Here is a 72,089-nt window from a genome sequence, read left to right as displayed (position 1 = left end):
GATCATGGACATTCCTAACAAGCTTCTATACAGCATGGTTAGAAGTAGAGACACAACCCATGATTGGATTACAACCAACATACTCAATCAAAGACAAAACAACATTCCCGCCGTTGCAAGGTAGGTTCGAGAGCTCGATGGAAGTGGACATGGCCTCCATTCTATAGTTTCTCTCAGAGACCGACTCGTCCCTCATGGCCAACGTCTACCTGTTTTTGGCCCTACAAGGATCCTAAGGGATGACTTGGTTAGTGAGTTGCTAATCAAGGCCATAGTTTTGAAGTTAGTTCATTTGGTCAATTTGACCTTGCAAATTATGGCTAGTATGAGGTTTAAATGTGGGTTAGTAGAAGTTTAAGGGCTTCTAATGTGTTTAGGGTTTAAGGTTTTTGTTTGCTTGTGGAGGTCCTAAATGCTTTTGTCTTTTATCCTAAATTTGTTGTCTTTTGTTAGGTACTCCTCTCTCTATGTCTCTTGTATGACACCACATTTATATTACTCTTGCCAAAATAGGCATGTCCCCACTTTTATTTAATGGCCCATCCCCCCCCCACACACACACACACACACATACACCTTTTCACCTCTTTCCTCTCCTCTCTTTCACTCATCTACATTTCTTGATATTCCTTCACCTTCACTTGCTTTCTCTCTTTTCTTTTCCTTCCAATTTACACCTATCATTTCTTTTCACAAGTTATTCGAAATATTTATCGAGCTACTTACACTTGGACTTATAACGACACTCCAAAAGGCATGGTCATATTGGGATCCCCACCTTGTTTGCATACAGAAGCACACCAGAGCAAATCGACCTTGGGTATGCGCTACTAGCTGAAGGAGCCAAGGGCATAAAAGACATTGAACATGGGCTTCACTATGCCAGTTTGTTCGTCGATGCACAGGTGGATATGCTTGTGGTAGCAATACATATCGAGAAACGGGGTGGCCATCGAGTGGAGATGAGGCTATGACGGTTGCTAGCATGCAGATGTTCAGTTCCAATGTAGTGAGGAAGCAAAAAGAAGGGAAGTATAGCCCAGTGCACCATATGCAAGAATATTGCAGGACTCGATCCTCCCTACAAATGTCAGGGGGTGGTGATTTATTATTGATTTCATGATATCCATATTTTGAAAGAAGAAGTCCAACAAATACATGAATAAAGTGATACAATAATTGATCCTCATTGCAGTGTATACAATATTGTCACATGGACTAAAACCATCTGAATAAAGGTGTCGTCATCATTCAATCTTGCATCCATCTTGGATTTCCTTACTCCCTCGCATCGATAACATGCATTATACGAGAGGAATGTTGTAAGAATTCAAATTGAAAGTAAGAATTTTTGAATGGATGAGAAATTAAAATTATTTATATGATAATATATAATATATAATTATTATAACCACAGTGTGATCAGGGAGGCGGCACGCTTCCTTTCCCAAATAGTTATAATTCGAGGGAACGGGCCCTTCCTTGGGTACCGAGCTAACTCCGAGAATATAAATGCTGAGAATATTAGCACCGAGGATAAGTCTTGCAAATGGATAAGAAACTGGCATATTACCTGAATGTCAATAGTCATAATCATAGTCAAATGTCGGTAAAGTCACTACAAGCAACATGACAAGAAAAATTCAAATTCAGGTCATCTTTTGGCGATTTCTTTGAAGGCTTAGAGACAATATCTCAAAAACTAACTTGCCAATGTGAGCCTTAGAGGATCTATGTGTGTCCTTGAGAGGGATGATTCCCCAAGAGGGCAGTATATGCTGCGGGGGGGAGCAAAGCCCTTGGTAACATTATTTTTTTGATTCGAGGCCCGTTTTGGTGGCAGAAGTTCTCCGCAAGCACTCAAAAAAGTGCCCTATTTTTTATGTGCGACCATTGTTCTGCAGGTCAATGACAAGTTACCGCAGAAACTGCATCGTATGCCTATGCACAGAGATATTGGGAGTGATAGAATCATTCTTATTGCCTATTGATGCAAAATCATCACTAGGAAGTGACTGTGTGGTCAAATACCACTTTCATCAGTTTTGCAGATTTGCCCTTGTGAGGCAGAAGTTGTTTTTTTGCAGTGAGAGAATATTTTTGCAGTGTTCTGTAATGGCGTCTAATGCCCTTTCATAGATTGTCACTGAAAAGCTTGACAAGAACAACTTCCCAGCATGGAAGTTTAGAATGACAAAATTCCTTAAGGAAAAAGGCTATTGGGAGTTCATTACTAGAGTTGAACAAGAACTAATTATTTCTAATGTTCCTAATCAACAGGAGTTGCAGGCATTTAAAGTCTGGCATGAGAGAGCCAAAAAAGTTATGTACTGGCTGTCTATCAGTATTTCAGATTCTATGATTGTGCATATTCAAGATGCAAGCATGCCGAAGGAGGTGTGGGATACTTTGACAAAAATGTATAGCACAAATACGCAAGCCAAGAAAATGCAACTCAAGCAGGAGTTGCATAATGTGCAGAGAGAAAATATGAGCATCAAATGACTACCACATGAAGGTGAAGAAGATTGCAGATGCACTTGCTTCCATTGGGTCACCTGTGGAAGATGATGATTTAGTTTTTGTGACCTTGAATGGTCTAGGAAAGGATTATGCACAGTTCCGAACATCCATTACCGTTCGTGAGAATTTTCCTCATTTTGGGGAGTTGATTGCTCTTCTAATTTCTGAAGAGCAAAGAAATGGTGGTGCATCTTCTTCAGGAGGAACTTCAGAAGAAACTGTCTTCTACTCAAATGCTGGAAGAGGTAGAGGCAGGCCGCGATCTGGAGGCCATGGCAGAAATCAGAATATGCAGCAAATTCAAGAAAACCAATCCTATGGAGGAGGACGTGGTAACTTCAGAGGCAAGGGGAGCCAAAGAGGTCGTGGTGGATGGCAGAGAGGCCAAAATGCAAACAACAATGTTGAATTCTACTACTGTGGTAAAATGGGTCATATGGTTAAAGACTGCTACAAAAAGCAGAATGACATCATGAATGGAAAATTGCAGCAAGGCAATTACGCATCCTCTAGTAGACAAGGTGATGACAGAAATGAGCATGTGTTTATGGTACAGCACATGACTAATTCTGTGACAAGTGCAAAAGAAAGCAATGATATGTGATATGTTGACTCAGGTGCATCAAACCACATGACAAGTCATGCAGAATGGATGCAGGATGCAAGGAAAATGGAAAGACCAGGATTTATGGAGATGGGTGATGATACTGCACATCCTATTGTGCAAATTGGTAAAGTTCCTTTGTCTATGTAGGATGGGAAAATGAAATACCTGTTTGATGTATTTCATGTCCCGAATATCACCAAGAACTTGGTTTTTGTTGGTCAAATGGTTGAGCAGGGCTTGCAAGTCAAATTTAATCCTCATGGATGCATTGTTGAGGATATGAAAAATAAAGGTCACTTGATAGCAAAAGGGAAGAAGAAGGGCAGGATGTTTACGTTGGATGCGGACATGCCTGAATTGAGTGCAATAATGTTTGCACATGGGACCGGTGTAGTTGAAGATATTGATATCTAGCATAAACGCATTGGTCATGTTAATGTACATTGACTTAAATTAATGCATGCCCAAAATATTGTTGCAGGATTTCCTAAGTTCAAGGTTGCAGAAATGCATAAGGTATGTGAAGCCTGTCAATTTGGAAAACAAGCAAGGAAACCATTTCCTAGACATGTTCAAGAGAGTAAGAGGCCATTGGAATTAATCCACTCTAATGTGTGGACTACTATAGCTGCATCTATTGGAGGCTGTCATGATTTTGTCACTTTTATTGATGACTACAGTAGAAAAGTTTGGGTGTATTTTATGAAAAAGGAAAGTGATGCCTTGTGCTATCTAAAGTAGATATTCAATATGATCATCTATTCACCTAAGGAGTCCTTAGGATTGTGTCTCAATTTTGATATTAATCTTGACATGTTGGTGCTCTTCCCTATGCAATGGGGTTTTATTCGTGCAGCTATGGTGTCCAAACGAGAAAAAAATGTACATGTGTTTGCAAACCTATCCTATGTGCCTAGGTGGGCAGACTTAAAAGGTTTCAAGATTCGAGAGAAAATTATCTACAATTTTTATTCATTGATGCATGGTTGTGAAACCATGTTGCTATTTGTGGCTTAGTCCCCAACTAGAGTTTTACCAATTGCCACCTCTTTATTTGTTTTTATTCTTCTTTCTTTCAAAGACCAAGAGCACTGTCGGGAACATGTTTCATGAAGAACCTTTTTTCTTATTAGTATTTGGATTTTGTTGACTCTTTTCTAGTCTTGTACTTGAGTAATAGGAGTGTTGGAATGCTAGACTAGTATAGAGAGTTGACACTTGAGCTCATATGCAGATATGCATTATTGAAAAGTGCAACCCCATCATTTTGTATGATGGATTATTGAATTGTGTTCCATCCGTCGATTCTGCATGCCTCTATTGATTTTTTATCTTGGCTGATACATGTAGCTTTGTATCTTCTATATGTTGGGTCCCTTGGGTTTAATTCTTCTACGTTGAAATTAGTCAAGTTGTGATTGATATGAGATGTAGCTCTTTGTAATTTGGGACTTCATGCTTTGTGCATGTCCCATTTTTGTGGACATAGAGTCACGCTTTGCAGCTTCCACAAATTGTTGCCTAGGTAACCATATTTCCTTTAGATTTGCAAGCTTTTTTGGGGCAAGGGGATTCTTAGCTTTCTTTATGCATCTCTTAGGGATCCATGACCACCGTAATCTTCTATCCAAGTGTTGATGTCTAGTGGATAAATGTAGTGCACATCTTTCTTTTGTATCTAGAGAGATTCCGTCTTTGGTTGATTACATCCGATTATATGGAGTGCCTCTTGGAATGTATTGTTGAACAAATCTTGATTTGAGAGTCTTCTTGTTGGCTTGATATTGTTGATTGTACCTTTTGAATTCCAACAAATGGCATAGAACTTTGATATGGGACAATGCAATTCGCTAGCATTTATTTGAGTTTAACGAGATGCTCTTTTAAGCCTTGTATCTCACTATTTTTTCTGCATAGAAGTTTGTCCTTCGAATTTTGCTCCTCTTGCGGTTACTCCTTGAGTTGTGTCAATTTTGTTTGCTAAGAATTTTGGAATGCATGCATTAATTGTACTTGCTCAAACTATGGAAGAAGTCATGGGTTTGGAAACTTGGAAGGCCTTGAATTGTTAATTGAGTTCTTTATGTGCAGTTTGCTACTGAAGAAGCCTCAACAATAGGGAGATTATGTTGAATGGTGCCAAGAGCTATCGAGTGCAATTACTAAATTGATTATGTGCCTACTGAACATCGTCATACTATGTATACCTCCAAGAGATATTAAGTGCAATCACTAAATGAATTATGTGCCCACTTAGCATTGTCATACTATGTATACCTTAACTTTGAAGTGAAGGAGCTACTTGTTTCTTGTCATGCTAGAGAGCTAATGATGATAGGGCTATGAGGACTATCTCATCACCCATACTTTCTTCAATACTAAGGCCTTTAGCATTAAGTACTACAAAGGTGTTTTGGGTTCTTACAAAGTCACTCAAATTAAAGAACTAAAAAAAGGATTGTCTGCATGTGTTTTAGTATATCAAATACATAGCCAACGATAATGGGGTTACAAGGACTATATCACCACACATACTCCAATACACAAAGCATTTAGCCTTAGATGTTACAAAGTTTGGTTTCTATCAAAGCGTTCAATCTAAAGAACATAGAGATGTTACAAAGGTGTTTTGGGTTCTTATCAAAGCACTCAAACTAAACAACTCAAAAATGGCTTATCGATATGAACTAAACATGATAATTTCTTCAAAGTGATTGAACAAGAGACAAGAACTCAGCATGAGTGAGAGAGAACATTAACACATAGTAACTATACACGAATGGATTAGGGTGATATAAGAGTATTAATGCATAATTATTAGGATTAGGTACCCGTGATCTCAATCTAGTTCTCCAAGGGGGGTCATCCACATATATTGAAATTTATATGTCTCAATAGCCTTAATTTGCTTTAGGCTATCACTTGGATGAAAGACCCACTATGCTATGCATTCCTCTAAGGCCTCTTACCTTTGAAATGGATTCCATGCATTTTAGTCCCAATGTACATTTAGCATATACTCTTCCCCTACATATTTCCTTCAATCTTCCTCGGAGGTCGATAGGCTAATCAATTTATTTGATTTGATTGCTAAAGCTCTAGCATTATTTGCTATTCTAAGGGGGTAGTAATTTCGAAGAATCCCTCCCAAGGACTTTGTATCTCTCATGTCAAAACATACCAATCTATCTTTCAAGACTTACATTTCATTCAAATGGTCCTTCATGACTACCTATTTATCCTACATCTTTAGGGTATTGCAACTTTGATTTTAGAATCTCGGGGGGGTCACTCATCATATGTAACTCTATCACATGAGTTCAACAAAAGGATATTTTTTATTTCTAAAATTTACAGAAATAAATATACATAAGGGACTATTTTAAATAGTTTTGGAAAAAAATTACAGATTTGTATAGAAAAGGGGTACATTTTATTAATGAAAAATTTTACAGATAAGGGATTTTAAATATAGGCCTTGAACGCACGTGATATAGAGGGTTTGTACATAGTGACCCCCCCGAGTTTAGAATTAAGCAAGAAATGAGTGTCTTGTACTCACATATGGAATCGAATGTTGTCCATACCTTTGATGCTTTTGTCAAATTAACCAATTAGGTAGATAAAAATTTCTTTAAAGATGCATTGAATATATAAATTGCTTTGGAATTCATCTAATCACAAGCGTCCTTTTCATCCTACAATTTTGTTTGAGCTAGTGCAAGCATCTCTCTAGTGACTACTATCATCCACAACTTCCTTCCCACAAAGAGATTCCTAACTAGGCATCTATAGATGTGAATATTATTTCCATGATCCATCAAACGCCAAAGCATCAAGTAATTTGAATGTCATCTTGCCATCAACAAATCCTTGTGATTTTGCAATGCTCAATAATATTGCCTTCCACATTGAATTTGGTGTGTAATTAATATTGTCACATCCTTGCACAAATTTTGAACTTTGAGTAGTGCATAATATCTCTTAGGTTGTTTGATTTCATTTGGTTTGATGATCTCACTTTGAGCTTTTGCTCATAAGGTTGTGCCTCTCCAAATGTTGCATTTTTTGATGCTGATATGACCCCCTAAAGAGGCATTCCCCTCTTTCAAAGTTTGAACATTTGAAAAATTAGAGGTTCACAAGATTCAGGCTCTAAGAGACTCTATTTCAACAAAAACTATGTGGCCACCTATGTAGCCAATTTTTTCATTTCAGGGAGACAAAGGAACTTTTTCACTTTGAAAGATGCCCACAAATGATTGGAGAGATGCTTTAAAAATAGGGACTTTGAGTGTATGTATTTAATAGCACGTCATGCGAAGAGGTAAGGCCCTTCAAAAAGAGATACAATAGAGGTTTAAAGTTTACTTGGGCCAATTGAACTTTTGACCACCTTCCTATTAAACCTTTGGCTATTCACTTGGACTTGCATGTTAAAACATGTAAATTGCCTTACATAGTGTAGATGTCCTATGTGGACTGCATTTGCACCACACAACATAGATGTCTTGTGTGGGCCAATTGGATATGGGATCCATCCCTATCCAAAATATGGATAAATATCCCTATCTTGTCTTCTTCTACTCTTATGTACTTTTTGTATAATTATGTTTCTCACTCTCTTCCTTCTTTTCTGACATGGTATCAAAGCCTAGTTTGTCCTACATCTCTCTAATGTTTGTATTGAGTTCTAAGGGAAGTCTTGGGCACATCCTTTGCCTCGATGATATCTCAACCTTAAGGTCCGAATTTGACAAATTATTTTGCTCCTCTTGATTGGTTAAAGAAATCATGCATGGAAGCCATTGGGTATTTATTCTCTTTTGTGATTTTATGTTATACTTGATACTCTACGCTTGGTGCACATTGCTAGTGAAGCCCATGGAGAATTACCAAGACGAATTTTCTCTTCTCTAATATATTCAATTAGTTGTCCACCAAAGTTCTTTTCTTGATAAGGGTCTTTACAAGTGGGAGTAGATCTAGGAACTATTTTTATGATCAACATCTCACTTTGGACTTAAACCATCATATGGATCGCTTGGAAAACATCTTTAGATTTAAGCAATAATTCATTGAGGAAAACTTTAGCCTTTTTAAAGAGCTTGAAAGAGCCTTTTAGCATTATAAGAAAAGTATCATAAGAAATAAGATCACAAAGAATTACCTTGAAATCATTTTGTTTCTGAGCATTGTTGTAGTTTCATTGAACAAATTAGTGGAGAGTTTGGTATATTATGTTCCCTCTATAATTTGGAAGACCCTGCTCTCCTTTTTGAACATGCATCATTAAGGCATCGTCTATGTAAGTATGCCTTAAAATATAAGGCCATTCTCTTCTTGTCCATATGCATAACTTGAAAATCTAGGGCATCCTTTAACCTTGGATCTCCACCTTGACACCATATATCATGGTGTCCCAAAGAGACCACATACTTGTGTGGGGTTTTGGAAGGTTTCATTTCTTAACTAATGAATTAAGAAATTCTGGGTTGCATTGCAATGGATCATCACATGGATGTTTTTAAAAAGGTGAACACTAGAAAATTAGATTTGCTCATTTGAGTTTGGGACAAAAAGCTAGGCAATGATGGCGTTTGATTTATTTTTCAAAAGACTATGTTGATTCCCCAAAAGAGACAACCTATATCTTTTGATTGACATATCAAAATCTGGTCTGTAGCATATTAAATCGAATGGCAAGACATGATTTATACATTTTTCATGTTTTTGGCACCATTTAGTAAAGTTCCATGCATCAAAATAAGCAATTAATGAAGTTATGCAAAATTTTCTCCACTAAGTTTAAAGCACGGTTGCCCATTTTAGGCTATCATTTCTCAAGGGTGATGATGGTAGGATAGCCCAGCTAGGCTCCTTTTTCAAGGGGGGTCTTTGGAAAAAAAAAACATTGTTACTCATACTTTATGAAAGCTCAAGTTTCCATGCATCCTTGCACAATCATGAGATCCAAAGGTGAACGCAATGGTAGTCAACATGTGGGTATTGTCCTCATGATAAACCTCCACCTACTCACATCTTTCAATGCCCAATAATAGGAACATTTATACCATATGCACTTGCTTCTCTTGAGTTTCATTAGGAACATTAGTACTCACCTCTAGCTGTTTAGGATAATTACAAGTGGATTAAAAATCTTCCCATTTTAGGAAGATGGCATGTGCACATGCAGCAATGGAGCATGATTGACGGCACTCTAGATAGGACCATATGGTAAAAGATGAGGGTGCCTTGATTCGCCCTCATGTGCTCAAAATGGCACACTGGATTTTTAGGGTGCCAAATGTCACAGTCACCTTTGATTGGCAACAACCAATTGTTGACTGCCACCTGGTGGTCTTAACGAGAGAGCAACTTCGATCTATACTATATATAATTGATGCTTCAAAAAAGCCAAGAAGTCGTGCAATGGAAGCGAGGGTTCTAGGGAGTCCGCCCTCATCGGCATCCATGACTTGCATCCCCATTGCACCCTTGCATCTTCTCTTAGCCTCCCTGAGTCCTATGTTTGGATTTCATATTTTTCCTCCTCAGAAGGTCAAGCTACAACAACTTCTCCTCCTCAGAAGGTCAAGCTACAGCAACAATAGTTGTTGCTGGTGAATGCCTTCTCTCTCTCTTTGTTACTTCCTCCCATTTGAGCCTCAAATTTGCTAGAATTTCGCCTATGGATTCCATTTTTTCCCTCCTCAGAAGGTCAAGCAACAACATCAACAATTGTTGCCGATGAATGCCTTCCGTTACTTCCTTGCACTTGAGCCCCAAATTTGCTGAAATTTCGCCTCTTTGTTGAATGCTTGAATCTTGATTTGCAATTGCATGTATATATATATATATAAAACAGCCGGCTTTCACTAAAATAATGGGAAAGAAAAAGGGGGGTTCAGTCCCCTAGAAGACCCACTCAAAATTTGGCCCACCAAGGGGTAGAACCCTAGGCCTACACTTTGAGAGCAGGCTACACCACTACAACTGCGTTGATTTCAGCAAGACATCTACTCACCACCACGTCAGACTCACATAAGATCACTGATACATTGATTAAAAAGGCTTTAACTAGACCCAGGATATGGGATTCCCTCAAACCCACAGTTGACTTGTCTTCGAACGCTGCCCGATTGTGAACTAGCGAGATGGCATAGCACACAGCGCCACGAGCATAAGGCCAAGCTGCATCAAACGTAACTTTCAGCCAAGCTCTTTTAGCACCTGGGCATCTCCACATCAAATGCTGTAAAACCTCCAGTGAGCTCCCACATAACGCAGAGAATGGGTTGATATTGATCCTTTTGGCCAGCTTGGCTCTCACTAGCAGCCAGTGATGCAGAATTTTCCAAAGGATGAAGGAAAATTTGCCAATCAAACAGGCCTTCCAAATATCCTTCAAGCGCTAGGCCCATGAACGGCGCAACCCCCATTTTTTATTGAGTCTACTAGAGGGCCCACGTCAACAAGGCATCTGTAAACGACTTTAGTAGAAAATTTCCTAAGTTGCACCCTCCCCATGTGCCAGTGTAGTAGTCTCCTCTCCATCGCCAGAATGCAATTGGTGGGCCAGTGATCCTCACACAACCTTAAAACTCAGTGGAGAAAGGTTGTTTCATTAACTGTGAGCAGGAATGAATAGCTAATGTCTCCCAACGGGGACCAGGAACCTTTACGAGGATCCCAGATCTGATGCCATTTGCGTAAGCCTTTCTTAAACTTGCATCGTGCATATTCAACTAGGCTAGGGATTTGCCATTGCAGCACACAGCTTTACTCCACACATTTTCTCCTAGCCCAGCATCCCCCCTTAGACCTGCTATGCTTTTCCACGTGCATTTATCTATTACGACCTTCCAAGCCTTTACCAGTGCTCGAATCATCTCAGACCCACAAATTACTACTGGAAAAATTAGAGAACAGCCTCTCATACCAAGGTAGTCCCCTCCAAACCCCCACTTTAAAGGTCTCGCCATTCTCGATAAACCACTGGACTATCTCCACCCAACACAGCCCACTGCGAAAAAGCTTAGGCAGCCACTTACTAACTTGAGAGATGTCTTCGAGCTTTTCTCTAGGCGGATGTCACGCCCAAAAACTACAAGCTCAGCCAAGACCACGAATTTGACGAATACAAAATAACAGGGGATGGCATGATGAATAACCACCCAGCCATTTTTTTGGTTTAGCAAGCTCATCCAAATCTAACACGTGAGAAGTACCTGCATGTTGAATACCAAAGCCCACAATTCCCTAGATGGATCTAGTATGCCACATGTCTACATTTGTCCTCAATGCATCATTTACCCCTCTCTTGGGATATCATTGAAATCATTTGCTCCTTGGCACATTTAATGCATTTTAGACCCCTTAGCCTTAGATCCACCTAGTCTTGTGCCATGTCACCCTCACCAAGGACCTTGACCTTGATTCCTTTTTTATCATTTAAGTGAAGCCCAAACAAATATAATACAAACATTGATCCTTTAAAGGAAAATGTCGACTGACCCTTCCGAGGTCATGTTGCCTCAACTTGAGCGTAACAGCAGAGGATAGTGGAAGAAAAAGGATGCACTATGTGCCATGGGAGGCACTAAAGCTCCAGAAGTTGAAGGGAGGGATAGGCATCCCCGATCCCACGTTGAAAAGCAATGGCATGTTGTGTGTTGGTGCTCTACTAAGGTTTGAGGAATGCTTGAATCGTAAAATTAAAGAATAAACCCTTGTGCCACCCTAGTCTATTCTTCACTTACTTGCTGAGGTGGTCCATATGTTTGGGCATGTTGCTTAAGACCAAGGGCAATAGAGGCAGGTGCACCTTGCAATGCACTTGGTAAGTTGTGCTCAGATGCTCCCATCTGGTGGTGGTCGAACCCACATGTGTGTCCAATCCGACCACCACACACACATCTTCAAACACCGAGCCCTCCTAAACACCGAGCCAGGAGGGCGGCAGTGCAACGACGGCATGTGGTGTTTGGCAACAACAAAGTGGGGTGCCGTACTAGCTAAATAGATTTTGGAAGAGTATGTGAGGCAAAAGGCAGAGGTCCTTTCGAGAACCTTCGTTAAGGAAAAGAACGTTAAGGGAGAAAAAAAAAAAAAAAAGGGCCATCACCTTCTGCTTCACCTTCATCTTCGCCATAGTCGTCGTCTTCTTCAAGCTCAGCTATGGCTTCTTCAAGCTTACCTTCAAGCTCAGCTATGGCTTCTTCTTCCATTTGCCTCCTCCTCCCCCCCCCTCTTACCCTCTCCTCCATCCCTCCCCCTTCCCCTAGTTCCATCGCTGCACGTCTTCCCCCCATTCGCATGCTGCGTCTCCCTGTTTATCGAACAGAAAGACATATTGCGATCCACGCTTTCGCAGTGGTGCGCAGAGTTCGAACGATTTCGAGGAAGGCGTTTTTGGATGGACGCGATGGGATGGACGCAACGGAAGGAGGGGATATTGCATCCAACTCGACTCCCCTCGCAGCTCCCAATCCGTTCTTCATTGCGATCGGTAGAGATCGCCTGTGGAACGCAGGGCTTCGTCCTCTGCAATGCCTGCCTTGGACGATGCCGTTCCGTAAGAATCCTGGCTCCGCGTTGGCTCCTGCTCACGAGCTTAACGTCATGGCCACGCTCCAAGAGGCCCTTGCCAAGACAGCAGAGCTCATTTTTGGGGAAAACAAGGCCCCATCTAAATTCTTCGCGTGGCTCACGTCGGTGGCGATAATCTTTGCGGTTACGGCGACGAGTTTGGATGCCCATGCTTTCGTCATTGCTCCAAGTAAGAAGCTGCAAGGAGACGAGCTTGCTACCGTACAGCTCTTCCAGGACAATACGCCGTCCGTTGTGTACATCACTAACCTCGCGTCGCGGTAAGCTCTTTTCCTCCTCTTCGTTAACTTCGCATTCTAGTCCTTTCAATCAGAGTCCTATTTGTGATGATTGCTCATCAGTTGTCAATGAAGAATTGAGCTTTCTAGCGACTCTCAAATCGAATTTCAGCGGAATTCTTAAGAACCGAAGCTAATCTTTGCGGGTAACACAAAAAACAACAGAGAAAGCAAAATCACTCCGTGCATGTATTTTCTCACGATCAATCGAGATCAATTTGTAGTATTGGCGGCAGCGAGCCAATGACGAGCTGCCAAACTGGACGTTGCGACGAGTCCACTCATCACGATGCCTTTGCGTGTGCGGATGGCCTATACTCACGGCCGTTTCCTGGCTACAACTTACAATCTGACGGTCTGGCGGAAAAATGGCAAGAATATGCTTCTCCAAAAATCATAATAGCCAACTCCAAGAGACTGCGTCGATTGAATACACCAATGCACACTCAATTGTTTTGGTTTCTAGATTCTAACTTATTCTTTCAAGTTTCTTATATGTCACTCCTGGACGTCTTTCAAGACTAGGAGAAAAGATGGGTAAATGCTGTTACTTGTCAGGCTCTTGATGTGGAGGATGGCCCTATATAGGCTCTTTCCCAGTGTAGCTGGCCAGATGGGTAGAACCGGTTTTGCCCTTGTGACTTGTCTGCTGTGGTTCGCCAGCAGTGCACAGTAACCAGTACTAGCTAAAGCCTCTTTCAAATGCGCTCACATATTGGGCATCTTACAAGACCAAAGTATCTTATTTTCCTAACTGAAGGGACTGAGGAAGCGACTAGGCTATCCTGGATGCCACTGCAATGCCCCAGGCAGGATTCGAATGCTATAGAAAACTCTGCTGCCACACCGCTGGAATCTATCTCTCTCTCTCTCTCACACACACACACACACACACAATTCTACTGAAACTTAGGCAGCCTTGGTTCTGCAATGTACACATGCATCAAATGTGCTCCAATGATGTGTCCAGTGTGCCACTTAAGTACAGATTGGAAACAAGGATCCATTAAAGGGCCAACTGGACCAACCAGAGCATGGAGGGTGCAGATATCATCTAGAGATCTAAAAGGAACAAACCAGACACAACTAAACTATATCATCTCTTGCTACAGCTCTAAATAACTGTGCTACCTATTGTGGATCACATACTGTCTATAAAATGAAGAAGAGCGAGGAGATGCACATTCACATTACTTGTTTTCTTAGTTTCAAAATTCCATTGAATCCTTTCTATGCCTCAAGATCTCCCCAATATAGCTGCCAATTTGCTTGTGATGCAGTTCGAAAAGATTGTAGTGTCTCGGGAAAAAATAATAATTGTACAGCGTAAGTCAAACTTCCTGCTAATGTGCTCAAAGTTGCTAGTGCCTTTGGAGATTAGATCAACCCTTTGCAAGTAGCACTACGTAATCTGAATACAACAAAAGAGCAAGGACATATCCAGCTATTTAGACACCTTCTGCTTGTCTTGCTATCCAAATTTCTAGCTCACCTATGAATATCCCAAGCAGGTTAGGGGAGAGTGGACAGCCTTGCTTCACCCCCATGTTACTGGTCAAGGTTTCTTCTGCTGTCCCTTTGAGTCATCTGCCATGCATCCTGCCAACTCTGCTAAAATCCTGATATAATCTTGAAGTTTTCTTTCTTGTATTCCTGTGAATTCTCAAATCTGCCATTGTGCCTTGGGACTCCATCAAATGGTCTCTCGAAATCTACAAAGCAAGGAAAGAGAGAATTGCCTGTTCCTTGAGATCCCTTTATATTGACCTCGACGTAATCCAATGAGTGTTTTGACCTGAAGCCTGCTTGTGATGGAGCTCATTATTATCCTCTGCCCATTTGCTTAATGTCTGCTCCAAAACGGTCCCAAAAGGCTTGATTGTTCTGTAGTTCTTTATCTCCTTTTGTTACCCCCTTTGAATATTGGAACTGTTCGATAAAATTGCCAGCCCTTGGATATGCCCAGGATTGTTTTGGTTGATCATCTTAGCTCCTACACCAAGAGTGTCGAATGTTTTTCTGTTTCATCCATACAAGAGATCGATTGCTTGTTTTCTGCATCCATCTCAGTCCTCCCATTCACCTCCCTCTTCTCCTTTATTTAAATATAAACTAACGTGGTGTTAAACAAGAAGCAAAGTAATCCCTTAAAACACACATATATAGCAAAACAGCAGTGACAGAAACATCTGTCAAAGGGTCAAAATGATTTCTGATCTCACGAAGCTGAAGAACCCTTGTTTCTGGGAAGAACAGTCAAAAGAGGCCTGAGAACTCTTGCCTAGCAAGCTTAGGTATCAAGTTCCAGTTGCATTGGGAAAGGCGCCTCTGTACAAGACGCTGATACAGTTTTCTAAAGTTAGTAGTGTCTCGCGTGTTTTCTCTTTTCTATGCATACTTCAATGTTGAACTTCATGTATCTCAATGACTATGTACACGATGCAACAACACAACAATGAATTGTGAATGCCCAAGTGAGTATTATATTTAAATTTGGTCAAATGTTAAAGAGGTGCATATCTCACGGTTGCTTTACAGAAAAATTCACGAGCCAATAATCACACATGAAAAATTTGCCAAATGTTCTGAACAGACAGATGAAATCCAGAGTTCAGAGCAAGAGGAAGATACATGGCCTCTCACTTCTGAACCTTATCCTCCGTTTGTGAGCATGGGGCATGAAGCCCACGAGAAATACCAACTTAACAACGGTCTAAAACATCATTTTCGTCAGGGGATTATCTGGTTTGGCTGCAGGCCAATGTCTAAATTAGAAAAAAACCAGCAAACAGAGGCTCAAGCTGGAATGAGAATGGAGAAAAATAGGACTCTTATCTATTGCAATTCTAATCTCAATTGTATCTACAAAAGAGTGTCCTATCCAAGTACAAAGCGGTATGAAGCAAAGCTACAGAAGGGTCTTCTTGACTGTCGCTGAAGTCCAGAGCTTTTCTTCATACAAAATTACCTGTGATACATTGAGGCAAAATCGAGACACAGGTTACGATCCCTTCTGTCACTCCAGCCTCCCCAACCTTTAAATCCTCGGGTGTAGCCTCTGATCTCCTTCCGAATGACCTCCCAATCAGGTTGAATATTGGGAATTTGGTCGTTCTCCTCAACCAACGGGAGACCTCCACCTTCATCCAAACAGGGTGGTTGTCCCTTCTCCTTTCCTTGATGCAGTCCGCACTTTCCAAAATGAACAGCACTTGCCCAAGGTCCTCGTAGAGTGTAAGTTCTGTCACCCCATTCGGGATAAACGGCAACCCAAAGGGTTATATCCCAATTGTAATCATCATAGTTGCAAAATCCTTCTGCATAGGCGTGGATCTTCCTCCACACGCTCCTGTTGAATGCATAGCCGACATTGCCAATCTTTTCAGCGATGAGATGCGGACTCCTCTCTCCTCTAAATTTGACATCTGCGGGAGCCAGATTGGCTGCGTAGCAGTCAGGGCACTTGCAAGTCTTCAAAGCGGAGAGAGTCTGCATGTTTCTGTAGGCATTGGGAAAGAGATAATGGTCTTCTTCGATAAAAATCATATGATCGTCGTAGTCCCGAGTCTCCAGTAAGCTGTCCCAGACAGTGTTCATCATCCACCACCAGTGGTGCTTCAAGGAGACAATATGCGGAGCTCTGTGGTTCCCATACTGATCAGCATCGCCCGTACAGTGTTTCAAAACAGGATTATCCTTGTCATGGCAATCACCAGGGGATACACCCGGAAAGGAATCAGTAAATATATGTGGAGAATACGGTGCAAATATTGGCTTGACCTGGCAGAACCGGATACTGTCGACAACAGCGTTCATCTCTTCGAAGAAACCGTCGTGGCTCACGATCAGCAAAGTTTCTCCGATGCCTTCGACTTTGGAGAGCGCGTCGACGACCAAACGAAGGTATTGAGGACGATTGTGCACATAGAGCACAAATATCAGATGATCCTCGGGCAAATTGGGAAACAGGTCTCGATTGCGGGGTGGGAACTTGTTCCGCCGTAGCAGAAGGTCCGACAGGTCGTTGCGAGGCAGGGAGACGTTCTTTCGCAGCCAAGGCAACGTCCGGGAGGGATGGAAGGGGCGGGGGGAAGCGGGGGGTGATTGGATGTGGCAAAGGGCTTCGATTCGGCTGGATCGGGAGGGGCGAGAGCGGTAGCTATGCCAGAAAAAGAATTGGAGGGCGAGGAAAGCGAGGAGGCAAGCGATCTGGAGGACTGCGACGAGGACACATCGCCGAGATCTGCAGAATTTGAGCAAAGCAGGCCTTTTGTGAGGTAGCATTCGGGAGATCATGGCAAGGTCGCTGCTGCTACACACTCACAAGAAGAAGAAGACGCACCCTCATCTGCTTGTGCGTTCCCCCCCACCCCCTCCTCTTTTCCAGTGGCCACATCAGCTTTGCCCCTTTGTCAACTCCGTCAATCCCTTCTCTTCTGCTTCCTGAGTCTGGGTTCCACTCATCGGCGGGCGGCCGGCCTCGCAACACCTGGCAGCATACTGTCGCATCGGCTTACCATGAGAAGAAGATGACACGGCAGCTGCCGTCAGACGGGCTGACGTGTCGACCAAGGATGACATGTCAGCTGCGGTTGAGCAGAGAGGACGAGCTGACATGTCGATCAAGGGTGACCCGCAGCCACATCAGCTTTGCCCCTTTGTCAACTCCGTCAATCCCTTCTCTTCTTCTTCCTGAGTCTGGGTTCCACTCATCGGCGGGCGGTGGGCCTCGCAACACCTGGCAGCATACTGTCGCATCGGCTTACCATGAGAAGAAGATGACACGGCAGCTGCCGTCAGACGGGCTCACGTGTTGACCAAGGATGACATGTCAGCTGCGGTTGAGCAGAGAGGACGAGCTGACATGTCGATCAAGGGTGACCCGCAGCGATGGGGTTAGAGAGAGAGAGAGAGAGAGAGAGAACCATTCTGGACATAATGACTAAGAGTTTTTTTTTTAACCATTAAAAAACTCATTTTCAACTCGAAACCAAACCATTTAGTAAGTGTAACTAAGAGTTGACCAGGTCATGGACAAGAGAGCAGCTGGTGGGCACTTGCTTTGATGGTTAATTGGCATTGAGAGAGAGAGAGAGACAGAGAGAGAGAGAGAGAGAGAGAGAGAGAGTACAACCACCATTCTGAACATAGTACCTAGGAGGTTTAAAAAATTCATTTTCCAGAAACCAAACCATTCAGAAAAGTGTAGCTATAAGTACTCCTCTAGCCATGCAGTGCTAACTGCAAGCATAAAACATTTAATAAAAACTGTGTTTCTTGCATGATAGCACATGCGCACTCCTAAATTGATGATGCTTCTCCGTTTAGAGATGGAAGCATGCCACTTAGTATGAACTACCTATGGCCAATTGCCATGTCCAAATATGTCACTATGTATGGCCAAGTCACCATGGCCAAGTTGTCACCGAATACATGTAGGTTTCCAATGCATTTCCCGGTTAATGTCGCCTAGCTAAACAACCTTGTGGATGATTCTGTGCAGAAGTGCACCCTCATGATTATGGTCTGTGTTGGTCAGTTCTGTGGGTAAGCAAACTTTGCATGATGGAAATCCCGTGGGGGTGACTTAAGACTCACTGAAATATGTGTGAAGGCACTGCAGACATCTGGCCAGGGCAGGTAGCAGCAGCTAACACCTCTAGCCTATGGAAGAAAAGGCCAGTCTAAGCCTGGTCACCCTTCACATTGTGACTTATATAGATTGCATTAAAGTCTCATGGATCTTGGTCGAGTGCGCAAATCCTCCTATTCCACAATGGAATGAGAGTGCTAAGAAATGAATGCTTTCTCAGATGGAGGCGGCGAAAGCAGAACTAAGGGTACGGAGCGAATTGAAGGTTTGAACCAAAGGGCAAACAGGTGCTGGATGTAGCAAAGCACAGACCAATGCTTCGTTTTCGGTAACTATACCTCCCTAGAGGATAGGGCTTTAGCCAAGACTTGGAACATATTTATAAAAAACAGGAAAGAAAAAGACACTGCTAATTCAGCTACTCTCTTTAGAATGCCTTTTTAACCACTGCCTATCAAGGACAGATTCGGACCACACAGCTTTCCTGGTCCACAGCGATCAGAGATGTGTGATGACTTTCCTACACGAGGCCCAGCGACCGAGATCACTTGCTCAGAGTAGATAGACGAGATTGGGAGGTCTTAATGAAGCCCAGCTAGAAGAGGATCGTTGATTTCTGCCCCCTGGATGACACAGACCAGTGGTCATGTGGGAGATAATATAGTCAAGACCCAGAGTACGACATGATAGACTCGCCAGCGTGTTAACACACAAGAGGCATATATATCCTCTCTCTACAGAGGACGAGAGCTTGTTTCTTACTGAAATCATATCTGAAGCACCCCTTTATTTCAGTCCCTCTTGTGTACATTGGTGTAAAGTGACAGTTGGTTTCTTTTCTATGTTAAGAGTTCCATCATAATCAGGATCTTGCATTTTCAGTAATGCAAATATCGGAATTTTATGCCGGATTGAATGGCCATTGTGAAGTGCGTCTTTTATTCTAAAAGATAAGGACCTTTGTACAAAACAAGTTTGTAAGTATAATCTTGCTTGTGTGTGTCCGCGCACACACTTGCGTGCTTGCACGTGTGTGTGTGTGTGAGAGAGAGAGAGAGGTGTGTGTGTTGGGGGTGTGTGTGAGAGAGAGTAGCTCTAGCCATGGCGCCGATTCCAGCTTTCACCTGGCTCTGTTGGTGATCTTGACCTGCCCCTACTGCTGCCTATGGTCCGCTGTTATCAGCCGCCTCTCTATCGCTCCATCTGGTTTCTTTTCCGCCTCGTCTTCAGCCTCCTGCAGCTCCTCGTCTTTTGTGTGTGTGTTGTGGTGCGATCTCTGTTTTTCAGCCATACAGATTCCGTACATCTGCACGGCCGCCGTACAGATTCCGTACGTCAATGTCCCGTCTGCTTTCCGTACAGCCTCGTACGCTGTTTGCCGTACAGTTTTTTCTCGTACGCTGCTGTCCTGTCTATCGTACAGTTTCCGTACAACTGTACGATCGCTGTCCAATTTCTCCATACAGTCCCCTCTGTGAATTTCCGTACAATCATGTCCACAGGTCCGTACATTTGCTGTTCCTGTACTTCCCCGTACAGTCCCGTGTCTGCTAGCTCCTTTCTTCCTTCTTGTCTTGCCACAGTTCCCTTATGGCTTCAGATTCGGAAGTTTGTACATTTGCTTGAAAAGAAAGACCTGCAGATGCTAAGCGTTGCCTTTCAAAGCCTGCATCGCAAGATGATGAATTTACTGTGGAAGCTCAGTACGTGTTTGACACCCTTAAGGATGACTTTCAGCAGTCACGACAGGAATGGGGCAAACTGGTTCCAGAGGTCACGTACAAATTGAAATTGCCGTCCCTTGTCAATCCTCTCCGGAAGTTGTCTCAAACTGCTGTCATAATTTTCTTTCCAGGAAGAATCCCAGTGGCTAGTGATGTTGCACAGTGGATTAAGTCCATCCTTGGAGGATGCTTTGTAGAGGGAGTGTATTTTGCTTCCAGAGGCTTCTATGAAGTGCATTTATCTGATGCTTCATGCAAGCAGAGGCTACTTGAGTTCTCTCCTTTGTTTTATGGGAAGCAGATGGTACATGCTATGCCCTGGTCCCCAAACAAGGATTACCAAAGTCTTATACGACATCATTGTCCTGTATGGGTTGAGGTTGTTAACTTCCCGGATTATATGCGTGAAGAGTTGCCTGGCCTGGCTGCTTCTTTGGGACAGGTCATTTGCCCTCCACGGCCCATGGGAAACCGTAACAGGTTCTGCATTCTCTGGGACACTGACACACCTACCCCTCCTTCTATTGCAGTTGAAGTTGAGGGAGTACAATTGGGGAAAAAGTATTTTGAATTAAAGTGGGGTGTGTTTGCAGGAGCTTGTTTTGCCTGCCACAAGTTTGGGCATCTAGTCTCTGAATGCCCGATGGTTCTGCATCAGCCCCCTCCCAATGCTTTGCCACCCCAAACACTGGAAAAAAATGAGAATTTGCAGGCTAAGACAGCAAATAGAAATGGAGCAAAGAATGCCAAACCAATCAATCAGGTGCAGCCACTTGCTGGAAAAGGAAAAGATAAAGGAAAAGAGAAGATGAAAGACTCTGCAGGGATTGATCAGGATGGTTTTCAACAACCTAAGAAGGTGGTTGTATTGAAGCAACGCCCCCTTCAATCTCGTCAATGGGATGCTTCTTCTCCCTCACCCGGACAGGCTTCTACTTCAGCTCCTATCCTTCAAAATTGGGTGGGGGTACTGAAGAAGGGCATCCCTATATGTGATTCAAAAGAAGGAGAAAATGCTGTGTCTTTCATGGATCATGAAGGAATGCAGCCCATGCAGGCAGAGGCTTTGCCTCTCTGATGTCTTGTTTTATTTTGATACTTTCTTGTATATACCTCTCTCATGCTCCAAACACTAAAGTGCTTTACATATAATGTACAGAGCCTCTGCAGTGTCTCCAAGTGGAGGTTTTTTTGGAATTATGTACATAGAATGCAGCCAGATATTGTTTGTTTGCAAGAACATAATCAACACTCTAAGGTTGGTCATCATGATTATTTTGGCGGTTATGATATATATTATGCTGGTACCACTACCTACTCAGGTGTATGCATACTGGTTAGACATGAGCTGAAACCCCAGTTGGCCTTCAATGACAGCAGTGGCAGATGGATGGTCATACAATGTAATGTTAATGGTAATATTCTTCAGTTTGCATCAGTTTATGCTTCCCAAACCTCTGCCATGAGGGCTTCATTATGGGATTCTTTATGCAGATATCCATGGAGATCCAATGCATTCATCTGGGGAGATTTCAATAATTCCCCCCTACCAAGAGATAACACCACTTCAAGATCTCATATGCTATCATTAGAAAGGCAGAAATGGGATAGCATGCTTGTTTCCGTGCAGGCTGAAGATTTATGGCTACTACTCCAAGGGTCAGTGCCTGGATATACTTTTCATCATAATGCACTTACAACATACTGGGCAAGGCTTGACTGATGGTATTTGTTTTGCCCACAACAATTTGCAGATTTTAGCCCTCATCTCTTTATAGATTTCTCATTGGGCTTGTCAGATCATGCCCCATTGTGGATGAATTTGCAGCTTGCATGCCTCTAGATGATTTGCCACCTCTTTCCAGTAAATTATTGAATGTCAATCAGGTTTATCTCTGACATCACTATTTCCAGCAAATGATCAGACTTGCAATTCATCCCTTGCCTTTGCATGCCCAAGAGGACATGAATTATGCTTGGGACAGTTTTGTCTCTCGTATGCAGAATGTCATTAGGGAGTATGGCAAATGGCACATGACTGAATGGAGGAATGAGGTTAAATGGGCAAAAAGGACAGCACAACAATTGACTGAATTTTCTCAGTTGCGGCCTCTCTCTGATTCAGAAAATGATACCCTATCACATGCTCAGATTAAATTGTCTGCTAATGATAAGAGGAAATTGCATAAATGGCAGATTAGGGCAAGAATGAAACCCCTCATGGATAAGGGCTGCTCATCAAAAGCTTTTTTCCAGGGCTTACGTGCTACTCGAAAGAAAAACTCATGTCTAAGGGTAAGGAAGCTTGATGGCTCTTGGACACACTCTTTCTCTGATCTCCAAGATGAATGCCAAAATTACTTCCAGAAATTGTTCTCTGCTCTTGGTTCCCCATCCAATCAAATGACTGATGCTAGGAGTGAATTCCTCCAATATGTTTCTGAAATAGTGGAAATGGATGATGCTCTTATCTTGGAGAGGCCTTTTACTGACACAGAACTTGATAATACATTGTTTCACCTCAGTAAATACAAGTCCCCTGGCTGGGATGGCCTTACGGTGGAATTTTATATTTCCTTTTGGGATGATTTGAAAGACATCCTCTTGCAAATGATCAATGTTGCCTGGCAAGAAAATCAGTTGCCGCACTCTTGGAAGCATGGCATAGTCAAACTTATGCACAAAAAACATCTGTGTGACCATATTTCAGATTGGAGGCCTATTACTTTGATGCTTGTAGTTTACAAACTCATTGCCAAAATGCTTGTGTATAGGCTTCACGGGCTACTGAATGCGGGACTTCATCCTCATCAATATGGGTTTGTGCCGCGCAGACAAATCCATGATAATATCTCCAATGCCTTGACTGCAATTGAATATGCTAAGTATATGCTAAGTATTCACATGAAGATGTGCTCATATTGCAGGTAGATATTGCTAAGGCATTTGACACTGTTCAATGGGATTTTATCTCTCAAATCATGACAAAGATGGGCTTTGGTTCCAAGATAGCAAATGCAGTTTACTGGCTTTATTCTGGCTCTACTTCTCAGTGCATTCTTGGGGGTCATCTATCTCGGTCATGGACATTGGGCAGATCAGTTAGACAGGGCTGCCCTCTTAGTGCTCTCTTTTATGCCATTGCGACCCATCCCCTCTTAATGTATCTTGATCATCTTACAAACACAGGACAGATGACTGGTCTTAAAATCCCTGGGGCTGCATCTTTTTTGGCACAAGCATATGCTGATGATTCCTTCTTTATGCCACAGAATTCTCCCCGGGAAGTTCACATGCTCATGAGCACCCTATCATTGTATGGTTTGGCAGCGGGATTGCATGTCAATTTTGACAAATCTAAATTGCTTCCCCTAAAACAATGTGACTGGCATTCTATTCTCTGGTGAGGTCAGGTGGTGCATTCCAAAGATGTAGTCTGGCATTTGGGATATCCTATTGGATGGCATATCACCAGGAAGCAGCAGTTAAAATGGATCTTCCAAAGACTTCAACATGAACTGGACTACTGGAAATTTTCTACTTGGCCTCTTCATGTCAGGCTCAGAATAGTACAGTCCATTGTAATGTCCTATGTCCAGTTCTTTTTGCCTTTACTGCATTGGTCCTCCAGAGATATTTCAGCTTTTATGTCTCAAGCAATGGAGATGTTATGGAGGACAAAAATTGCTGTGAAAGCATTGAGATTGATGAAGATGGAAATGGTGTGCTCTCCTAGGATGCATGGTGGACTCAATGTCCTCAATATAAGATATCATGTACTTGCCAGGAAGGCGACTATGCTCCATACTTTTTTCCGCCAACAACAGCCATGGACTTGTATGATAGCATCCATGTGTGTCAACATGAGGACTTGTGCTTATGGTCATTGGACTACTGATCATTGGGAGGTTGTCATTGGGAGATTTGTAGGGAAGATACCTGGCTGTCCTTTCTCTACTGCTCTGATACTTGACTGGAAGCAAGTACTTTCTAAGGTCAAATGGGCTCCTGATAATTGCTCGGGGACAAATTCAATGAGGAAAGAAAGTATTCATTGGAGTGCCATCTTTGACATCCCAAAAATGTGGCTATATCAAGATAGTAAAGCTGTGTGCATACTTTCGGGGGATATTTCTACAACCTGGACTCTTGGTTGTTCTGTTCGGCAAGGTTGTCCCCTCAGTGCTTTACTATTTGCCATAGCCACTCATCCAATGCTTCAATATATGGACCACCTTTTGGACACAGGCATGTTGCATGGATTGAAAATTCCTGGTAGCCGTAGCATGATCGCTCAAGCATATGCTGATGATTCTTTCTTTACCCCGAAAAATACTCAGAGCGATCTCTCCTTGATTATGCAGGCTCTTTTCACATATGGCTTAGCTGCTGGTTTTCATGTGAATTTTCAGAAATCCAAGCTATTGCCGTTGCATGCTAAAGACTGGCATAGTCTTTTGTGGCCTGGGGAAATTGTTCCACCTTCTCAATTGATTCAACATCTTGGCTATCCTCTAGGTTGGGGGGCTCACTCATTCTCAACAAACTGATTGGGTGCTCACAAAGCTGAGGAAAAAACTTGAATATTGGAAGCTTGCAACTTGGCCATCACATGTTCGTTTGCGAATAACGCAATCCATTTTGATAGCATATATACAATTCTATCTGCCCCTCATTATGTTTACTAAGGCAGATCTGGTTTCCTTTATGTCTGCTATCATGGATATTTTTTGGCGTTCAAAAAATGGCAAGAAAAGTCTCAGATTACTCTCTATGCATCGTCTCTATTCTCCAAAGATGCACGGGGTTTGAACATACTTAATATTCAAGTGCATATACTTGCTCACAGGGGGAAAATGATGTTGCAGTTTATGCAAGAGGATCAGCCTTGGGTTTTCATGATCTGCTCTCTTTTGTTGCATATTGATACAGAATTCTGCTTTTGGGCATTGGCAGCCTACACAGTGGGATTTTCTATTTGGCTCTATTCAAGGCAAGATCAGAGGCTGCCCTTTTGTCTCTCGTTTGCTTCTTGATTGGAAGCATATTTTATCCCACCTGGAATGGATTGGCAAGGATTCTTTGTTGGGAAATTCCTTGAGGGCTGAGAATATTTATTGGTCCAAAGTATTCCACCTCCTTTGGCTATACAAGAACCCAGGCGTTCTTATTTTATATCGGAGGGGGCCCTCAGTGGGTACAAGAACCCAATCGATTGTCGACTCTACTCTCTCTCTACCCTCATCTCCTTTCTCTCTCTATGGTGTACAACACTAATTCCTCGCTAAAGGTTTAAAGAGGGTCTTGTTGTGAATTACACGATCAGATTACCGTTGCATGTTACATTGGTATGAGAGCTTCGGTTTGTATCTAGCTTGACTACCGCGAGTGTATGGTTGTGTTGAGATCCGGAAAGGACACACAATCAAGGGCCATGGAAGGGTAAGGAAAAGGATTCACCCTTGAAGACTTTGAAGAGGAGAAAGACTACCAACAAGATACGCTTCCACCATGTGATCAAGAAGTGATGGCGAATCTTCTAGAGCAGAATTGTGTCCTCCTACAACAACTCGAAGAACATTCATCCCAGCTAAAAGAAAGAAGAAGACAACTGGACCAGACAAAACAACGTCTGGAGAAAAAAGAAGTAGAAAAGCTGCTGGAAGAAAGGGGAACCATAGATTTTAAAAAGACGTGTGAGAAACGCAAAAATGAGGAGGCACTGCGACGCCCAAAGCTCACCCAGATAGAGAGGCAACAAAAGCTAGACTGAGAGGCGATGCTTCTCCAACACAAGCAGATGACACAAGCAGATGTTATGCAGGCAAGTTTGAGCGCAGCAGGCGTCATCGCCACAACTTCGTCATTGACAAAGGTAACACCACTCACTTAGTCCACTCCAAATTTTGTTAAGTGATGGTATGTGTGACCATTTAGCAATTTTGCAATTTATTCATCAATTCGTAGCTCATTTTCCGTTAGGGCGGATTCAAGATAAAGTCCATGTCACAGCCCTTGACCTTATGGGTGAGGCGGTGACCTAGTGGCAACATTGGGCTAGTAAGCATACTGACACAATAATGTTTAAGACGAATTTTGTTTGGGCAACGTTTGTGGCCGACCTTTGTTGGAATCGGAGTCCTAGTGTGTGTGGTCCTAGAGTCTTAGGAATGTCCTACAGTTGTGTGAGTGTGAAGAGTCTTGAGGCCATTTGTGCCACCTCATGTGATTCCTCACCTAGATTATAGGATCTAGATTCTCTTGTGTGTGACCTCATCTATGAGGTGTCTGTAAGGCTTGCCTAGCCTATAAAAGAGGCTATGTACTTGCTGTGATAATCAATCAATCTACATCATTTGGTGCCTCAACTCGTCTCCAGTCATGTGTCTCTCACCTTCTCCCCATTTCCATCAATTGCTATCAGAGCGGGTCACCACCGGCATTGGAGCTTCCCCAACATGGAGACTTGAAGCATGAAGAAAATGAAGACGTGGAGCTGCTGCAGTTTGCTGCTATACCTGCGTGAAAACTTCCGCCCCTCTGCTGAAGTATATTTCACCTGCAATTCCCGCTGAGTTCCTTCTGCTGTGCCACTCTTCTGCTGCGCCTCTGCTGCTGCTCCTCGTACACCCACGCTGCTTCACGTTGTCCACGCTGATGCTGCTGCTGTGGCGCCGTACGTACAACAGCCCGTACAGCCTGCCCGCCGCCTGCAATCCACGTTGTCCACGTTGCTGCTCCCGCTTCTGCTCCTGCGTGCCATATAGTCTCTGCACCTGCTGCTCCATGGTGAACCCGGCGTGAACACCTGCTGCTCCGACCGAACCTGCTGCTCCCACGCAACTGGACCTGCGACGGCACCAGCCATGGAGCTGACTTGACGACTGACGATCTGAGGGCTGTGGCCATCAACTGGCACAACAGATCTGAGTTGTTGCTCTACGCTGTTGATCTTCTTCGTTCGCCTCTCCACATGAGCTCCATTGACCAGCAGACAGTCCGTCTGAGATATTTTGTTTTTTTGAAGATTTTTGCCTCATTTTTGGGTGAATTTGTTGGGGCTTTTATGATCTGAAGCTCCCCTAGTGTTGCTAGAACACTATGCTCTAGGAAATTTTGAAAAGCCCCAATTTTCTGCAAACCCTAATTTTTGCAGTAACCCTAACCCTAACATTTAGGGCTTTTCTGTTCTATGTCTTCCTTTGGCATAATTGAAGCTTCTACCATGTAAAATTTGGGCCTTTTTTGAAATCTGAGTAAACATTGTAAGGGATTTAGACACTTGCTGTAATAACAGCTAAGACCTTCCCACCAATGGATAGCATAAAAAACTCCTTGCTCATCGAGAATTTCTCAAGGAGCAATTTCCCAACTTGGCAGACAAAACTCCGGCTTCTTCTTATGTGAGAAGGGATATGGAATATCACCAATGGCAAGGAGCCAAAACCCCAAAGTGATGATGCTAGAATCAGTTGGTGGCAAAACCAAAATGATAAAGCAATTGCTATCATTGGCCTAGCTTTAGCTGACAACCTTATCCACCATGTGGATTTTGATAAGACAGCAAACGACGTTTGGGAAAAGTTAGAGAATTTGTTTGGAAATAAGATCAATAATTTCAAAGTATTTCTCAAACAAAAACTCTTCAAGCTCAAGATGAAGGAAACTGAAACCCTCAATGAACACTTGAGCAATCTTGGATCAATTCTCCAACAATTATCTGCCATCCGAGCCATTGTTGAAGATGATGATCAAGTTGCTGTACTTCTCTCCAGTATTGAAGACATTTCCAAGTACAATGAGATACTTGCTATCCTAAGAGTCAGCCGCAATATGAGCTTTAAGGATATGGTAGCTCATCTCATTGATGAGGACCGTAGGCTTACAGAGAAAGCAGAATCTTCCTTCGAATCTGGCAAAGCATTCTTTCTCAAGAATAAGCCCAAGAAGAACGAAAAACCTCTTAAATGTAATTATTGTCAGAAACTTGGCCATTCAGAGGATCGTTGCTTCAAGAAAATGGCAAAGGTACAAGCCAAAGAACATGCCAATCTGGTTGCGGAGCAGAGTGACGACGAAGACAATGAAACTACACCTTCTGGACCTAAGGAACAAGCCTGCACTGCTGCTATTTCTGGTCTATCCCTCCATGAGGTGATAGATGAAGAGTGGGCTTTCTAGAGTTGTGTGTGTTAGGTACTCTGCCTTGGGTAGTCCCCCTAAAATGTTGTAATAATTTGTCATTTTGTGTGCCTTGTCCTATAAAAGGCTCCACTTACTTCCATGTACCCAGTTAGGAGACAGGGGGGGTTGTTATGTCTTTCCTTTATCAGGCCTGGCCGAGTTCCAGGATGTTAGTGTACTCCCTCGACCTATGAGTTGGTCATGCATCCATGCTCAGATTTGAGTCTTTGATCACGTTGACACCTAAGCCATGAGAGTGCTTGGTTCAACCTCTGAATTATGCTCAGCTGTTAGCCTCTGAGATTGCCTGGGATGCACAGTCTGGATGATGTCATAGTCTCTCACCCTAGCTCCAAGGGGGGGTTTGTTGGAATCGGAGTCCTAGTGTGTGTGGTCCTAGAGTCTTAGGAATGTCCTACAGTTGTGTGAGTGTGAAGAGTCTTGAGGCCACTTGTGCCACCTCATGTGATTCCTCACCTAGATTATAGGATCTAGGTTCTCTTGTGTGTGACCTCATCTATGAGGTGTCTGTAAGGCTTGCCCAGCCTATAAAAGAGGCTATGTACTTGCTGTGATAATCAATCAATCTACATCATTTCGTGCCTCAACTCGTCTCCAGTCATGTGTCTCTCACCTTCTCCCCATTTCCATCAACCTTAAAGCCCGTTTTCTCCCACCCCAATATATGCTTAACCTGGAGGATGAGTTTTCTCGTCTCTCCCAGAATGGTCTGCCTGTGTTGACATACAATAACAAGGTCATCACGCTGGCGCAGTAGTTGGGCATGATGGAGAGTGCAAAGATGAAGAAATTCATTTTAGGATTGGACACCAACATCCGTTATACCATTTGGAACTTCTACTCATTGGATTACGAGCGGGCGTTGACTCTCGCACAAAATCAGGAGATGATGCTGAACGGGGGAAAGCCCAAGCAAGTCCAAAATGATTCCAAAAGCCCTGTAATAGTCAAACAACACAATGGGTAAGGATCTGAAGAAGGACAACCAGTTCCAAAAGAAAGACAGCCGGGCTTCTGATCAAAAGGAGTCCAAGTCCAAGATGACTCCAGATGAGAAGGCTAAAACATGTATTACGAGAGGCTATCTACAGTCCGACAAGTAGAAGTGGTACCACCAAGAACATCGCTGCTTTTATTGCCACCACATTGTTGGGCATGGTAAGAAGGATTGTCTGAAGTGGCTTGCTGAGAAGGCTGCGAAAATGCCTACTTTGTTCGTCGTCAATGTATTAGCTCTTCCAGCCTTGTCTCCATCCTCAGCTATGAATGTTTTCTTCTCTGCTTTGAACACCGTTCCCACGGTGGTCTTCCAAGATAAGGAGGAGGGCGATTTCTCATATCAAAAGAAGGCACTCATTTGAGCGTACGGCACAGCTAACGGGCATCATTTTATTGTCTTGTTCGATATGGGGAGTTCAGAAGATGCCATCTCCCGTCAACTCGCCAAGACAGTGGGGTGCACCTTGGTGCCTCACGAGCTTGCGGTGGACGGGTTCACGTCTGGCTTGCGCACACACATTAGCATGAGGCCATCCATTTCACTTTTTCAGTTCAAAAGGCCATGTTTACGCGGGATTTTATTTTGACTGCTTTGATGGGGTGCGACATGGTCCTCGAGATTCAGTGGTTCCGTGAGCATGTATCGACGCTTGATTGGCGGCATGACACCTTCACTATTGTGAAAGGTTTACTTGAGCGCTCTGTGATTGAAGCATACCAGGGATTTTGTTAATCTTGCATATTCAAGCAGGTCACACCGCCCACAAGGGTGCCATGTGTACGCTTGTCTACGTCCAATGCTAAATCACTGCAGTTCAAGCCGCTCCTCCTATGGGGCAAGCAATGGTGGATCTACTCCAAGAGTTCAAAGACATCATGCTCCGGGATGATGTGCCACCCTAGCTTCCTCCCAACCGACCGAAAGACCATGACATTGATCTACTCCCGAACTCGACACCTCCAAGTAAGTTCCTGTATCGACTTTCCAAGTCTATGGAGGGGGAGTTAGATCAGCAGTTGTCTCAATTACTGCGCGCAGGGTTTATTAGACCTTCTTCTTCGCCTTTTGTTGCACCCATTCTATTTGTGGCAAAGCAGGATAAGTCCGCACGACTATGTGTCGACTATAGAGCACTCAACAAGCTTACAGTAAGCAACAAGTTTCCTATGCCCCACATCGAGTACATCTTGGAATGACTCAATGGTGCAAAATTTTTCTCAAAGATTGACCTCAAGAGTGGCTACCATTAAGTCCTAATTTTTGAAGTTGACATCCCAAAGACAACTTTTTCAACAGAGTGAGCTCATTACAAGTTCGTCGTCTTGCCTTTTGGTCTGAAGAATGCACCACCAACATTTAACAAGATGATGTCATTAATATTTGTAGAGTATATTGGGAAGTGGCTATTCATCATTCTCAATGATATCCTTATCTTTTCCGCTACAGCCAAGCAGCATATTAAGGATGTGTGATGTGCCCTACAGTTATTTCGTGATAACCAGCTCTACCTCAACGCAAAGAAAAGTAAGTTCGGCTTGCTGGAAATTCAATATTTGGGCTACATCATTAGTGCTCAAGGGATTTGATTGGACCTAGAGAAGATTCAAGCTATCACAAGTTGGGCTGTCCCCACGACGGCTTAGGAGATCCGATCCTTTGTGGGTTTGTGTCAAGCATGCAGCTCACACATGGAGGGTTTCTCAACACACGCAGCTACTCTTACAGATTTACTCAAGGAGGTAAAGACACGGAGACAAAAAGTTCAAGTCACAGACAAAGCTTTGCAGAACTTTGTCTTGCTGTGAATTCCACGATCAGATTACCATTGCATGTTACAGAAAAGACCTCAACTAGTTGCGTGTCGTAAACAGACCCAAAGAAACTTGGAGTGTGGAGCTCTCCTCTCCACTGAGATTGCCTCAATGAGAGATGATTATATAGGATTGCCACTCCTCCTGATCCATGTACTCTGCCCATCTCCCTTGTCTCCTCCCTATAGGCTGAATCCCAAGTGTAGCCACTGACCATCGATAAGGGGTGCTCTGGGCTCTGATGTCTCTCTGTGTAGAAAAAGCTGTCTCGTCTAGTGTAGGACTTCGAGAAATTCCCAGGCTCTGATCAAAGGGTACTGTTATAGTTCCAAATGGTGCAAGTGAGGGTCTCCGTATCCTGTGTCTCATAGACCCTGCCCCCCTATGTGGGAGAACGGTCAGGTGATTGGTGGGGTCTGGTGATGAGACGTCCATCCCGCACTATTGCCCACTTTTCCTCCTTTTGAGCTGCATCCTGCAATTGCAAGAGAGCCTGTCTCTTCTCTATTTGAAAAGGAGTGAGATCCTCATCCATCGATATAGTGGCCTCCTTTTGAATAACAAGCGCCTGCTCTTAAGTGAAATGGGCATGCTCTTGTGCAAACAGGGTCGAATCCACCTCTCGTGCCCAAATGTTGTGTACCTCTATGAGAAGAAACTCCTAGAGATCTGGTGTGTCAGCCAATGGGTAGTCCAGTCCTCTCGGAATCTCGGATCGGAAGGGGACTCGCACAAAGATAGGGGGTGGGGCTGGATGGTGGGTGGTGATCGAGTGAGGCTAATAGAAAGAGGCGATACCAGTGACGAGGGGATTCTAGTAGAATAATAGGAGGGTTGGCTAAGGGGGACGGGTGAGACGGAAGAGGAGGACTGTAAGCGAGTATGGATATTTGGAGACTGTGAAGTAGGTGATGGAACTGTAATCGATGTAGCGGTCGATGTAGATCTTGAGGTTGAAGGAGAGGATCCTGCTGTGGCTGTCGAAGTCGATGTTGAGGAACCCAAGGTGGTTGCAAAGTCTTTTTTTTTTTTGTATTAGATATCATGAGTTTGGATGTGTTAGTAAATTAAATAGGACAATTGCTCAATGTGTTTTGAAGATAGGTGGTAATATGATTTATAAAAGAAGAAATCATTGAGGATGACTTTGACAGCAAATTCTTGGGTGAAAGGAGAAAAGATTGAGGATGATGTTGACAATTCACTCTTGGGTGCTTCACAGACGAGATGCATTTACCTTAGATGTTTTGGAGGTACCTCAAGGCTCTGGTTCAGGATTTGTTTGGGACGAAAATGGACATATAGTTACCAACTATCATGTGATAAGGGGAGCTTCTGATCTTAGGTAAGAGGTTAATTGACTTCTAATAACTCTAGTATTTCTATGCATGTTAAAATATTATTGATTGTGACTCTATGTTGGCAATGTACAAATTGAAATGTCTTCAATTTGTGAAAAAGTGATGCTTGTGGTCTTTGAAGATTAGATATCTTCAAGATCTTAGACTCGTGTTGACTTTTACACTTTGATTTAATTAATTGGTGATCTGAGTTTTCTGCTGCTTGGACTGTATTGCTTGTTACAGGGTTACACTTGGTGATCAGTCTACGTATGAAGCTAACGTGGTAGGCTTTGATCGGGATAAGGATGTAGCTGTCTTGCATATTGATGCACCAAAGAGCAAACTTAGGCCTATTCCAATAGGGAGCTCCACGGATCTACTTGTTGGTCAAAAAGTGTATGCTATTGGCAATCCAGTAAGTCACCTCTGCATGGATTTTTTAAAGTCTGGTCTATGTACGGATGCTTTGATGGTTTGTTTCTTTATGAAAATTTCCCTCAAAGCCTCTCCACAACCCATCATATGTGGGATATCTCCTTCCATGCTGCATGATACCCTCCTCAATCCCTATGAAGGCCTCTTCTCTTCCATTCTCCTTAGCCTACAATAGTTTCCTATGACAATAAATCATTTACTGTCCCAATGAATTTAAAAAACAGAAGAAGAGGGAACAAGCCTCCCTCTATATAGCATATATCATGAAAATTTACAACCAAGCTAGCATCAATAATAGATGCATTTTAAAACGTTCCACCTCCTATTAATTATGGTTAGAATGGAGCATGAAATCATTCATCCACATATTCAAGTGCCAATACATATTTTTTTGAATATCCAAGTACATGATAATGGGCATGCTAACAATGAAAAAGAACATCTCTAGAGGTGGACCTAGGTTGCAAGCTCTTTGCTATCAAGAACATACTCAGTTACAAAGCTGAGAGAGAGAGAGAGAGAGAGAGAGAGAGAGAGAGAGAGAGAAAGAAAGAAGAAAGAAAGATGTATTAATGTATTGATGATTGATCTATGATCTATGATTCCATCATTTGACACTATGTATCAAAATCTAGAATCCAGATGACTACGGTCTCTGGAGGCTGGAGTCTTTCATGAATTATGAATCACGACTCATGAGTGATGACTTTAAAATTAATACAAGTTTCAAGTTTCAAGCTGGAAGTTTAATACCTCTATGTCAATTTAATGTGTACAATGATCAATCTATATTTTTTTGATTTTTTGGGGGTAAAATTAGGGCCACGTATGTTTCAGCCCCAGGGGTTGAACCATACTCCAATCATACTTTCGTACTCGTACGACGTATGCGTATGGTAACGTATGGAAAAAACTATGGCTGAGACTCAGAAGCCGAATCTTGGCACCGTGGTGGCTCGTCTGTGGGCGGCGAAAATGTCTCTGATCTGCGTCTGTCGGGCTGTCTCACACTGGTGGTGGGGGATGGGCGTGGTCTCCTCGATCTTTGAACCCGCTGGGCTATGTTCAGAGTGACCCCCCCGCCTCGAGCGGTCTCCTCTGAGCAAAGTAGTGATAGGCCGGACCTCGTCAAGAATATGTACCTTTTGAAAGAGATCTTGGATGATGATGCTGTAAGAGAGGAAAAGCTCTGTTTTTTGAGCTCTTTCTAGCCACACTAGTTGTCAACTAGTTCAAATATCTCACTTTTGCTCTCCTATGAGGGAAAAAGTGAACATGGGCATGGACTCTTGTATGGGACATGAACATGTTTGTAGATTGATGGATGGGGGAAGATTGCTTGGATGTATATTCTTTTTGCCTCCTATGAAACAGACTGGATCAGTAGGCAGAGACGACACAGGGCGTCATAGAGGAGGACCAGAGCACGCACGATAGAGGTTCTTCCCCTCACCGCCTTACTTAGAGGAGACCGACCGACTTGAGGTGTCACCATTGATGCTGACCATCGGATATAGAGATCGTGGAGACCACGACCCTCGCCACGATGGGAGACAGCTCGACAGCTACAGATACGTGACATCTTTGCTTCCTGGATATGTCATCGGAGCTTTCACACTACCCACTGGAGTCTCTTAAGAGCTCTGAGAGTGTGCTTTTAGTTTTTGAGATCCTTAGCTTAGTTTAGCACTTAGCAAGGGCCTTAGCGAGCCCTTTGCTTCAGCCCATGGTGGCTTGTATGAGCTATTGTGTTGATTGTACTTTGTTTCATAGGCCGTGGGGCCTCCCGAAGACGTTAGTACAACTCTCTCTCTCTCTCTCTCTCTCTCTCTCTCTCATAGAGGATTCTCGCATGCACTGAGGATCCCATTGGCCAAATGCGTGTTTCATCTCATCAATTGAGGATTGAGACAAGGAGAGCAGCGGGCATGCCTAGAGAGCAGCGTATTTGTATGCTATGCACAGTAGGGGTGGTTGAGATAGAGGAACACTTTCTATGTACCTGCCCGATACATTATGAGTTCAGGGAACGATACCATTGCCTCTTCCAGGAGGGGAGCAGCATCGGCCCACTCTCACGACTGATCCACTTCCATGACCAAGTCTGCATTGGCCTATACCTACTCAAGATGCGCCGACACAGGGAGACTCTACTATGACAGATTAGAGAGTAGTAGGAGGCGACCAGACCACATGATACATAGGCTGACAGAGCACAGCGACACGTCACAGACTTCTATGCATTTGAGTCAGCTCCAAGACACAGCGGGATAGAGGAGGAGGAGATAGCCGACATGTGGGCAGCCTGGATCACTGAGAGAGGGACACAGAGACCACCTTTGATAATAACATGGTTTTCGAGACTCCAAAATCCCGAAAGCAAGGTCCATCATATGTCATCCCATAGAGCCGACCACTTGACAACCTTAGACTCGGCCATATGGTACGTGAAAAAACCCATGTCGCTCTTCTTGAGCAATGGAAACTCTACTACTATCCGTGTCACGTCATCAGTATGTGAAAAAGAGCGAGCCACGAGAGAGGTCGGTCGTTTGTTGGGGAGAGAGAGAGAGAGAGAGAGAGATAAAGAAAGTTTATTAAAGTCTTCGGAAGACCGATGGGTCTATGAGACTGTGAAAAACCCGGTACAAACGAGCTATGGTGGGGGAGCTACTAAACGAGCATCCACACCAATGCAAAATGCAAAAAATGCAGAATGGTAGTACTAAGTCCTAAGTACAACATAGTCATGTCGGTGGTCAACTATATATCAATCTCATCATCATTAGGACATCAGGGTCGATGAGGCAATGGGGACATGAAATCGGGGAGAGAGAGAGAGAGAGAGAGAGAGAGAGAGTTTATTAAAGTCTTCGGAAGACCGATGGGTCTATGAGACTATGAAAAACTTGGTACAACGAGCTGTGGTAGTGGAGCTACTAAACGAGCATCCACACCAATGCAAAATGCAGAATGGTAGTACTAAGTCCTAAGTACAACATAGTCATGTCAGTTTTCGACTATATAGCAATCTCATCATCATCGTCATCATCATAATCATCATCAGTAGGACATCAGGGTGGATGAGGTAATGGGGGCATGAAATTGGCGATAGAATGTTGTTGGCCACTCAAAGGTGCAGTCCTAGCACATCTCCTGGTCGTAGCTCTGAGTCGAACTAGGGCTACTGTGACCCCTGTTGGTCCAGGCTCCAACTCTAAACAGTGAGGGGATGTCCCCAAGTGTGATCTGTGTGTGAACCTTCTGTCTGAGTTGTCGCATCATAGGCTCCAAGTCACGGTCATGTCGAGGCCTTGTCTCGTGGGGGTCCATGTGATCTGGCTGAAAAAACTATGTGATAGAGCTCTAAGAGGGATCAACCAAGGAAAAAGTATGCTCCTATCTCCGTGCTCGAAGTATCCTCTCACGGTGTCTGAGTACCTTATAAATGAAACCTGCCAAACATCGCTGGTCTGGGTAGGAGAGGAATCGGGCCAAAATCCCATAGCTATCTCTGAAGAGGCAGTAGAAACGCCCTCTGATCTCATAGTAAACAAGACACCTGAAGATGAAGTGCTTCTCTGTCTCAACCTCCTGCATGTCACACAATGTGCATATGGCCTCTCTCCTTGGGTTGTCGCTCTACTCTGCCGCTCTCGATACGAAGTCTATGTGAAGAGACCCGGAGCTGCCCAAGAGAGATCCTCAGTGAGGGGGGTAGGTAAATCTGTGTGTATCCTGGTGGGTCAATGAAACCCTCCGCTGTGATATGTAGGAAGTGATCTCTGTAGAAGCTAAGCGTCACTGGGAGTTCACTCGGTTCCAACCAGGTCCGAAATGTGTATAGCTGTAATAGATCCTCGCGGATAACCAGGTTGACCTCGTGTGATAGGAGGGGAGAAACCGGAGCATCCATGCTATACTGGAAGGGAGGTAGTCTATCCATGTGGAGCCCCAGCCGCTCAACCATCTCTCTGTGCATGCATACGTGCACCTCTGGTCCCCTCCTGTTGCAAGTGCCATAGAAGAGGATAGAGCTAGCCATGGTAGCCTGCTACGCCCAGAGGTGTAATCCCCATACTCCCTGACTCGGTTCAGATAGGTGATGACCTGAAATACAGCATCTAGCTGTAATGGGGGTGACCCAAACTCAGCTTGAATGATCTGGTGAGGAACGGATGGCTTACCACGAATCATCCGTGATAGCATGAGAACCTATAGCCGCTCCACACGGGCCCACTCTGTATCTGACAAATCTGGCCCCCAACATGGGTTGCCATACATCCCCGCTAGATGGACCAAGGAGTAAAAAAGAAACCCCTTGGTCCGTAGCACTTCTACCTCCCTTGTGGGACAAATTTTGCAAATTGTTGCATCTCTTGGGATCGTGGGTCTTGCACACCTGCCCCTCTCCCCCTCTAGATCATGCGAGCCGGTTCTTATTTTGCAGATTAAATGCCTTATGAGCACTCCCCAAGGTGTTTTTGCATTTCATATCTGTCCATCTGATTTATTTCCTGTTTGTAAAACTGAAATTTTTGTCCCCGGGTCTTACCATAGTTTCTACACATTTTTTATGTTACTAAATTTCCGATTTCACCTATATCTTTGGTATATCTTCAGCCTGTATGTCCCATAACTCCATCCGTTTCCTTACCTCTCTGTGCCATCCAGTGATCTTTCTAGCCTCCATTGCTTTGTATGGTATCCTGCTTGCATCCATCTGCTCAACCTTGTTGAGGTAGACCATGCATTGGTGTAGTGGTTCCCTTTTGAGAGGTATCATACTAGTCTCAACTAGTAGGATGGGGTAGGGTGCATATACCTTGAGCTATGAGAAAGTGTTGATGTAATGTTTCTATTCTTCTCCAATAAGCTCTCGAGAGCGCGGGTGCTCAGGCTGGACATCCCTAGAGGATCATTGTTTGCACAAGTATGGTATATAGAAAAACTCTCATTTCCAGCTCCATAGGTGTGCCTTCCTATACTTATTTTGGAAGTTGTATAGAGCTTTCAAACCTCCCGAAATTTCCTTTCCACGCATGCATTCCACTTGTAATTATCTTCAAATTCCAGCCCTAGGTATTTGTATGTGGTGACCTTGTCCCAAGGCTTCCCTTCGAATTTGAAGGCCATTTGTTTGTTTTGAGTCCCGAGTAGCATTACTTTTGACTTGGCTATGTGGACCTGCACGCTTGAATGTCTGTAGAATTTGCCGAGTGCATGCAAGTGTGTTTGCATGTCCCTATTATTTTGGGAAGAAAACTACGCCATCCTCTTAGATGAGCGATGGTAGGGCATACCCCACAATCTGTACTCTATCTTTGCCGTGTTTTCACATCGAGTCTTCCAATTCATCAATGAAAACACCAAAGAGAGTCGGTGAGAGGGGACAGCCTTGCTTGACCCTTATGTCACTACTTATGATGACCTTTCCCTTAGAGCATGATGTTAGAAATCGACCAACAGAGGGTACGCACAGCAAAAGACAGGTAGAATAGCCTAGGAGCTCGCACAATCTGTGGTGTGGGTGGAATCACAAACTTCTTTACTTAATGTGCTTCACATATATATGCAGAACAGTAAATAGACAATGTTAGAAGAGATATAGGACCAACAAAATATTCCCATCCAATGGACACAATACAACAAAGTACCAAAGTGCTTTGTCTTTTCCAAAAGATGCTATCCTACTACCTCCGAGACACTGCTAGATCACTAAATCCGCATGGTGGACAGCCCCATCCTCTGCACAATTTTATAATTAACAAAACTGTGAGAGCTGCCCGGGTCAAAGAGAATGTGAACTCTTTGGTCCCTTACTTCTCCACTTCTCCATAAACTCGGAAAAGGTCATGGGGGCCAAATAACGAATTATTAAAAGTGCAATTACAAGAAAGTGGGCAGGAAATGACATTTACAGAAATACCTGTCATCGAAACTTAGTTAGCTCCCTTAGCTTTGGTACCTTGTCCCACATGGAGCTTTGGTCCCGGCGCTTGCATCTGGTTCTTGCGCTTAGGACAATCATTCCGAGTGTGGCCCGGCTCCTCGCATATGAAGCAACCTCCTTTCTTTAACTTCACTGTGCGTAGGAAACGGGCACGACCATTCTTCGTCTGAGTCGAGTTCTTCTTGGAGGAGTTGTCTATAGACTTCCACTCCCCGGTACCAGTTGTAGACTAGAAGAACTTTCTCTTGTTCTTCCCACTCGTGTCGGCAACGGTGGTTCCCTTTGCGCTGGCCATGGTATCATAATAGATGCGCGCATAGTTCATGGCCTCTTGCAAAGTGGTACACTTGTTCTTCTTTATCTGAAGCTTGTACGAGTCAGGCAAACCATCCACAAAGAAACCTAACAAGGTAACTGGATCCATCTTTGTAGCTCTGGTCTGCAAATCACGAAACCTCTGAAGATAGACCTCAAAGGTCAAATTCAGCTTGGACATATTGAGGGCCTTGAGCTTGCCTACGATATCGTAATCTTCATGCTTCTTCAGAAACTCTTTCCTGAAGACCTCTTCGAATTCTATCCATGTTGCAGGTTTGGGTCGGAGTTCCTTCCACCACAATAAAGCCTTACATATACCCTGCTGGAGGCTGCATCTTCTTGTCATCTGGGTAAGGGGGGTGAAACTGGAAGTGTACTTGCCACTTGTGTAACCAAGTGTCAACCACCTCGGTACGGGACTTCTGATCTCCGAGATAAGGCTCTGGAGTGATATTCAGACCTAACACGGAGGCCAAAGCATCCACATGCGTGAGCGCCTGAACAATGCTATTCAAAAGTGAGAATGAAGTCTGAATCCCTTGGAGTTGCTGTGTCAACCCCGTTTGATTCGCATTGACACGCTCAAACTTTTCATCGAGAGTGGTGGTGAATTCATTGAAGGCAGTCTTCGTAATCAGATCATCGTAGAAGCTTTGGTCATCATATGCATGGTAATTCATATCTTGGTCTCCCATCGCAAGCCTGGGGTCTACAGAATCAACCATGACTGAGATCTGATCTAAAGGAGAAGATAGGCTAGAGAAGAGAAACAATCAGGTGGCCTCAGAGCTACGAGGTAGGGATGAAGTGAAAGTTGGACAGTGAGGAGATGAAGGAAGAAGGGAAAGGCTGGACGGTGAAGAAGGTAGGCTGGTCCGAGTTGACGATCAACTCGGATTTCTAGACCCGGAACTCCCGCTCTTGGCTGTCCGTACGGATTTCGGTAGCAGGCCATACAGCGTGTCTGGCTCCCAAACTTGATGGCATAGAGGGGCTTGGAGCATGCGCAGTCCACAGGCTGGGGTAGAAGACAAAGTGGCCGAGTTTATAGACGGGTAAGCAGGCTTTTAGGAAAGCCATGCTTTTCAAAAGCCCACCCTCCAAACTTGGTGGGGTGGTGCTTTTTTAAGCCTCCAGGTCCACCCGAAAAGCACTCGGCCCAGATCGCGATCTGCTGGCCCTAGCCTACTGCACACCTTCCTGCACTCCTCTTCTACTTGCCATCACGTCATCTGAGCAGCCAGCCGCATGTGGGATCCCCCTTGGTTCGCCTCAGCTCTACGCTCCCTCTCGACTCCCTTTGCACTCCTCTACTCGGACCTCACTACCTCCTCCTAACTACACCTCTCTCTCTCTCTCAACCCTTCACATCTTGCAACGAAATCATCCTTCTTACTCTCTCTCTCCTTCCTTCTATCCCAATCCAGCACCACTTCTGTTAAACGATGAACCAATTGACACTTGCAGGGCATGAACATGAATTTCGAAATTGAGGCATACCTGGAGAAAATTTTGTCCAAATTTCTCGTAACAGAGATTTCTACTTCAAGAGTTGGCTCTAATACCAACTGACACAACCCAAGCACTCTTGAAACCTCTGATCTGCAAGCAAACACAAGAACACACCAAACATGAGGAATCTGAGCAGGCTGCTCACCACTCAACCATGACATCCACGGGATGCGATCCCGAATCAGGAGATGTCCCCTCCGAGCCACGAGCTGAGCTACTGGCACAAACTTCCAACCAGATCCTAACCAGCCTGGTGTCCCATACCACTAGGTGGCGCCGTGAAGCCTGGGATCTGCTGTTAGGCCTTGGGCACGCTAAGATGCAGGCGCACGCCCGCGACTCAATCCAGGATTAGACCTAGCGCCTGGGAACGAGACTTGCTCCCATCGGCTCTCTGAGAACTGAACCTCTGGGGCCCTTTTATAGACTCGGACCCAATGCACCAAAAATAGCGAAGACCTCTAACTGGTTCGTACCCTTGCCACTCAACTCAAGAATCAAGCTTGCCTAGCCCTAAGCCTCCCCAGGCTACTTGAGCTAGTCTTGTGTACCCCAATACATGTCAGATACCAATCCGTGCACATGACAATCTCTATCCTCCTCCCATGCTTCGATATTATCTACATCTACCGGTGCAAGTATCCTCCCCTTGTTGTTCAGCACATCCTCCGGCTTTGCCTCCATTCATGTTGGCAGATTCCATAGTTTCCAAGCCACTAAATGACGCGAGATCTTCACCCTCTTGATAGGATAGTCGGTATCCATTTTAAAGGACTCTCCAGAGTTACGGATAGTGAAAGAAGGAACTTGATTGGAGGAGGATGAAGAAAGAGCATTGGCTGAAGAGGCTTCCCTTTGTAGACAATAACTCTTTACACCCCTGACCGAACCTGAGTCGCCCTCCTTCTCTCAAGGGCACAATCCTCCAATTTTGGAAGTCGATTCCTTGAAACCTTGAATCAAGGTCATCCTTCAGCAAGGTCCCTGCCTTCAAGCTCTCACACTTGTGAGCCTCTTGTTGGGGCCCTGACACCATGTTAGAAATCATCCAATAGAGGTTACATACAGCGGAAGACTAATAGAATAGCCCAAGAGCTCACACAGTGGTGGTGTGGGTGGAATCACAAACTTTCTTATTAATGTGCTTCATATATATGTGTACATCAACAAATAGACAATGCTCAAGGGAGATATAAGACCAATTAAATATTTCCATCCAGTGGACATAATACAACAGAGGGCCAAAGTCCCACAAAACCAGGGTCCTTTGTCCTCACCAAAAGATGCTGTCTTACTACCTTTGAGACACTCTTAGATCCTTGAGTCCACGTGCTCCCTGATGAGTGTATGTAGACCTTAGTCTCTGTGTCTGATCCTCCACACCTTGCTGCCCTAAGTGTCAGCCTAGGTGTGCAGCCCTTCTTCAAGCTCTGTGTGCAGTACACAGACTGCCTTGGTCCTCCGAGATGTAGGCCCGAAGTCTTCTGCTCCTCTGCTACAGATCTGCTCCTTGAAGGCTGCCTTGGTGGATGCTGAATGGGGCTACAATGCGCCCTTCTGTAGGGCTCCAGGCCCTGCCTTGCTGGCCGACTTCCTGCCCCAAAAAACCCGACCCATGAGGGTCTACTGGCAGACCCAGCAGCCCCCCCCATGGGCTCTCCATTCCAGGCCCCTTTGGGCCTGTCAATGAGCCCTAAGTGTCAGCCTAGGTGTGCAGCCCTTCTTCAAGCTCTGTGTGCAGTACACAGACTGCCTTGGTCCTCCGAGATGTAGGCCCGAAGTCTTCTGCTCCTCTGCTACAGATCTGCTCCTTGAAGGCTGCCTTGGTGGATGCTGAATGGGGCTACAATGCGCCCTTCTGTAGGGCTCCAGGCCCTGCCTTGCTGGCCGACTTCCTGCCCCAAAAAACCCGACCCATGAGGGTCTACTGGCAGACCCAGCAGCCCCCCCCATGGGCTCTCCATTCCAGGCCCCTTTGGGCCTGTCAATGAGGCCGACCTGCTGGCCCCTTCACCGACCCCATTCGGTCTATATAAGCTGACCAGGTCGGGGGGCTTACCAGCCTGTTTCTGGCCTTTGCACCTCCGCCGTTACGTGTGGCATTGCGCCACCCTTATATAGGGCTCCAGGACCTGCCTTGCTGGCCGACTTCCTGCCCCAAACAAACTGACCCATGAGGGCCAACCCAGAAGCCCCTCACATGGGCTCTCCATTCCAGGCCCCCTTGGGCCCTTCACCCCCTCCACGAACCCCCTCGGGTCTATATAAACTGTCCAGGTCAGGGGGTTTACCAGCCTGTTTGCTGGCCTCTGCACCCGTCCCCTGACACGTGGCATTGCACCACCCTTGTGCCTCCTATATTGGCCTGTTGCAGGCCCTTTACCAGGCCCAAAGGCCCTGCCATGCAGGCACCTTTGGCCTCTGCAGGTCCTGCCCCTGCTCAGGCCATATCCAGCCCCTAGATCCACAGCTCTAGCTTCGTACCTTCTGTCCCAAGCCTCTGTACAGCCCCGTACTGCTGCTAACATCAGTGCCTTTTGTACCGGAACTTCTTCTCTGGGCAGATGCCCATGTGATAGGACTTGCCCTAGGCTCCCTCCCCCATGCTTTCCTCATTTGGAAGCTTACAAATGGGGAGGTGACCTTTCCAACACCCCCTCTCACCAACACATCTCGGCCCAATGCCTACTCGCCAATGAAGTTGCTCCAGCAGCTTCCATGATGAAATGGAACAATCCGGTGTCGATTCCGATTCATGGCTTTTCAACCAATGGCTCCTGTTCCTCTAGGTCAGGTCCTGCACAAGCAAACCATCTTGGTATACAGTTCCATCCAAGGTAGTATTAGATGGCACCTCCAGCTTGAGTCACGTTCTTGCCTTCAAGCTCGAACAATCTAGATGTCCCTCTCATAATGAGTGAATAACCTAGAGTCTTCCAAGCATCATGCTCTTAGGGTCTGTTTCAACCCGTTCTCCCTTTGGCAAGGTCCACAACAAAAGAACCATCTCGAGAAACGAAATTCCAAAAATATCTCCAGATAACCTGTACCATAAACTCTCACTAAGTTCTCAAGCAAGTACTCTTCTGCATTCAGTACACTGTGACATGAAGTACGGGGTAATAAACTTCACGCACCTCTTCACTTTCAGTCTTCCAAGCATCATGCTCTTACGGTTTGTTTCAACCCGTTCCAAGCAAGTACTCTTCTGCGTTCAGTACACTGTGACATGAAGTACGGGGTAATAAACTTCACGCACCTCTTCACTTTCTACTGCTTTCGAACTGAGTGTTTCGAACTGAGTGATAGAGATATTTATCACTGGAAAAGAGACATTAAAAGAAGCTTTTATACCAAGAGATCACACCATACTATCCTCCCTTATATGAGAATGAAGATGGTAACATCCCAAGTGATGCACTCAAGCATAGGGAGAAGGAAAGGATCAGCGGAGGCCATAATCTCAGCAAGCCGGTTTGCGCCAAAGAGAAGAGCGATACGTTGTCGAAAGAAGATCTTGCAGCTCAACACGACATGAACTGATATATATTGAGTTTGAAGGGACTGATTGGGTCGGATGGGTAGGTTCTGGGGAAACATTGCACCTCCTTCATAGATACCTTTACAATTAGCTCAAAACACTCTGCAAACTATCATTAGACACAGAGGTCTATAACTTTCAGTAGAGACATGATATCAAATATTCAAACACATATCAAGATGCACCTTGAAATGGGCTTCGCTCTTATATAAGTTTTGTAAGAAACAAAGAAGCGGTCCGAAAGATATGGGCAGTTTACTGGATGGGGGTAAAAACTGTTTGAAAAAGAAACAGTCACACACACAGAGTCATAGATTTTTGGTTTGACATCTAGTATAATAAATGAAGACATAGGATGATGCTCCTTGAAGAGAGCTTCGCGCTGATATAAGTTTTGCCCAAATCAGACCATCGAGTGAAAAGTTATGAGCAAAATACTGACAGGGGATTAAACTGTCATGAAAAACACCTACTCCTTCTACTGGTACCGTCGACTTGGGAGAATAATACCTCCATGCTTAGACTTCATCAACGATCCAAGTCCCATAGAGGTCGCCTAGGAGGGAAGGAAGAGCTCCCTTCGTGACTTGGGAAATAAATAAATGAAGACATAGGATGATGCTCCTTGAAGAGAGCTTCGCGCTGATATAAGTTTTGCCCAAATCAGACCATCGAGTGAAAAGTTATGAGCAAAATACTGACAGGGGATTAAACTGTCATGAAAAACACCTACTCCTTCTACTGGTACCGTCGACTTGGGAGAATAATACCTCCATGCTTAGACTTCATCAACGATCCAAGTCCCATAGAGGTCGCCTAGGAGGGAAGGAAGAGCTCCCTTCGTGACTTGGGAAATAAATAAACCAGGTATGCACAATGAGCAGCCGAATAGATAATACTTTTGAGCACTTTGGAAGAGAAAGCGATGGAAAAAAAGGGAAGAGACACTCAAGAGAGAGAACCTGAAGTGACCTTCATTGCCAATAGAGTGAGACTTCACTCTAATGCAACTCAAAATACTACAAACACAAGGGAGAAGAAGAGATTTCATACGTATAAGAGGGAGCAGAAGCTCCAAGACTACTCATAGAGAGAGAATGAACTAGAGAGAGATGAACTCAAGAGTCTACATAAGAGAATATCTACAAGAGGGAGAGAAGGCTCATGGAAGAGGCTTGAGGACACTAGAGCTATAGCAACATGAGACCTAATGGTGGAAGAGATGTTGAACAAGGGAGAGGAGGGCTCCTTTTATAGAGATTTTATCATCCTCCTTCACCCATTTACAATTGCTGCCTGTAGATTCTTTTCCCCATCAATTACATAAGCCCGTATGTCACCATCCAGGTGCTTTTTTGCTACTCTTGTCATGTGTCCCGTCAAAAGATGCTCAAGACTCTTAAAATATTGAGGAAGTCAAGAGTCTCCCCACATGGAGCCCATAGGGATCCTTCCTTTTCCATGTGTTCACATCCGTCTTATTCCACATAGGAATTCTAGAAGGATTCCTCTTGACTCCACACCACACGCTTGGCATGTGATCTCTCTTATATGATTGGAACACATGGACATGAGACCAGCTCTTTATATGACTTACTCTTCCTATTTTCTAGAAACCTCATAATATCCCATACACAAATAACTCTCACCTCATACCAAGGTATTTATCATTCATACACATGGTATTTACAATGATCCATTCCACTCATCCTCTAAATCCCATACAATATCTTAGAAAATAGAAATAAGTGAGAGCCGCTAGGCTATTACTTGATACATTAACTCTTATCAAACATAGAAGAAAACAATACCAATGTCAAATAAAAAAATATCAATTTTTGGCGTCACATTTTTCCCCCCCAGCAGATCCTCTCTCGTGACAAAGAGGTTCTGCTGGCCCTTAAGGTGGTCGAGTAAAGAAGAATTTAAGGCATACTCATTGGTGCGTCCGGGTATCACCATGCCGTCAGCATCCTCACGCTGATAGGTTCCATTGGTGACATTCATATACATCCTTATGGAGGCGTGGCCAAAAGTAATCAATCTCTGTTTCTGTTGTGGAGTTAACCCTCGAGGAAACATGCCTTCTTTCACATATTGCTGAACAGCTTGCAATTTTGGCCATCCAGTGTCTACCAAAGAAACCACCCCCGGTCTTGTACTACAATGGCTTGAGTAGCCAACTCATCAGCCCTTTGATTTTTTTTTCTATTTTTATGAACAAACTTGCAAAAATCAAATTGACCACATAGTACCATAGCCTTTTGATTAAGCTCCTTCAAATGAGGACTTCTTGTCTTGTAATGCCCTTGCATTTGCTTTATAATAAGTTGAGAATCTTCTCTTACTTCCAATTCTTTAACTTGACTTTGAAGACAACCCTCCAAACCAAGAATCAAAGCATTATACTCAGCTGCATTGTTAGTTGTGATACCTAGAAGCTCTTGTCCTCTTGCCCATACCTCTTGACTTTCAGAATTCATCAAGACTATCCCTCCGGCTCCTTGTTGGCGTGAAGGACTAAAAGCCCCATCAAAATACAAGACAAAAGCTATTGGTGGTGTCTCCCTTTTATTATTAACGTCCTCCTTATATTTCTTTTGTTCTCTTAGATCTTGCTGTCCTGTGAGCAAATCTGCCATAGTGAACCTAGTGGTATTTTCAATACAATAGAGAAAGAGAACGTTTGAAGCTCTGACAACCATTTTGCAAATCTCCCCTCAGGATTAGGCTTGCGAACTAGATATGCTAATACAGACTTAGAGATAAGGAAGAATAAATAGGAGCGAAACTTTTTGACTGAAAACACCAAAGAGAGGGCTTGTTGCTCCATTTCTTCATACCTTGTTTCCACCTCTGTAAGCTGTTGACTGGCATAATAGATGGGTTGCATTCTACCTGCCTCTCCTTTTTGTAGCAATACAAGACCAACTGAATGTAAAGATACACTTGGATTTACATAATAGTCTTGAGACCAATCAGGGGGCTTCAATATTGGGACCTTACTCATGGCCTCCTTAAGTTGCTGAAAAGACTCTTGTTACTTCACACCCTATTGGAAAAAAACTTCTTTTCTTGTGAACAAGTTCATGGGATGCACTATCTCTATGAAATCATTATAAAAGCAATGATAATACTTGCTTTTTCTTAGAATTCTGCGAACACCAGTGACACTCTCAGGACTTGGCAATGCCATGATTGCTTGAACCTTGTCAGGATCCATTTGCAGGCCTTCTTCAGACACAATATGCCCCAACAAGACTACTTTTGTTTGAGTCAAATGACACTTGCTAGGATTTAGACACCCTTTTGCTTCATCAATCCTAGCTAAAGTCATCTTTAACTTCTCCATGTGATCTATGCGCCGAGAATAAATGCAAAAATCATCCAAAAACACCCTTATGAACTTTCCCAAGTAAGGCTCGAGCACTTGACTCATGAACCTTTGAAATGTAGCTGGTGCATCGGTCAACCCAAAAGGTATCACTCTGTAAGGAAAAACTCCCAAAGGTGTGACAAATGATGTTTTCTTTTGGTCTTCCTCCCAAATTTGAATTTGAAAGTACCAAAAATACCCATCAGATATAGAATACATCTCATGCCTTGCTATTTAGTCTAGTATTTCATCTTGGAATGGCAAAGGAAAATGATCCCTCTTAGTGCATGCATTCAAAGGACGAAAGTACCAAAAATACCCATCACATATAGAATACATCTCATGCCTTGCTACTTAGTCTAGTATTTCATCTTGGAATGGCAAAGGAAAATGATCCCTCTTAGTGCATGCATTCAAAGGACGAAAGTCCACACAAACCCGCCACTTATTTTCTTTCTCTGGTGTGACAACTACAAGAGATATCCATTCTGAATCATCAACAGGAAAGATGAATCCCGTCTCAAGTAGTTGTGTTACCTCTTTCTTTAGTGCCTCATCTTGGATCACTCCCAATCGCCTTAAGCGTTGCATAATTGGCTTGCTTTCTGGCTTCAACTCAATCTTGTGCTCCACAAGAGAGACTGGTCAAACCTGTGAATAGCTTATTGCAAAGAGATATGGAAAATCATCTAACATATCCAAGTACTGGAGCTTCTCACTACCTAATAGAGAATAACCAAGAAGCTCTTCATTGCATTGGCGTCGTTTAGTGTGCTCCACATCCTCCACATGAAGTGTCTCTATAGGATCTTCTTCCACTACCACCTTGTTCAAAGGACGAAAGTCCACACAAACCCGCCACTTATTTTCTTTCTTTGATGTGACAACTACAAGAGATATCCATTCTGAATCATCAACAGGAAAGATGAATCCCGTCTCAAGTAGTTGTGTTACCTCTTTCTTTAGTGCCTCATCTTGGATCACTCCCAATCACCTTAAGCGTTGCATAACTGGCTTGCTTTCTGGCCTCAACTCAATCTTGTGCTCCACAAGAGAGACTGGTCAAACCTGTGAATAGCTTATTGCAAAGAGATATGGAAAATCATCTAACATATCCAAGTACTGGAGCTTCTCACTACCTGATAGAGAATCACCAAGAAGCTCTTCATTGCGTTGGCGTCGTTTAGTGTGCTTCACATGCTCCACATGAAGTGTCTCTATAGGATCTTCTTGCACTACCACCTTGTTGCTTCTTGACTCGTCCCGATTAGCACCAAGACAAAGACCAAAGGCCACTCCTTCCACCTCACTCTCTGAGCTGGACTCTTCGGAGCTACGCCCTGTCTCTTCTTCTTCATCGGTTAAGTCAGAGCTCGAATTCTTTGATGTTGAAGACTCCTCCTTGACAACTTCCTTTTTGTAGCTTCTGATGTTGTAGCGCACCTTCTTATCATTTCCCTGCAAAATCAATTCTCCAGTATCCCACTTTTGAACAGCCTTCACCTTGCGTAGCCAAGGCAAGACCTTCTCAAAATTAATGGATAGGCACGTGCATCTGGCTTGGTAGGGATCACTGAAAAGTAGTCGGCACAGAAATTCCACATACATCCACTTCTAGATTCTTCACAACTCCCAAGGTCTTAACCCTAGTGTTGTCAGCATCTATCATGGTCTTCTCACTCATGACATTAATCGATGCACCACCATCAATATACACATTAGAAATCACTTGACCATCAATGATCACATCAACCACAGATACATCATCACCAACATCTATATCTATCTTTTGAACAACAGGAATGACACTTTTCTTCTTTGACACTCTTGTGCTTGCTAGCTTTCTCCATTCTTTCTGTAGTTTTGGAGACAAAGCATGTAATTGACCAAAGGTGATATGAGCTTCCTTTTCTTTAAGGTCGGACAATAAGTCATAGCTTCCAATGCCTTGTCCTAAAGGAAAGTCTAACTAGCTAATTCTCCTTCTTTTTCTTACTACGGTGTTCCTCTTGCTGATGTTCCTCATCTAGCAGCTTGGGAAGAGTATCTACCACTCCTTGAGTTTGCTTATAATAACTCTTTCCATAGTGCCATCAGCATGACTCCATTCCAAGAAGCTTATGGACACACTCTGATTGTACCAACGAACCAACGAATTTTGTACTACAACATCGAGTGGCCCTAGCTGATCAACTCGTTCAAGAAATGCAAGACATTCTACTCCAAGTTAGGGATCATATGCGAAAAGCGCAAGAGCGGTATCAACGGTCTGCCAACAAACATAGACGTCACCTGGAATTTGACACTGGTGACATGGTGCTATTATTTGTAGCCCCACATCGCTATAAGATGGTTAAGTCTGTGTTTTCTAAGTTGCGACCAAGATACTATGGACCTTTCTGGATCGTCAAGAAAAATTTACCTTTAAGTTACAAATTGGAATTACCACCATCATGGGGTAAGATCCATCCGACATTTCATATTTCTTGGCTCAAGACGTACATTCCAGGCGATGAAGCAGTTCCTCCTGCAGGTGATTATGTCCCAAAAATCGAAGACGATTATGTTCTCCTTATTCCTGAGCGTATTCTAGACCATCTACAGCGAGAGACTCGACATCGACTTATCACAGAATTCCTTGTTCTTTGGCGAGATCTGGACGACTCTGACGCTACTTGGCACTCTGATGAAGACTTACAGCAGTACCCTGACATTTTACAGCAGTATTTTCAGAATTTACCATGATATTTTCTACATCAGTTCATTATCTCCACCAGGGTCTTATTTTGAGTGGGAGGTGATGTCACGATCTGTGACGTATTCCTTTGTCTATATCTTAGACTTATGGATGGTTTGATGAATGGACGCTTGTGGAAGGGTCTGCCCTTTCGACGGGACACTTCCTATGAGGCACAACCCTTCAATTATTCTCTGCTATTTCCGTCTCCTTTCTGTTCCTTAGCACATTTCTAATTTTTTATCCGTTATGTGTTCTAGTAGCACTATGCTTCCCTATGTTTTGGAAATCTGTAGTGCGCTCTGCGTAAGCAATAGCTCCAGCTGTGGTGGTGATGTTTGCTTTGAGGACATCAATGCGTAACGAGGGGTTTAGGAAGATGAAAGCATGAAGGCAATCATCATCAGTTAAACCATCAATCTCTAGTACCAATGTGGTGAACTGAGAGATGTAGGAAGACAGGGAACTTGTTTGCTCCAACTGTTTGAGTTTTGAACGTGCTTGGAAGTCCGCATTGGTAGGTATGAACTGCTTACGGAGCACGTGTTCAAAACGTTCCCAAGTTAACACACTTTTGCCGTCCTTTAAGCGTCGTTGCCACCATAGGAAAGTTGTATCCTTGAGGAGGGAGGCTGCCAAGGCAATCTTTTCGCCTTCAGTGAGGTCAACAGTATCAAAGTACATGCGCAGTTTTGCGAGCCATTGGTCAACTGTTCGGCGATTTTGTTGACCAGTGTAGGCGTCCGGAAGTTTAATGTCAAGTCTTTTAGTTTTGGAAGCTTGGAGTAAACAGTAGAGGGCACGGAGTTTAGTGTTTTCTACCTCAGGTGGGAACGAGTCCACATAGTCATCCGGTGGCATCACATCATCCTCTGTATGTATGGCACTGTGAGAATCTTGGAGTTGTTGGACTTTCTGGACCAAGTCGGGAATGCTGTCCTGAAGCTAGGAAATTTGAAGTTGAAGTAGTGCTTCGCCTTGTAAGTTGACTTCAGGGGTCTTTTTTTGACTTAAGTCGCTGATCTCCGGAGAGGCTGCACGCGAGCGTTGCGACATATCTAAGGTTCCTGTGAGAAGAGCATGAACCTACGCTCTAGTTTATACCATTCCTGGAAGAAAATCCGGGCTGCTCCCTGAGGTTGCTCATGTTGGAGGGGGTAGGTGAGGCAAGATGGAACCACCCGTGGAAATCTGGTAAAGGAGGTCCTGTCTGAGGTAACTCTTGTGATGCTGAAGTGGGTGTTACTGCTCGTGAGAGTACAGGGGTTGGTTGCAGAGTCCACAGATCTGAGAAGGGACAAGGAGCTACTGTCGGGAGTGCAGGATATCCAGGAGAAGGAGTGCCTTCAGAGTGTAGATACTGTCTTGGGGAAGGTAAAACCTGTGCAGGAGGATATCTGGGAGCTGAAAGAGGTGGAGAGTACCCTGGAGATGCTGAAGCTGAGGGGTAAAAGTCTCTCCAAAGATGGACAGCAAACTCGTGAGGAATATCGGGTTCTGGGTATCTACGTGTCTCGTGGAACACAACCTGGACTGCGCTGAGGGAGTAATGTAATTGAGGTGCCTCACGCAGAAGGTATAGGATGTGGTCCAAGTCACTAGAAGGGCACGTGACACAGAAGACCCACGATGCAAAAGCTCCGAAATGGGCTGGTTGTGCAATCTGAACACGATATTGTGTGGTAGATGATGCTTGAGGTGTCCTTGAAGGGACTGGGGAATTACCAGGGGTTTCCATGCTTTAAGGAGGAGGCTTTCATTTGCTGCAGATCTCTGTCTGGAGGTCCATGTTGCTGTCTTTGCAAGTCCACGTGGATGTGTGAACAAGAAACAGGTGCCTGGCGAACAACAGAGGTGTGAGAGTGAATCTCCATCCCAAAACCTCCACAGAAAACACAAAGGTAGAGAGAAACTCTCAATCCACGAGCTACTTTCGAGGCAGATGGGCGTTGGCAGAGGCGCTTTGCAGACTGCATGGAATCTGGCGCACCTTTCCAGCGTTGAAATCTGCAATGTGTTGCGTACTGTCGGAGAGCAGGTCTGGCCTGTCTATGAGTGATCGAATAAGCAGCAACAGTGGCTGTTCATGGGCAGAGGTAGCATGAGAAAACCCGTGAGAAACCAGGCTGGTTTGGTCGTTGGAGATAGGCAGCAAACGTTGCTGATTTCAGGCAGGTATGGTGGGAAAAGCAGGAGAGAAACTGGCGCTGCAACTTCTCCAAACGATGCAGTCAACGTCCATGGCCTGAGTGCCGTTTTTGGAGCGGAGAAGGCCGACGTGAAATCACACCGTTTTTGGAGGGGAGAAGGCTGACGTGAAATCGCGATTTGATTTCGCCCTTTTTTTCCTGGCTGGTTGGTGGTTGCCAAAAAATTAAAACGTGGGTTCGGAGAACCCTTGGGTAGTCTAGGGTTAGGCCTTGGGTGTAGGGCTGGTTGCCCTTTTTAGGCCCTCTAGGTACCCTTTTGTAAGTTGGTGCTTGGTGCCAAAGGGTGTGCCTATTTTAAGGGGTGTGACCCTTGGAATAGGTGTACCTTTTTATGACGGGGTGTGACCCTGTTTTAAAAGGGGTGTCCCCACACGAAAAGGTGTGTCCTTTTTTCCACGATGGGGTGTGTCCCTTGGGTGAGGAGTCAAAACTCTTCACCAAAAGGTACGTCCGATGGTGGAAAAGGTGCGTCCCTTGGTTTTGGGACAGCCCTAGCATATCAAAAGACACGATTTTTGTCGTGTCCATTCACATCAACTCGTGATGTGAGGGAGACGGAGAGGCCACTGATGACTTTAGGTGGCGTTGGCGCTAAAAATTTTACGCTCATTCTCTTTATCTCTTCCATGCACAACGTGTGTGGATATCCTTCTAGCGGAAAAAGATGTATCAGATAGGTGCTAGAAGGTGGGGGGCATTTCCTATAGGCAGGAGCGAAAATTTGCTCTGATACCACCATAAGAAATCCTAGATTTACTATATTTTGAAATGTGCTAAGGAACAGAAAGGAGACTAAAATAGCAAAGAACAAGGAATATTTGTATTGCTTGAGTGTCTGTAGTGTGTCATCCATACAGTTGGGGGCCTCTCTTATATAGAGAGTGAAGAGTCACACATGAAAAGGTGTGTACTCCAAAGTGTATGTGCATGAAGAGATGTATACCCCTTGTGAAGGGTGTGACCCTCGATGAGAGGGTACATTACAATGGGAGTGTCTCTTCAATAGAATGTCTCTTGTGAAGGGTTGTGCCTCGTAGGAAGTGTCGCGTCGAAAGGGCATACCCTTCCACAAGTGTCCATTCATCAAACCATCCATAAGTCTAAGATATAGAGAAAGGAATACGTCACAGATCGTGACAATATCAGACATCCTCACTGTGACTACTAGGTTTGCATATCTGACCTCAGTAACTTGTGTAGATGTCACCAAGAATAGTTCTCTGACTACCACATTAGCCAAAGCTTTTGTCCAACCATCTGAACCTAAGTCGGACTCCTTCTTGTTCTTTTGATCCGCCTTCTTCTTTCTGCAATCCTTTGCAAAATGGCTTAGCTCATCGCAATAGAAGCACTTCTTTTTCTGCTTCCTTTTCTTACTGAAGTGTCCTCACCATCTCCAGAATCGTCCTTCTTGGGCTTGCCATCTCTGGGCTTGTGTTGTCCTTTGCAAGCAACGCCTTGTCGTCGTTATCTTTGTTATAAAGCTTCTCCTGAGCCTCTTCCGTAGTGGTAAGGGACCCAACTCCTAAGGTCTAAGGTTTGGTCCAACTGGATAACACTCCTCTTTTTGTAGTTAACCCCCGAGATGGACTGGGGAGTTTCAGCCCAACCCGGAGTCCCTCTTATGACTTGGAAGCTTGTTGGGCATGGTCTCCTTGATCTATGAACCCCCGGTGCTACCCCTCTCCCCTGAGGAAAGTTTTGATAGGCCGGACCTCAAATAGAGTGTGCTCTAAACGCTCTTCGTGTCGTGGGTGGCCTTTGCATCCTCTCAAAAATCCAGACTGCCCGCATATTAGCCGGCTCCTCCTCCTTCACCCGGATGTGTCCTGGAGCTGACTCAAATGCATAAAATCTGTGACACGTCGCTCTGCCTAGTCAGCCTCTGTATTGTGTGGTCTGGCCACCTCTGATCTGCCATAGTAGAGTCTCTCTATGTCGGCACATCTCATGTAGATAGAGCCCAATGCAGACCTGGTCATGGAAGTGGATCAGTCGTGATAGTGGTCCCACTCCCATCCTGGTAGAGGTAGTGGTGTCATCCCCTAATCTCATAGTAGGCTGGACAGGCACAGAGAAAATGCTCCTTTGTCTCAATCACTCCAAGTGGGGATAGCATGTAGATCCGCTGCTCTCTACGTGCTGCTCTCCCTATCTCAATCTTCAGCTGATGAGATGAAACCTCAATGCATGCAAGGCTCCTCTTCCCTCGAGATACTGGGGTTTGAGAGAGAGAGAGAGAGAGAGAGAGAGAGAGATCTTCTTCTTTTATATGGTTATCAAAGTTAATAGTTAAGCTTTTTTTAGCAATGTACTTCTAATTCATGTACCTTGAACATCCTCAATTCAAAGTTTTGTTGCACGTGATGTTTTTCACAAAGTCAAGTGTTTATGGCATCTTGTCCCATGTGGTTTCGACATTGAAGTGTTTATACATGAATTTTTGAGCTTTAGACCATCATCATTTTAGTGGGGAAGTACAAGAGCGGTTGTAGCCAATAAGTACTGTTGTTTACCCTCTAATTGCGGAATGGAAGAGGGGAATATCTGGCTATAATTTGAAACATTTTAAAGCAGCCTTTGTTTATTAACAATATGCCTCAATATAGATAGGCATGAATAGGATTCCTTAGATATACTAACAGTCTTCAAATTCTGGTGACTTTACAGTTTGGACTTGATCATACATTAACAACTGGAGTGATCAGGTATGCTCATACATTTTATTTGGTATGTAACAAGGCACTTTTTCTTGCTTTCCCATTTACTGTTCTTAACATGTTAATCCTTGTTGCTACACAGTGGTCTCCGTAGGGAGATTAGCTCTGCTGCAACTGGTCGTCCAATACAAGATGTTATTCAGACAGATGCAGCAATCAATCCTGGTAATAGTGGAGGTCCTCTGCTTGACAGCTCTGGAAATTTGATTGGTATCAATACTGCAATCTACTCTCCATCAGGCGCATCAGCGGGTGTCGGATTTTCTATACCTGTTGATACGGTATGCAGATCCCCTCCCCCTCCCAAACCCACCCACCCCCTAGCCCCCTGTGCCCAAAAAGAAAAAAGAAAAAAGGAAAGAAAAGAACCTTCTATTAGAAATTTGAGAAAACGATGTAGACTAACAACCCATGGGACCAATCGAAAAGGGGGGCAGCTGGCTGCTGTGCTACTTGCTTCTCAGGATCCCAATTCATTGCTTAGAGTGTCCCAGAAACTGGTGCCAACAACCAGGGTGGGGTAATATACAACCAGCGGATTCCTCGATCCATGAGTGTAAAAAATGCCTGCAGGCTATGCCTTGCAGAGACATCCACGCCATTCAGGAGTCTTCTTAGATCCCTCCATCCATTGCTCCCATTTGGCCCGCAGGGTGTAGATGATAACACTCCATGCATTGATGAGGGTGGCTGTAGAACAACAAAAAATCTAAATTTGTATGATTGGAGTTATTCTAGTCTTACAAAGGTATATTGATGAGGGTGGCTGTAGGCTAAATCTTGTGCTCCGCATCACTACACTGCAATGTGGTATCCAGATATTTTAGGCTGTGATGCTGCCTGCATCTCCCAGACGTCGTCCTCCTGACTCCCGAGTTCCCTGGAGAGAGAGGGACTCAGTTCTGGATATCCATGGTTGGATGGAGAGACCATCTCAATTGGAGGCTCTGTCATCAAGCTGCCATGCCCCAAGTGAAGTCCCAGCAGATCTGTCATCAAGCTGCCATGCCCCAAGTGAAGTCCCAGCAGATAAGTCACATGTGGCATCACAGCATTAACAGGCCCTGTCTACTGTCATCTGCTCCAGCCATGGTCATAGATTCTAACTTTCACGTGCAAAGAATATGTGTAGGAAGAGAAGGAACTGTTTTATTAATGTCAATCTATATAGGACAGCTGAATCCTTACGTGTAATAACCCAAAGGCACCTGCTCTGATGTCCTGTGGTAGAGCAGCGAGTTCTTGACTTTTATGCAGTCTTACCAACCACAAAGGAATAGTCCTTTAGTTGCGCTTGGGTTTTGAATTTCGTAATAACTTCTACAGTGAGTGCACATATCATGTGTAACACTAGATGCATATAGGTCCGCTAGAATTGTGTATATGGGAGTAAATCCTTTTGAGAAATTTTGTGATCTTGTCTTGGGTCCCATAAACTATATTTGGCCTCTTTGGATGATAGAAGAAAGCGTCATCATCATGTCTCTCCCTCACTTATAAAAACATAGTCTCTTCTTACCATATGTGAGACCTTTCACTTTTGTAAGAAAACAAAAGGATGCTGCTTTTTTGTACTTGCTGGCTAGACATTTGGCAAGTCTGTCCTTGCCTAGGGGTTCACCTCATCCCTTGTATATGTCAGGTGGCAAGAACTTGTGTAAACACACTGCATTATTCTCCCAGATTTTTGAGCCAGGTTTTCAAATGATACTGAACCATTATGCCGTCTTCAGAAAAAAGACTTGAGTTTAGAGTTTGATCAATGTGGTGTTGGCAATTTCGGGTGACCTCTAGTACACAAAGCTCTGATCCGGCTAGTCAATGACTCTACTAATACCCTCATAACCATGAGTGAAAATTCCCAAATTCCATAAAAATTGAGGCATGATTAGAACAGGCTCCCCCATCTCCGCCTTTCATGTCATAGAGAGTACCCAGACAGGAAGGCAGAGATTCTTGTCATCGGGAGGGCAGCTTCTTAAATGCCTCTTCCAAAGTTTTTCATGGCTACTCCTTTGCCAGTTCTTGTCATATTGCAGGTAAGGAAATCGCTTGCTGTTTTCCGACAGCTTCAAAAGGGTGATCCCAAATGATAGTTTCATTGTGTTTCGTCCGGTCTTTGTAGTGTTCCATCCTTGATTTTGTTATCGGTTATCTCTCCATGTGAAATGAGGGGGCCCTGGTTGTAAATCCCTTTGATGTCCTCCATCAATTGGCATCAAAAAACGAACACGCTAGGCGTGAATCTATTGGCTATCTCAGAGCCTCACTTGAGAGGATTTGTGAGTCGAGGTGGATCAAAAAATGGCCCAATAGATTTGCGCCTAGCATGTTCGTTTCAGTAGCCGTTTGGGTTTGACTTGCAGCATGGGTTGCTTGGGCAGTTTATGTGGTTGCTTAGAGCAACCTTTGAAAGGTTGGAAGCCAATGCTGGTTCCAGTCGAAACACTCCCATGGGCACCAATTTGAGCAACGACGACGGCAGATCTCAGAGCAAATGACGACAATGTCATATTTCTCGCAAGTGGAGCGCGGATGACGACAACAATGACAAGAGTTTCCTCAAGTGGAAAGATGGAGACGAGTCCTCTTTTATCCGTTCTCAAGTGCATACGATGATCTTGTCTTTTAGGAATCCACACTTGAGGGGAAAGGACCCGAGGAAGAAGAATAATTTTTGGCCCTGCAGGGGTCCTAAGGGATGACTTGGTTAGTGAGTTGCTAATCAGGGCCATAGTTTTGAAGTTAGTTCATTTGTTTTTTAGACGTCGTAGAGAATATTGAGGGGAAAGGACCCGAGGAAGAAGAATAATTTTTGGCCTTGCAAGGGTCCTAAGGGATGACTTGGTTAGTGAGTTGCTAATCAGGGCCATAGTTTTGAAGTTAGTTCATTTGTTTTTTAGACGTCGTAGAGAATCTTGAACGTATATTAACGTCTTTCGAAGGCAATGGCCTAAGAGACAAACAAGGTGGAAGTCCCACAAAGGCCCTGCCTTTGGAAATGTTATTGTAGTGTGTGTGTTAGTGTGCCTTATGTGTAAATGTATGCAATGCAATAGTTTGTCTAATATGTGAATGAGTAAGTTAATGGTTCTTTGAGTATTAAGTTGAAGCACAAATCGTCCATCATGGTTTGTAGATTTGTTGATTGTGGTGTTTTTTGAGAGGTATATATGCTCAAGATACCACTACGGCCTTGCTTTCAACAAGGTGGTGGCACAATTACTAAGTTGCCTCAGATGTGCAGATTGGAAAAGAGGATGGAAAGGGGAGAGAGAGAGAGAGAGAGGGGGGGGGGGGGGGGGGGCAGAAGAGGGGGGGAGAGAGAGAGAGACACACACACACACTTTTTTTTGGGTGAAATATTTGATTGATTATATTATATGAGTAACAACCTCAAAACAAGGTGCTACAATTACATCAACTGAAAATTTCAATATATGCCAAAAAGACCTCATGATCTATGCAGCGGGTCTGCAAGCAATCAAAGAAAGATTGCTGCAGAGAACGCCTGAAAAAGCGAAACAGACACACACACACACACACTGAGGAGAAAACATAGGGGGATTTCTAGGGAAAAGAGAGACAGAGAGAGGGGATTATGTCTAAGTTAGACTGTAGTTGCTGGACTTAAGTAGTGGGAAAATAATTTTTGGAAATCAAAATTTGTAATTTCACTTCTGAAACTAGTTTCATCACCAAGGCTACCTTTCAGGTAGGCCAAAAATCAAGGACAAGTGGTAGCTTGAAGGAGAAGAGCCTCCCACGTGTCACAAGAAGGAATGCTCGAGGATATGAGATGGAAGGTCAAAGGTGCCTCTTGATGTTCGACGTTAGGTAGATTGTTGGCTTTCTGACATTTGAGGAGTTGTGAAGGTGGGAGTTACCAAGAAAGTGATACAATGTTTGGATATAGAGCATCGAGACGTTGAAGACATGTGGAACTTTGATTCTCTATCGATGATAATGATGGCGAATACTGTGCGATGCGAGAGATTGCTCAAGTGAGACATGGATTGCAAATTTTTTTTGCTCGTGTCTCCTTCAACAATATTACCTTTCTTGGTGCTTCCACTGACACGCATCGCGCAGGCTTTCTATCACTTTGTGAAACGATATTCAAAACCTTAAACATACTATTTCCTATAATTTTGTATTACGATTTCCTTTTGTGTGACTTGAGTTTGCTGCTTTGCAAGATTTCGGCCTGTTGGCCAATTCAGATAGCAACTAAATAGACGGAGCTTGCCTGTTTGGATCACGATCAAGCTAAGGTCCAGAGCAGCCACAGCTCCTGTGCCAATATTGAATGGAAAGACAGAATCTAAAACACGAGCAGTAGGGTTGGAGAAGCGTTGAAGAAGTGGTGCACAAATCCCCAAAGAAGAATCCAAGGCCCAACACAACTTGCTATAACTAGGAAATGTTTCAACACCAATATTGGGTGGACATTCGTAGCTCAAAAACTAAGAACTTCCACCAACGGATGAATGACAAATCTGGCTCTGTTGTTCTCTAAAATGGTGGTTTCTGGAACTGCTGTGGATCGAAGTGGAGCCACTCATAGTAGCCGCATAGGCAACCTGTCTCGCAGCATCAACGGGCTAACTGAAATGCATAGAAATTTTGTGACATGTCGTTGTGCTCAATCTAGCTCTCGTCTCCTGTGGCACTATCACCTCCTCTTGTTTGATTTGTCTTAGTAGGGCCTCTCTATGTTGCTGCATCTCAATCAGGTAGAGACCAAAACAAACCTGGTCAAGAAAGTAGATCATCTGAGAGAGTGGCCTAAAACCGTACCCCTCCGAATGAGACAATAGTATCGTCCACAGATAGATTGAGCAAGCACATCCATCTCCTCTAATCTCCATCACCTCCAGTGGGAGACACCTTAGTGTGCATAGTTGGTAGATCCACCACCGCTCTCTAGGTGTGCCTACAGCTCTTTCTTCATCGATCCTTAGCTGATGGGATGAGGCCCGGATCTGTTCAATGGCAATCCTCACTACATCTGAGACTCCTTTGTCCTACGGGTAGTGGGGTCTGATAATCATTCCATCCCCTGATACTTTTAGCAAGTGATCATGATAGAATTGGATCTTGGTGGGAAACTCTTGGTTCCACCCTAGGTCTGCGATGTAGAGAGTTGGAGTTGATCCAACTGTATGATACGGTTGATCTCATCTCGTGGGATTATGGGACACAGAGTATCCAGGCTGTACTAAAGGGAAAGAGTCCGTCTATCTGAGTGAGAAAGAAAGATATATTAACGTCCTCAAGAGGCCTCTCAGGCCTATGGAACCAAGTACACTAAGCAAAAGTAACTCATACAAGCCTCGAAGGGATGAAGCAAAGGGTGCACTAGGGCCCGTACTGAGTGCTATAATGAGCTCATAGAACCTGTCTAGCCTCTCTAGCAGTCTATCATGCCGACACTGACCAAAGGAAAAGCTAAGACTATCGGGGAGCCAGAAGAACTCCGCCTCCCGCCAAGGATGCTTGCTATAGATCGTGAAGTTAAACTACTCCCAAATGCTCCTCTCGTATTATGTAGGCCCCTCTGAAGTGCACTTGATGGCACTAGAGAGAGCAGCAGAGGCAGAGAATCCAGCCTCAGATGTGTATTCAGGAACAAGAAAGAAAGAGAGTTATTTAAGTCTTCAAAAGACTGAGAATGAAGAAAACCAGATACGATAAGAGGTAAGGGGTAATGCGTGCATCCACACCAAAGGGTGATTCCCAAGACAATAATAACAAAATAGAGAAATACTCCTCAATGTCTCCGCAAACGGTGCACTTAGCCTATGTAGCATGTCTGTCCACATGAGAGCCTAAGGGAGGGGGGATCTCCGTCAGTGGGCTAGGTGGCCAACTGTTGTTCAAAGTGTGGAGACCAAATCTGCCGGTGAGCTGAGCCAACGGTTGTTGAGAAAGGAAGTCATTCATAGATGCTATTGGTTCTCAACCTCGTCAGTCTCTTTGTGTCCTTCTCCTATGTAATCCTCATGTGTGAGTCAACGCGAAGGCAAGTCTGTTATGTCGTGTTCTTTGGATGCCAATTGCATCGTGTCTCGACTCTCTCGTGCGACCTGTGGTCCGGATCTCCTATGTGGAAGAAGTCTGTGATCATCCTTTAGCTAGACTCCAACGGGTCCTCCCAGTCTTGTCTTCGAAATCGAAGGATTCGGTCTCTATGTCGCTAGGCCTCAAGTAGGAAGGTTGCCATGTGCCGCTGATTGGGATGGGCCAGGAAATGGTCCAATTCTGCTCGTGAATAAACCACTATTGCCGCCCTTTTATCTCATAGTACACAGGGTCCCTTAATGCAAAGTGCTCCTCTAACCCTCTTGCATGCTGCATAAAGTGCAGATCCGTCGCTCACGTCGGTATTTATATAGTTACAAAAAGATACTGTAAAGGAGATGCCCAAGAGAAAGTGGAGACAAGGATACCAGCAGGGTGCATTGAATGCACCAGCGAGACCAGCATCCGGATTCCCTTAGAGGAGCTCCCCGCATAGCGCCAGACGCTAGGGAGGCTGCCCAGTTGATGGGGAGCTGTGAGAGTCAGATAGCATCCTCGCGTGTCTACAGCCTTGTGTCTGGTGAGCCACAATCCCGGTTGCAGACAGTGCAACCGGTTCATCCAGTCCCTGCATGGAGAAAGAAAGAAAGAAAGAAAGAAAGTCTATTAGCGTCCACTGGAGACCAAAAGGTCTATGGGACAGCAAGAAACCGTCTAGTACATCTGCTTTAGGGAGGGCACATGGCAGCTCCCAAGGAGTGCAAAAAGCTACCCACATTATTTAGAATACCTACATGATAGTCTGGAAGAGTAAACAGCCATACATCAGTTTAATACTGAGAGTCTTTTGGTTTTGATTTGAACTCTCTGATTAGTGCTACGCCTTCACGGTAAACTGCCCATTTTCCATCCTTTCTGGCAGCCCTGACTTTAGCTAATTCAGTTGCCTTAATCTTAAGTTGAGCGTGTGTAAGCACCTCTGCTATCCATACTTTGGTGCCCTTCAACTTGTAAGATTATTGAGAAGATTAATCCGCATATCTTTTGACTTCAATGTAAGGATTGCATGACCTTTATAGTGCAAAATAGAAGCTGGCGTGGAGTCGTCGTCATCCTGCTCATCATCATCCACCCATTCAATGTTGGGCAAGCTTGCTTTAATCTTTGTCAATATTTCACTATATGTGTCCTTGTTGTACCAATCTTTTGGGAGTCCCCCTATTCTAATCTTCAGCGCATTATCACATCTAGCTTCGTGTTCTTTAATCTCTGCTTGAATATCTGACTTACATGCTTTGGTGTCCACTTCCACAATCACTTCCTTCTTAGCAGTTTGTACTTCAGTGTGAACAAGATCTTTGACTGTAGAGACTAGCTGTGGGGTAGGGGAGAGTAGGAGAGAGTCTCTTGCAGCACTCATGGCACCTTTGCACTGCCTGAACCAGTCCAGCATCCGACCAGGATAGCAGTCCACTGCCAGGCAAAAATGCTGGCTCAGCTTTTTTGCTTAAAGGGGATGTGATTTCCCGTTGCTAGTGGGGCTGCTCCAGCCCTACTGGCTGGCACGGGGATCCCCTCTTAGGCCTTAATGTTTACACACTTGGCCCACCGTGGGCATGCCCAAGGTTTATGGACGGGCAAGCTTGCCTGCCCACGGTGGAGATGCATTGAATGAAGGTTGGGCGGGCTTGGGCTTAGCCATCGTGAACAGCTAACTAGTAAGCAGATTACATAGGGCAGAAAGGGTGCTCCTTACAGCCCATGCTGGAATCGATGACGAAGTAGTGCCCAACACTGCCCAAAAGTACTCCAAATAATGAGCAAAAGTACTCCAAATAATGAAACTTGGTCTCTCCACGTGTGGGCCAACATGCAGATAAACCAACACCAAACTCTGTTAGCTGCTCAACACCTCCCTCCACACACCTTGAATGTCATGATCAAATTGTGACCACGAAGTATCCCCCAAAGAAGAGGTGTAGGCAAGGAAGCTTGCAGCACACATCTAGTTATACATTATACAGGAATGTTCTTTTTTAGGTTTCATCTTCATCAGCCCTATTTAGTTAGGTCCAATCAATGTGGCTTGGATACCAATGTAGATCCTCTTCCAAGTTGTTCTTGTGGCCTCTATGTTATGCTTCTACTGCTAGAGCAAACGGTTCTTGTAGGTCACTTCTGAGATCCAGATTATTTTTGGGCTAAAGAAGACCCAAAAGGAGCTACCCTTGGACAGCCACCAGGCTATAAAAAGACATCTACTCATGCGATCTCCAGGCCATACATGGTTGGAGCTTCAACATCATCATGCTGCAATACATCACAGTGATCAAAACACAGACCAGCTAATTAATCAGCCCCCTAGCCTTAAATGGGCCCTATGGTTGACCTCACAGCGAACAAGACACAGACCTGCTAACAAACCAGCACCCTAGCCTTAAATGGGCCCTATGTGGACCTCATGCCAGTCCTAGATGAAGCCTTGTTGAATGTTTCTCGACTTTTCTAACTGTCATACTATCATTGTTTTGAGGGCCAAGTTTGTGCAAGCATCTTGCAGCATTCTCAATTTCGTTGTCAATTAAAAGGGTCCTCAATCAGTATATGGAAGGAGCACAAAGAGCATGTGTGTACAATCATGTACTCCTAAATTTAAAGTTGGCCTATATGATTGCGATACATATTTTCACCATCTATCGCATAATCATTTGTATATGTGGCTTTTGGCATCAAGCGACAGTAGTAGTAGGGATCAAAAAGGCAATGTGAAGTTATGGATCAAGAAGAAACGGATGGAGGTTAACGAAAGAAACAAAAAAGCTTAAGCTAAAGTAATTTTGATGTAGAAGCATATCAAAAGAAATTATAACGTTTTTTCAACCATAATGATTGAAATTTATATCAATTTCTATCCTCAAGGCTATGTGGTCCATGTGCAACATTTTATCTCTGTCAAAAATTTGACAAGAGGATGCAAAGTAATAATCTTACATGATATGAAACCTTTCTTTAGTTGGTGTAATTGTTGAAATATAGGTCCTTGTGTGGTACTAACACCCCTCAATGGCACCATGCCACTATGTGAGAAATGGGAGGCTTGAAGGCCTCGTGGACTTGCGCATCCACACATGGCAACGTGGCTTGGGGACTACTCCCATATGCAAATGTGTGAACTATGTGACCTTGGTTATAAGCTTGGGGATCCTCACATCCCACCTGGGGCTTTTGGGTGTGAGCAGATTTGTGTGTGGCTATGGGATGCGCACCCTGTACACACCTTGGTGGTTAAATGTGGTGGCTTGCCACACTTCTTTAAGATGGTATCAAAGTATGTACGACCTGCATGACTGTGTGGTGATGGCACGTAATACTAGGTGTGTAACCTCTGTGTGTGAACTGCGGTTTGTGGCAGTTGGTGATGGTGGCTTGCTATAACCTGTGGATTGATGACCGTGCCTGTGCCGCGGAATGTGGCGACCCGCGTACGTCCTGACTAGTAGTCTGACCTTAGTGGTGTGAGAGTGGCTCATTTCATGTGAGGTGACAGCTCGCGCGTTTGCTGTCAACTCTCCACCTGATTAGCGGCTCTTCGCGAATGTTCGTGTTTTTGACTGGTCAGTATTGTGGTTGGTGATTGGTTTGGTCAAAGTCAATATATGCTCTTGGTGGAGGGCCTTGGTATTAACACCGAACTATGTGAATCAATGATGAAATGGGACTCGTGGGTTGATGCGTGGTAGTGTGGCTTGGGGACTAATCCAATAAGCAAATGCGTATGTGACGTTGGATATCAGTACTTGATGAAGGATGTAAGTACTTGGTGAAGACCCTCCTCACGTCCCTCTCAGAGCTTTTGGGTGTGAGGAGGCTTGTGCGTGGCTATGGGATGCGCACCCTGTACACACCTTGGTGGTTAAATGTGGTGGCTTGCCACACTTCTTTAAGATGGTATCAAAGTATGTACGACCTGCATGACTGTGTGGTGATGGCACGTAATACTAGTTGCTGTCAACTCTCCACCTGATTAGCGGCTCTTCGCGAATGTTCGTGTTTTTGACTGGTCAGTATTGTGGTTGGTGATTGGTTTGGTCAAAGTCAATATATGCTCTTGGTGGAGGGCCTTGGTATTAACACCGAACTATGTGAATCAATGATGAAATGGGACTCGTGGGTTGATGCGTGGTAGTGTGGCTTGGGGACTAATCCAATAAGCAAATGCGTATGTGACGTTGGATATCAGTACTTGATGAAGGATGTAAGTACTTGGTGAAGACCCTCCTCACGTCTCTCTCAGAGCTTTTGGGTGTGAGGAGGCTTGTGCGTGGCTATGGGACGGGGAGTGGGACCCTCCCACTTGGAGCACATCTTGCTAGTGAATTGGGAGCTTGCCACGCTTCTTAACACTAACCAACGATCTTTACATTAAATGCAAGACATGTCGAAGATACATTGGGAGAATAAGATTGACTATGGTGATGTTACGGATGTAGGGATGCAAGAAAGGAAAGCTAGTTTGTATTGCTATCATTTGTGTTTATGAAATAAGTTCAATAACTAATCAGGAATGCCTTTGTAGGTAAGTGGCATTGTAGATCAACTTATCAGATATGGGAAAGTCACTAGACCAGTCTTGGGCATTACATTTGCTCCAGAACAATCAGTCGAGCAACTAGGAGTTAGTGGCGTTTTGGTTTTAGATGCCCCTCCAGGTGGTCCAGCAAGGAAAGCGGTGAGTATTTTTTAAACATAGATTGTGAGATTGCAAATTTTTATCCTTTCAAACACTACTTTTAAACACAATTTAAAATATGGCCTTGACTTTGCAGGGGTTGAAGCCAACCACAAGAGACCCATATGGGCGTCTTGTGTTAGGTGACATTGTAACATCAATTGATGGCCAAAAAGTAAAAAGTGGGAGTGACTTATATAGGATTCTTGATCGATGTAAAGTTGGAGACACGGTAACTTTTCTTTGTGTATATCCTTAAGTTTACATTGATCTTTCGTCGAAGTCAATGTGAGTTGTGAATGATTATTCACATATTGATGTGTGATGGCATCAGGTGACCGTGGAAGTTTTGCGTGGTGATCAAACAAAGAAAATTCCAGTGACTTTAGAAAGTCGAGATTGAGATTCATCTTACCTACTAGATTTGAAACCACACGCATAACCCCAATTCATTGTTAAAGGGGTTCAAAAGCTTAAGTTGATTGCTTTTTCTTTTGAATTAAAAAAATAATAGCGATGGCATAATTTAGTTTTTTGTATTCTGCCTCAATTTACAAGTTTACAAGTTTAATGCGCTCTACTTAAAGTGTGCCCATTGGTGTATCTTGTAATAGCTCCTTTCAATATTAGCATGCGTGGCAAACCACATACTCATCGCACTCAAGTTTTTAACTTTTTTGCAAGGACTTTTCACAATGTAGATATAATCTAGGATTTTGTAAACATTGAGAAAAGAAGTATATGCTTTATGGAGCCCTCATTAGCTTGGAGATGTTATTAAGATGGGAAAATCTTGTGTTGCATGCATGATTGACAATGAGATCACTCCTTCACTCCTTAAAAGGTTAGGTCGACTTGGACTTTAGTTTTTGGACAAAGTAGGAGGTATTTCATTAATTAAGATGATATTACATGTGTTTGATTTTGAAAAACTATTGTGCATATCAAATTTTTAGAACCAAAACAAGAAGTTGCAACTTCTTAAAAATCATTCGCAATGGTAAAAGTTAAACTTCAAAACAAAAGCAAAGGTTTTCCCTTGTTAACATGTTCCCTCCCTAGTGTTCTTGATGACATGTAGACGATTATCCACATCGTGATGCTAATTATGTGCTACTTTTTACTCTCACATATTGCTTGGTCAATGATATATAATGTTAAATACTTGACCAATGCTTCCTCCACCTAGCCATTTGTGAACCTATTAAATAATTACTACTACCCCTCCCCCCCTTTTTCACTCTCAATTAACGTATGACTTTCGTGTTAATTCGCTCCCCCTCCCCCCGCCCCCCTTTTTTCCACTCCCAATTAAAGTATGCGCTACTCTTTCTTCTCAGCTCCCTCCTCCCTTAGCTTCCTCTTCCTCTCCACCCTCTCCTCTCCCTAGGCTCCTCCCCTTAGCCCTCCCTTCTTCCTCTACTAAGCCTTCCCTCTCCCTCCACTTTCTCCCCATATCATGTTTTGAGAGGTTGCTCATGGTAGTCTCGGAGAATCTTTCACAAGTCCCTCATTCTCCTTTACCCTCTTCTATGCAGGCTTGCCTTGCTTTCCTACTAGTAAGCAAAAGTTAGAACCTTTTGGAGAACAGAAGCTTCTCCAAAAAGCTCCTTACTCTAGAATCTTCTCCTTCGCCCTGCTTGCGAATCTACACGCATTGGGTTAATCGACTCTTAATTTTTGTTGGGCGCATTACATTAATTCGCTCCCTGCTCCTCCCACACAAAGGAATGAATTAATAGGTGGCTTTTTTATCATTGAGGGTCCCAATTTGTGTGAAAACATATTTGGTTGAAGAATCACATTGTTGCACCAACAAGATACTCAAGGAAAAGCGCTCACAAAGGTTTTATGTGCTCAAGCATTAAAAGAGCTAAGTCTCACATTTGATTTGGAACAAATGCTAAGAGCTATAAACCTTTTGCTTTGGTACATGTCTAGATACCTTTGTGTAAAATCACTCATAAGATCATATATTTTTTCCTAGAGGCCAAATTACTTCAAAATTTTCTCTCAATTTATTTGAATGTGTCTAATAAACTAGTTTTGATTAAAGCTCATCTACCAAATCATTTTAGGTTTGAATTCTAATTGGACCGATAGGGTTTTTTTATTAATCAAGTCTTCAATGTAGTTTGAGTCTTGTCCACATCCAAGGTAATTGTTCCCACTTAAATAGTCCATCCATTTTGAATAATGGATGAATCAAACCTATCTACAAAATGATTTTAGATTTGGATTCTAATTGGTCCAATAGGAATTTTATTAATAAATTCTTCAATGTAGTTTGAGTCTAGTCCCATATCTAAGGCAATTATTCCCAAGTCCACACCTAAGGCAATTATTACCACTTTGATAGTCCATCTGTTTTGAATAATGGATTAATCTAACCTATTTGGTCTTTGCTGTACTCTAGGATGCGTAGTTCACATTTTGTGGTATGAGTAGCTGAACATTATCCCATTCTTTTAATGTAGCTTTGAGATCCAATACTAGACGTATCTCATCCCTATTTCTTATGTAGGATTCCAATATAAATGTAAGTGAGTATACAAATCAATTGCATGGGTAGTTGTACATACATGCCTTTAAAAGATAAATGTAAGAAAAGCCACCCAATGAACATGATTTAGAACATGGAAATAGAGGAAATTTCACTCTTACCAACTCTAGAGGCCTTAAAGGTGTTTACATGGAGAAAGACGTGATAGTCACCTTGGTAAGGCCAAGGTCATGAATGTTAACACCTCATAGGCATATTGCATCGACATAGTTTCACTTATGAGGGGGAGCTGTTGAAGACTTATTGGAAAAAGACCCTCACAAGGAGGAAAGACATGCTTCGAAGGTTGGGGAGGCCTTGTTTGGATGCTTTGTGATTGGAGCATTCAAGAATGTCAAGGTTGTAGGTGGCCATGCATTGGTTATTGGTGTGTGGACCGATCAGCTTCAATTGTTGAGACGATGTGGGTGTTTGTGAGCGAAGGTTGGCTGGAACACGTGAATTGCATGGCAATGAAAGAGGTTCCAAGGTAGTGTTGCAAGGTCATTATAAACTCTCTCTGAGCCACAAGTTCCTTCCTTTTGTCGATCTCGGCTCTATGAGAGTCGGATTCAATGTGTCCTTCTCAGGGTAGCATAGTGTCGCGCAACTGCTCTTGTGTCTTATCTGTAGGTGTCTATAGTTTAGATCAAGGTCTTGTAACGCAGCAACAAAGCTTGTCAGCATGAGCTAAAATCCAGAGAGTCTTGTGTCTATCACAATGCTTTCTTTTTCTCAGAGAAATGCATGTTGATTTGAAAGAGTTGCTGTGAAGACGATCATAGTAGAATTTTCATGAGAGATTGCAATTTGGGTGTTGACTGACGTCTATATCACATGTGTTAGTTGAGTGTTTTTAAGAATTCAAAGCTAACAAGATCGTGCTGTCCTATACTTACCTAGGGGTGGTTTTCACAAGAGCATTTTTCATGATGATTCATGTAGCTAGGGCATGGCTTATAAAAGGTTGAGGAGGCTCGTGCATATCAGCAAGAGGAGGATCATTCCTCTATCAGCTGGATAGTCGAGCTTCTAGTCTACGAGGCCATATTAACATCAGATATTTGCCCATGAGAGAGAGCTTCCATTCTACAAGGCCATAACATGAAATCTCTGCCCACGGAGGTGAACTTCGTATTACCTTGTTTGCAAAGAAGGGACTACTCATAGGCTTGCTTTTTTGTTCAAGATTTTATGTATACATAGTAAATCCTTGGGCATCTGTTGTCGAAGCCAAGTACCTTAGACACGGATGCAAAGCCGGAGTGCTTACGGAGCACAGGGAAAGCCTTCTATGAAGTATCCAAGGGATAGACCCTCGAAGGCCAAACTCGTATTATACACAACACGCAGAGCCATTTGGAGCGCTTGAAACATATGGAGTGTTTTGCACTATAAAAAGGATGCTTAGATTATGTGCTCCACTGGACCCTGTTCATCGTGAGCCCAAGAGGAGAGCCCTCACAAAGCTATGGATCACCCATGACTGCAAAAAACATCAGGTGCTTAAGATAGCCCTACATGCAAGCTCATGGTACCACAGATAGACATTGCTCTATACATGGAGCTTGCTAGGAAGGATCTGCAAGCTCACTACGCCCAGTTTCTAAGTACCTTCTAAGATATGTATGGAGGTAGTGCCCAAAAATAAAAGGGCTCGGGACTAGCTGAAGAGCTAGGAGCCGTAAGATGAGGAAATCATGCCCAGCACTCACTCCGATATAGTTTCACACTACGATATGGATGTTTTTTCTCCCCCAACAAGCACTCACAATTCATAGTATGTACTTGCTAGCCCCTACATACATTTAAACACTCATTGTTGTCTCTTCCCATTGCTTCCGTAGGAAGAGCAGGGTTATCTCAGTATGCAAGGTTCCGAGGCTTTTTGTCACCTATAGATATATTGGGGTTGTTATTTGTAGTATACGTGTAGCTTAGGACCTCGAGTCCTGTTCTAGTGAGAGACTCAGGCTTAAGTGTGATAAGCAAACATAGTGCATGCATGTGTAAAAGGAACATGTATCATCATGGTTGAGGTAATGAAGGCTTTTGTCTTCATTGGGGGTTGCAGGGTTTAGGAGTAGTTTAAGGGTTAGAAGGAGGTTTCAGAGTTTAGAAGGAGGTTCCAAAATTTAGAAGAGGTTCAAGGGTTAGAAGGAGGTTCCAAGGTTTAGAAGGAGGTTCAAGGGTTAGAAGGAGATTCCAAGGTTTAGAGAGAGCTTCCAAAGTTTAGAAGAGGTTCCAGGGTTATCAGGAGGATCCAAGGTTCAGGGTAGAGTACATGGTGGAGAACTTATCTCCCTCGTAGATCATGGAGGTTAAGGGTTGAGGAACTAAGGGTTTAGGGGGAGCATAGGAGTGGGAGAGGAAGAAGGTGTAAGAGCATGGGGGAAAGAAGAGAGAGGAGGAAGGAGGAGGAGGAGGAGGAGGATTAGGGAGAAGGGAGGGAGGAGGAGAAGGGAGGCTTAGATATGGGTATTCCACAAGTATCGATAATAGCATTGCTGTTAATAGTTTGTCTTCAGCTTGCTTGTATACATTTCCATGCATTTCTCTTCAGTTTATATGTACACTAGCTCGGGCACCCTAATTTGGCCAGAGGCACTAATATATGAAGGTTTTGCCTATGTCCCTACCGTGTACTTTGACACGAACAAAGATATGAACCGAACAGCTCGAGCAGCAATTGCACTTATATATGATGCTCTTGTGACAACACACGGGGGATTCACTAGTAGTAATAAGGAGACGTCACCTGTGTGCAATAATTATATGAAAATTCCCCTTATCTACCCCCTATTTATGGGACCTTACCTTATAAAATGTACCTTCCTTCCCTTATATAACCCCCCTCCCTTACACTCACATGGTACCATAAGATAAACACTAGTGGACCCCCCGAGTGACAACAACATTGGTCATGACTATTTTACCTTTCAATTAAAGTTTATTTTGAACTCTTGATAATGTAAACCCTCCTAATAGAAGAGGGGCATAGATGTATCTATGAAAACTGACCTCTTTTATTGATTGATGGAATCCTGCCAGCATATGAGAAATATAGAAACAGCTATATGATGGTCTAGTGACCACATATGCAGCAAAATTTTATATATATATACCTCTGTATATCATTTGGATATGGGAATGCTACTAATGGTAAACTACCGAAAAAATTCTCTAATGTAATGAGATCCCATGAAAAAAGGATCCTTGATGCTCCTTTAATATCTCCACTATTTTTTAAGGAAAAGTTGGGTTTGATAGGGATAACAACCGTAGTTGAGCCTTGA

General features: G+C 43.9%; 2 protein-coding genes across 4 annotated transcripts; one reads left to right on the top strand and one right to left on the bottom strand.

Moving 5' to 3' along the window:
* Positions 1-12,263: 12,263 nt before the first annotated feature.
* LOC147885690 (protease Do-like 1, chloroplastic) lies at positions 12,264-66,883 on the top strand. Of its 2 annotated transcripts, XM_087396122.1 has the most exons (8): positions 12,264-13,002; positions 32,576-32,698; positions 32,940-33,111; positions 55,449-55,486; positions 55,581-55,779; positions 66,099-66,251; positions 66,349-66,483; positions 66,586-66,883. In XM_087396122.1, exons 1-8 carry the CDS (start codon positions 12,311-12,313, stop codon positions 66,652-66,654), a joined length of 1,581 nt encoding a protein of 526 aa, XP_087252248.1. In that variant the 5' UTR covers positions 12,264-12,310; the 3' UTR covers positions 66,655-66,883. The 2 variants fall into 2 exon arrangements, with proteins under 2 accessions (XP_087252248.1, XP_087252249.1); XM_087396123.1 differs by lacking the exon at positions 66,099-66,251.
* Positions 14,645-17,377, bottom strand: LOC147885691 (beta-1,2-N-acetylglucosaminyltransferase II). 2 transcript variants are annotated; one of them, XM_087396124.1, is made up of 2 exons: positions 15,989-17,377; positions 14,645-15,360 (listed from the first exon to the last, which is right to left on the bottom strand). In XM_087396124.1, exons 1-2 carry the CDS (start codon positions 17,314-17,316, stop codon positions 15,318-15,320), a joined length of 1,371 nt encoding a protein of 456 aa, XP_087252250.1. In that variant the 5' UTR covers positions 17,317-17,377; the 3' UTR covers positions 14,645-15,317. The 2 variants fall into 2 exon arrangements, with proteins under 2 accessions (XP_087252250.1, XP_087252251.1); XM_087396125.1 differs by lacking the exon at positions 14,645-15,360 and adding an exon at positions 15,514-15,771.
* Positions 66,884-72,089: the final 5,206 nt, after the last annotated feature.

Source organism: Dipteris shenzhenensis, chromosome 25 (genome assembly GCF_047967505.1).
Source record: "Dipteris shenzhenensis isolate YYH24624 ecotype China chromosome 25, Dip_SZ_1.0, whole genome shotgun sequence".
NCBI lineage: Eukaryota > Viridiplantae > Streptophyta > Polypodiopsida > Gleicheniales > Dipteridaceae > Dipteris > Dipteris shenzhenensis.
The sequence above is the reverse complement of the archived record's forward strand: the minus strand, read 5'-3'. Positions and strand labels throughout refer to the sequence as shown.

Excerpts from the sequence above, each read along its gene's own strand:
- LOC147885690 (XM_087396122.1), top strand. The coding sequence starts at position 12,311 with ATGGCTTCTTCAAGCTTACCTTCAAGCTCAGCTATGGCTTCTTCTTCC. Across the intron at positions 33,112-55,448 it reads TGTATGCTATTGGCAATCCA|TTTGGACTTGATCATACATT; the intron begins GTAAGTCACCTC and ends GTGACTTTACAG. Across the intron at positions 55,780-66,098 it reads TTTCTATACCTGTTGATACG|GTAAGTGGCATTGTAGATCA; the intron begins GTATGCAGATCC and ends ATGCCTTTGTAG.
- LOC147885691 (XM_087396124.1), bottom strand. The coding sequence starts at position 17,316 with ATGATCTCCCGAATGCTACCTCACAAAAGGCCTGCTTTGCTCAAATTC. Across the intron at positions 15,361-15,988 it reads TTTGCCTCAATGTATCACAG|CGTCTTGTACAGAGGCGCCT; the intron begins GTAATTTTGTAT and ends AAACTGTATCAG.